The sequence below is a fragment of the Arvicanthis niloticus genome, chromosome 2 (assembly GCF_011762505.2).
Source record: "Arvicanthis niloticus isolate mArvNil1 chromosome 2, mArvNil1.pat.X, whole genome shotgun sequence".
Lineage (NCBI taxonomy): Eukaryota > Metazoa > Chordata > Mammalia > Rodentia > Muridae > Arvicanthis > Arvicanthis niloticus.
The window spans coordinates 59,599,080-59,670,077 of NC_047659.1; the positions used below are offsets into that span (position 1 = coordinate 59,599,080).

At 45.4% G+C, this 70,998-nt stretch overlaps 2 protein-coding genes and 1 long non-coding RNA gene across 9 annotated transcripts in view; 2 read left to right on the forward strand and 1 right to left on the reverse strand.

Moving 5' to 3' along the window:
• Positions 1–2,344, reverse strand: part of Rtn4rl2 (reticulon 4 receptor like 2) — a 15,914-nt gene extending 13,570 nt beyond the window's left edge. The window contains exon 1 of one of the 2 annotated variants that reach the window (XM_034495828.2): positions 1,954–2,344. In XM_034495828.2, the coding sequence (XP_034351719.1) occupies positions 1,954–1,984 (31 nt within the window). In that variant the 5' untranslated portion in view covers positions 1,985–2,344. Of the gene's footprint in view, positions 1–1,563; positions 1,824–1,953 lie in introns of those variants that run through there. The other variant, XM_034495830.2, reaches the window with a different exon arrangement.
• Positions 2,345–20,083: 17,739 nt separating this feature from the next.
• On the forward strand, positions 20,084–22,610 carry LOC143441358 (uncharacterized). 2 transcript variants are annotated; one of them, XR_013108676.1, is made up of 3 exons: positions 20,084–20,888; positions 21,570–22,093; positions 22,320–22,610. It is a non-coding gene; the product is annotated as an uncharacterized LOC143441358 (long non-coding RNA). The 2 variants fall into 2 exon arrangements; XR_013108675.1 differs by having other exon boundaries at positions 21,570–22,610.
• A 13,087-nt stretch (positions 22,611–35,697) lies between these two features.
• On the forward strand, positions 35,698–57,272 carry Slc43a3 (solute carrier family 43 member 3). Of its 5 annotated transcripts, none has more exons than XM_076928992.1 (13): positions 35,698–35,720; positions 36,766–37,115; positions 37,464–37,593; positions 39,857–39,903; positions 42,624–42,700; positions 42,916–43,008; positions 46,146–46,285; positions 47,464–47,561; positions 49,157–49,336; positions 49,575–49,694; positions 53,978–54,200; positions 54,792–54,906; positions 56,429–57,272. In XM_076928992.1, exons 2-13 carry the CDS (start codon positions 36,932–36,934, stop codon positions 56,525–56,527), a joined length of 1,506 nt encoding a protein of 501 aa, XP_076785107.1. In that variant the 5' UTR covers positions 35,698–35,720; positions 36,766–36,931; the 3' UTR covers positions 56,528–57,272. The 5 variants fall into 5 exon arrangements, with proteins under 5 accessions (XP_076785107.1, XP_076785104.1, XP_034349700.1 ...); XM_076928989.1 differs by lacking the exon at positions 35,698–35,720 and adding an exon at positions 36,203–36,360; XM_034493809.2 differs by lacking the exon at positions 35,698–35,720 and adding an exon at positions 36,203–36,360 and having other exon boundaries at positions 54,014–54,200.
• The last annotated feature ends 13,726 nt before the right edge of the window (positions 57,273–70,998 follow it).

Genomic DNA, 70,998 nt, shown 5'->3' on the forward strand with positions numbered 1-70,998 from the left:
GGCTCTCTCCATAGATTTCCATTCCTGGGCTCCAGGCTCTGGTTACTCTAGAGCACAGCACAATTGAGAGTCAAGAAAAGGTGACCAGTGACCAAAGGCATAGCCAGATCTGGCCACAGGAGGGAGCGGAGAGAGTCTACAACATGATATTGATCCCCCGGAAGGCTAAGGTACCCAGAGCCAAAAGGATCCATTCACCAAGGGATCATGGTCAAAGCCCAAGGGCTGCCAGACCTTGGAGTACCCAGGATCTGAGATAAAGTTCTCAGCTTGTGCCAACCGTTAGACCAGAGGCCCCTGGGAATAAGAAATTTGAGGAGAAAGGGGTGGGGGCAGTGTCCAAGGCAGGAACCGGGGCGCACCATAATAGGGCAGAGATGTCCCAGGAAAAGTAGACAAGCCTCTAGTTGTAGAAAGAGGGTACTGGGTCCTAAATACAAGCACCATCTGCACACCTCAAACGCTGCCTCAGGGAAGAGCCAGGGGCCTGCCAGGCAGATGCTGAGGGGGCAGAGGGTGAGGAGGTGGGGGGCCTTGGGAGTGGCATGGGGGCGGTGGCATACCAGTGACGCAGGGGCCTGAGGAGGCACCGATGCAGGTGACTGGAGGCTTTAAAGCTGCTGCAAACAGCTTCTCACTCTGCCAGAATGTAACACCCCAAAATAAGCAGCTACTGTGGGGCGGCAGGATCCGACGTCGGGGCTGGGAGATATAAATGGCAGCACTGAGCCAGGCCAGGTACCCACCCCAAAGAGGCTGCCACCCCCCCCCCCTCCACCACACACAAAGTGCTCACGCTCCTTCTCTCATATCCAACTCAGACCCCAAGCTCAGGGTCCTCTGGACTAGCCCACCAGCTACTCCTCAGAGAAGGGATGTTAACAGGCAGGCGCTTTGGAATGGAGGGCTTCCCACGTGGAAGTGGTTACCAGAAGCCTCTTTGTCTACTCCCTGGGCACCATCGCTTCTCTTTCATCTCCCTCTCTGGCTTCTGTTGACATCCTAATCCATCTCAAAACACTCTACCACGTAGGGATCCCGGCCCCCAACCCTGGTAACCATTTTCCTGGTGTCTGACTCTTACATCTAGCCTTCCTCACCAGCTTCCGCTGGCTTCCAGTCCTCCCATCCCCTTTCCATTCCAATCTCCTAGAGCCCCAGTCCTCACCCTTCCGGTTATCTCCCCCCACCCCTCCCCGTTCTAGCTTTCTATCCCCATCTACATCTCTCTCCTGAACTGGTCACCCTCACCTCCCTCTTCCTTGGTCTTCCCCTGGACCCCAGTTTCCGGTCGTCTAACCTTTATTCCTCCTCCTACCCCTCCTTTATCCCGCCCCCACCTCCTCTTTCTCACCCCCCACCTCCCTAGACACTTTTCTCATCCTGACTCCCCTCCTCCCTCCGACCCCTACCCTCCCCGCCCCCAGTCTCCAGCCCACACCCTTGGCTGTCACTCAGTGCTCAGAACTAGCCTCCTTCTAGCCCCTCCATCTGTGCGACTAGGCAGGGCCATTGGGGAATCGCTCTCTACCCCCTAACATTCCCAGGCAGACCCCTACCCACATGGCTTGCCTTCCCAGGTGACTGGAAAGTGCTGAGACACCGGGCACGAGGAGTTGCTGAGTCGGCGCTTCCCCAGCCGGCCGGAGTCCTCAGCGTCCCCCGGAGCAGGTGGAGCCGGGACAACAGAACCTGAGCCTCTTTCTCCTCCTCCCAGCCAGCTCCGTCTGCCCTCCGCGTCCCCCCTTGGTCACGAGCTCCCCGCACATTCCCGCAGGCTCCAAGCCCAGTGCCCTCCTGCGGCTGGCAGCTCTGGGGGCGGAGGCGCGGCTCCCGCGCTAAGCGGTTTTTTTTTTTGCTCCCTACCCACCCCACCCCCTTCACTGCCCCACCCTCATGCCCAAGGAGAGGGGCACCTCTCTCTAGTGTCCTCCCGCCGGCCAGTGTCCCTACCTTGCAGCAGGCGCCGGAGCCCGGGCAGCATCTTGTCTCGACGATCGGGGGAGGGGGCGGCGGGGGGGGGGGAGGGCGCTCCCACTCGCTCCCTTATCCCGCCGGACAGACGGCGGGGACTCCGCGGGGCTCCGTAAGGACCCGGGGAGTCCCGGGCTACGTAGCGGGGCTGCGGAGCTCTACCCTGCGCCCCCCGGACTCCGTGCCTCGGAAGGAGCCATCGGCCCCGACGGGACGGGGCGGGGCACGACTGGATGGAAAGGGCTGGGTAGACTGTGGACACCGGGTGTCCGCGCCCCCTCGGCGGCGCTGCCCCGCAGGGAGTCCGTTAGTCGGTCCGTCCGTGCGCCCCGGCTGCTCGCCGAGGGAGAGTGGGGACAGCGAAGAAGCGCTCCCCCCCCCCCCATTCCCGCACTCGCTGGCTCCTCCCTCGCTTCCCGGCCTGCCGGTTTAACCCTTTGCTGGCTACTAGGAGGCGGGAGTAGTTCTCCATCTAGCCCACTCATTCTCGGGCCCCCTCCCAACCTTGGGAGATCGGGAAGGCTGTGTTCCCGCAGCCACCGCGGCGCCATGCCTTTAGAGAGAAATTCCTTCTTGTGTGTGTGTGTGTGTGTGTGTGTGTGTGTGTGTCTGCGCGCGCGCGCGCACGCAGTAGTGTTAAGTCCCCTCCCCACCCCCGACTCGTTCAGGGGGTTTCCTCTCCCAACTTTCCCAGAAGATACGCAGTTTCAGAGTAGTTTCTCACTCAGCGCCCCTCCTCCTGCCCTGTCCTTCACGATCGTTTGCGTCCCTTAAAGACTCCAAGATTTCACGTTCTCTTTGATTCCCAGACTCTCAGGGCGGCTTGTATAGCTATGGGACCAGTGTGTATGGGACTTTGTGTGAGCAAGTGTATGTGCGCGTGCCCGCGCGCGCAGACGCTTGGACAGGTGTAGCTGAGTGCTGGCCTTTTATTCCTGTCGGGGACCAGGGCGGGAGTACGAGTGCGTGCTCGCTGGTTTCTGAGCTGGTGGGCCACGCGAGGGCTGTGTAAAATTTTGCGCGCGCGACTTTAGGATGGGAGGCAAAGGGAATAAATGTTCGGGTGTGTATGTACCTTAAAGCTTTTACAAATGGGTGTAAGTTTGGGAGTGCGTGCAGATTTGTGTGTGTGTGTGAGTGTGTGTGAGCGCTCGTGCGTGTGTATTTACGTGATATGTCCCAAAGGGTATGATTTCTTATCCCTCGCCAGAGGGCAGAAGAGGACCCAAAAGTGGTAGCCGACTGCTGGTTCACAGAAACTTCTAACCCTCTTACAGAGGGGCGGATGGGGACCTCATAGGGGACCTAGACGCCTCTATCCTGGCGGTATCAGCCAATCCCTGACCTCAGCGCCTTATTTTAAAAGCCTCAACACCTTTTGCTCCAGTCTTGGTCAGTCCAAGGTGCCTAGTATTCGGTTTTTGATAATTACTGTGTGAAGGATACTTGGGGGAGCCGCTTCGGGGACCGTCGCCAAGCGGCGCGGGCGGGGTTGGGATTGTTGCAATGGTGCGTACGGCGGAGGGTGCCCGGGCCATCTGGACGCAGTCGGACCCTGCGTGCGACAGCCTGGAAGCATTAGGTGGCCACTCCTGCGAGTGGAGCGGGGGAACCCTTAGTCTAGGCACTGACTCTTCTTCATGCCTGTGCCTGGGTCCATCGTTGTGCACGGCATACAGTCGGCGCTTTATAAATGTTAGTCTCATTCTTCTCATTCACTCCACGCTGCTTTTATAATCTGTCATTCTTCTCTCGTCCTCACTCGATTTCTCTCATTTCCCCAACTCTTATTCATATTTTATGATCCCTAGTCTCTTGTGCGCCGCCTTTTACTTTCTGTCCTTTCTTCCCCAAAGATGAGTTATACCTTCTGTCTTCTTTGGCTCCCCGCCCCCCACCCCGTGTGTGTGCCTCTGTGTGTGTGTGTGTGTGTGTGTGTGTGTGAGAGAGAGAGAGAGAGAGAGAGAGAGAGAGAGAGAGAGAGAGAGTCAGTCCCAGCCTCCTGGCCTCTCCGCGTCTCTGCGTGTGTTTCTTCGCTTCCTCTTTGTCTCCACTCCCCCCTTTCGTCTTGTTTCTTGGCGGGGTGGTGCTGATGGTGGTGGCTGCTCCCAGCCTCTTGCACCTCACGCTGGAGTGCCCCCTGCTGGTTCTATCTTTCGCTGCTTCCCGGGCTGTCTGCTTGGCAGCCCCTGGATTTTCTCCCCTGCTTTTCTCTTTTCCAGGTCAGGTAGAAACAGAAAGGGGCATATTTGGGTTTCCTGTCTCTGGAATAGAGCCCTGGTTTTCCCTGGGTTCTACCCTGTTCAGGGCCCGCGCCGGGAGCGCGCGCGCGCGGGGGGGGGGGGGTAGTTAAGTGCTGGAGGGGGCGGCGGGGAGGGAGTGTTGGGGGTAGCAGGGTGGGATTTGGCGTCCTTCCCCGGAATGAGCCGCGGCACAATCTGTCGCTGGGTTTGTTTGCCGAGCTGCCTCCGGAGCGCAATGGGGCTGGCTCCCGGGGAGCGAAATATCACAAGATGCGGAGACAGACGCTGAGGGGCGGGTGGGCGGCGGGCTGACTCAGGTGTGCTTCATCGACTCCCCGGGCCTCAGCTCTTCTGAGAGGGGTGGGAGGGGAGGGACACTGGCCCCCAGCACAGGCAGGCAACCAAAGCTTGGACGGGAGCCCCATCCTGGGATGAGCTGTGTGGGGAAGAGGGTCCTTAGCTCCAGGCCTCTCCATCAGCCGGGAGTTGGGATTCCCTAGACAGCCACAAGCTCTCTAAGCCACCGCCGGGTACAGGTGTTCGGGTTTCCCATGGTTATCTGTTGACTCACCACTCCCTCCTCTAGAGTGCCAGCGTTTTGAGGGCATAGAAAATGTTTCTCGTACAGTGTGTCCAACAGGTGCTGAGCAAGGCTGTTGGGCCGCTGGCTGGTGGGTGGGCGGGTGGCTAGTAGCGGTTTCCCAGAATCCTACTGTGCATTTGGATTTTCCTGTGGGCTATTCCCACCTCTTGTTTCTCCAGATAGTTACATCTGGGGTCTCTTCTCCTTGCACTCTCTGACAACTCTATTTGGATTTGAGCACCCTCTTTCTCTAAGTCCTCCTCCCCATTCACTCTCTTTGTTCTGCCTCCTTAACTCATTTGTGCATAAAGAATGCAGCACTCATGAGGCTACATGAAGTCTCCAGCTCCCAAGGCAAGCTGGCCTCATTGCTGTTTCTAGGTCATCGGTTTGTTGTTGTTTGTTTGTTTTTGATACGGGCTGACCCACTAGAAGCAGACCCCGTGATGTTTGTTTGTTTGTTTGTTTGTTTGTTTGTTTTGGCAGTGAAATGTTTGGAGATCCCAAGGAGTAGACTGATGGCTGATGGCACAGTGTAATCGGGGACTGGTCATGTAGGCCCATCTCTGCCTAGACAGTTGGTCGGGCTCTGGGTACTTCTTGACCACAGAGCTGGCCCGCCCTCTGGTGGCTATATGTGGAGCTGCAGTCCCAGAGGAAGCCAAAGATCTCTAGAAGGGGTTGATGAATATAGACTATACCTACCCGCCCCCCACACCCCTCCCAAGCAAGCCAGTGTCTGGAGAAAAGCAGGCTTCTAGAAGGACTCACAGAAAGAGTTAGCGTATTAGCATAAATTGGCACATGATATCCTCCATGAGTATTCTCATTGTGTCACTGGGGCCCCTAATCTCTCTGGCGGTCCCATTTAGTGCATTGACAGGGCCTCCCCCAACCCCTCCTAAACACTTCCTGTTTGGCACCTTTAACTAGAACACTGTTCAGTAAAATGTCCATTTTGAGACTGCTCAGTGGTCACAAACACAGAGACTCTATCTGGTGCATGCCTCTCTCTCTCCGAAGTTCTCTAGTTAAACAGATGACCTTGGCCAAGTGCCCGAGCTCTCCTAAGCCTCCAGGCTTCTCAAGTAGAAAATGGGAGACAAAAAAATTTGGTTTCCAGATCATAGAGCTGTCTGAGGATTAAATGAGATAAAGCATGAAGAAAATCTAACAAAGTCTCTGACCCCATGCTCAATAATGCTAAATGGTGTCATTACTTGTGCTTGTAGCCTAGAGTGACCCAGAGACTAGACTCTGCAGTTGATGGGTAAAACGCAGAGGTAGAACCCAAGTTCATCAGGGTAGTGCTAGGTTGTGAGTCCTTAGTCACCATGGCCTCCCCACGGAGCTCAACTTGACATTACTACCATCTCTCAGCACATGACAAGGTTGCCCAGCGTCATGGCAGGATTCCCAGCCTGAACCAGAAGTTCCAACCTCAGTGCTGCCTGTAAGTGTAACCTGGGACGGCCTCTCAGGGTTTCAGTTTCCCCACTGTTGAAATGAACATCATGGAGTTGGGGTTCCTGAGAGCCTGGCTTTCTGGCATTCCTGGTTCTCGGAGACCTTTGGGATGGAAGCTACTGAACCTGGGTTCCGTCAGCCAGGGTCCACATTGCTCTCCCCTTTCCAGCTCTGGGCGGTGGGTGGTGTATGGGCTCAGTAGATGATCAGGATTTGTATATAGGGATTCCATGGAACCTCATCTTAGGATTCTTAACGCTCCTGATATCGACCACACAGGGATGGTGGGTATTCCCATGAATTACTTTGAACACTGCATCATCTTCAAGATGCACTTGCAGTCTCTCCTTGAGAGTCACGCCCTATTCTACTAGTTGTCTGGTGGGGAACAGGACACCAAAACAAACCTTTCTAACTTGAGGAAGAAAAAAAAAAACCCTCTCAAACTATATTAGTTTAAAAGTCAAGTTCGGGAACTGGAGAGGAGATTTGGAGGTTAAAGCAATTGTTTTTGCAGAGGACCAAGGTTGGGTTCCCAGCATCCACAGGGTGGCTAACAACCATCGGTAACTCTAGCTCCAGAAGAATCAATTCATGTTACTTATGGTACTTACTGTGTGTCATTACTTATTTCAGGCCACCAACTTCTGAGCACTGGATGACTTAGAGAAACTCTGTGATGGGGGTTTGTTTGCAGTCCTTTTAGCAAAGGAAATACAAACTGGAAGAAACCGGAGTCATCTTGTACTTGTGTCAGAAAAGTCTTGCCTCAAGCTCCGTACTTCCCAGTCTTTCTCCAGGCAATATCCATTCCTCAGATAAGAATTACCTAAGGCCTTGGCAATTTGCCCTCCTACAGCCTATATCCTCATTGTGGTGCTGGGACTACAGAGTTTTTTTTCCCAAGTGGCCCAGCTCTCCTTTGAGGACACTCCTTAGCCTTTTCTCCAGCCCACCTTTCTGTTACTTATGTTCCCATAACAGAAGCATGGATGCTGGGCGGGGGCGGGGGCTGCCTTACAGAGAATCTACAGATACGGGTGTTTGTGTGCTTGTCCCTGAGGACCCTCGTAAGGGCTATATAGCTGGGAAGAGCCTCGGGAATGGTATATTTCTGTATAGAACCTTGTGGAATCAGTCTATTCTAAATTTGAATCCAGATTTCTAGTATCAGGTTTCTTTGTAGAATGTGGGGATGGTGCCCGTGGCTGGGGAAGCAAAGGGTTACTTTGAGGGGCAAGTCTTGCCTGCTTTGACTGTTGTGCGATGAGAGAACTCCCAACCCATGTTGATAGTATTTCTGTTTGCACTTGCATCCCAGCTCTGTACATTTTAGGTCCAGCTATGCCAAGAAGTCACAGGACTTCATGAAAAAGGAACATGACTGAGCAATGCCAACACATACTAACCTCTCGTTCTTTCGTGAAGCCCCATGCAGTGCTGAGCCTCAGTCAAGATTTGGCTTCCTGGAGGCCTGTTAACTCAAAAGTTGGGTCCCGCTCCATTGACTGGAGTCTCTCTTGGTTGAAGGCCTCCTGTCTCCTTAGACCATGAACTTGTTGACTTGCCTAGTCACATTTTCTCTCATTCCTCTTATTTTGTGCACCCAGAAGTGAGCCCTGTCCATGTCCTTGGCATTCCCATGGCACACATATATTCTGCTGTGGTCTGGGTCATGCTGGTATCTATCAGGGGGTGAAAAATTAAATTGGAGGTGGAGCAGTGCTTGGAAGTCCTGCTTGCGGCGTTTATTACATGGGTTGCCTGGGAGATTTTTAGTCTGGGGACCACATTAGAGAGCAACCAAAACAAAACTAAAACAAACAAAACCAAAACAAACCAAAACCCAATGAGTCCAACATCTGTATTGCTGTAGCCACGTGTCTTTCCATTACCTTTTTGAAGACATCACATAAGGCTGGGCATTTTGGCATCTCTGGGATGCATTTTGGGAAAGACTTTCTTTAGTTACATAGTGAGCAGATAGAGCAGAATAATTCTTTCCCCCTGGGTTCCACTGGATTTTCAAAGGAGGGCAATTAATGGGAGAGGGGGGAATTGTTGGTTAGGGTTGAAGAGAAGAGCCACAAGCCTTAGAAGGAGGGACATTAGATCCCTACTGACTGGGGTCTGCAGTCACTGCCCAGTCCAGGCCCCTGTTACAATATCCTGCAGACAGATATCTCTGCCTGTCAGTCCATTTCCTCAATTAATCCGAGAATTAATCTTCCTAAGGTGTAGTCTTGCTCATGCATCATTCTGCTCTAAAAAACCTCAGTGGCCAAATCTGGCAAGCAAAGGATTCCTATCTGTCGACTCTGAGGCACTCACTGGAATCTAGCACATGAATCAAAAGACTTCAATAGACAAAGAGGTGAGGGATGTGGCCGGCTGCTTCACCCAGTTGGATAGGAAGAGAGCAAACAGATACTTGGAAAATAGTTCAAACTGTTTGTGATCAAAGAGATGGAAATGAAAGCTGAATCAGGGTAGCATTTCAGACTGATTAAATTAGCAGAATTTAACAGACATCATCATCCTGCGCTGGCAAGGCTGGGTAAAATCTGTGCTGGCTTTGGAAGCAGTGTGCAAGTCTGCAAAACAACCAAGTGAATATGCAACAAGAGCCTTGAGAGTATTGTTATCTTTTGACCCACTAAGCCTGCTTCTGGGGATTGGTCTAAAGAACATAATTCAGTAGGTGAAAAAAGCCCCAGGCATGCCACTGGAATCTCTCTCCTTCATTTCTCCAAGCAGTGAGATGGTTAAGAAAACCACGGCTGCTCTAGTCAACGCAGGACTATACAGCCGCAAAAATGGTAATAATCAAGGATATGCACAAACATGAAAACTGTTTATAACGTGTTTGTTGATAAAGGGCAGGACACAAAATTTACATGAATACTGATTGCAGGCATGCAAAATAAGTCAAGAGGAGAATATGCAAAAACGGAAATTGGCGAAGGTTGGGAGACTGATGGGTGATTTTTCTTTTTCGCTTAACTGTCTTCTTTGTTAATAATGTTGAAATTTATTTTCATAACTGAATAGGTTCTATAACAACAAAATCTTATATGGTCCATGAAGTAAAACTCATTAGCTTACACTCACTGTAATTACAATTGTTACACTTACTAGGCACTTCATACATTCCAAGAAGTGAATGAATGCCTTGTGCATGTGACTTCATCTTTGCAGGCATCCTGTGACATAAAGATATCACACCCATTTTATAGATTAGGAATCTGTGTTCTGGCGTGGCTAGCCCACCTGTCCAGACAAAGAGTGGGAGCTTTAATTCTAGTCTGTTTGATTCACAGAACTCATGTTGAATTCTAAAATTGTCATTGTATGTTAGTGTTTGAGGAACTCCAGCCACGATTTTGAGGATATCTGTGGTTCACATAACATGTAACATGAATCACTTGGTTTTAAAATTTCAATCAAATCACTTTCAAAACATTTAAATTCTTTCATTAGCATTTTATTTATAAAGCTGTTCATTATCTACTCGCTTGCTTATTTATTTTTATGTCTACGAGTGTTTTGCCTTCACACCTGGATGTTAGATAACTTGGAACTGAAGTTGTAGATGGCTGTGAGTCACCATGAGGGTGCTGGGAACTGAAGCTGAATCCTCTGGAAGAGCAACAAGTGCTCTTAACTACCATCTCTCTAGCCTTCCCATTGCCTGCCTGCCTGCCTATCTATCTATCTATCTATCTATCTATGTATTATCTATGTATCTATGTGTCTGTGTATCTGTGTAGGTAATTGCTGCTGGCGATGCAGGGTTCCTCACGCCAGGCTGTGGGTAGTTGGCTGGGAATGCTCTGGGTTCCTCTAGGGAGAAGTTAGGCCCGGCTGCTGTGGCTCACTAAAGGCCTCTCCATGGCTCCTCAAGGTGCTGCCTCAATGACACGAGAAAGTCCATGGGTTTTACAGGCTTTAATGTCATGGCGGATGGTGGATGGATCTGGATGCACCCCCCCCCCCCCAAACCCAGGGCAGACCTGAGTTAAATAGGGAGGGAGAGAGGGGGGAGGGGCTGGGGAAGAATGCTTAATTGGCTCCACCCTCTGGCCTTCAAGTACTTCATTAGTATGTAAATCTCTCTAGGGCCTGAGGCCTGTTCCTCATAGCTGTTGGCCATAGACCTCTCTGTGGGAGTGGTTGTTGGAGGGCTGAAGCTAAATGAAAAGAACCAGGGCCGGGGAGCAGAGCTGAACTCCTGCCAACTGATAAAGGTTCTGGGGTTCCAAGCCCATGCTCAACTAAGCACCCAGCTGCTTCTCACAGCCCACTGCCCCACCTATGTATGTATGTATGTATGTATGTATGTATGTATGTATCTATCTATCTATCTATCTATCTATCTACCTACCTATTTATTTTTGTTGTGTGTGATATATGTGTACATGTTCATGTGTGGGCACATGCATGAGACCAATGTTGGGTGTCTTCCTCATTCACTCTTCATCTTAAAAAGTTATGTGTGTGTGTGTGTGTGTGTGTGTGTGTCTGCATGTGTGTCTAAGCACAAGTGTGTGGGTGCCCATAGAAGTCAGAAAAGGGCCTTATAGACTATACCATCAGGTACTCTAGACCTGGAGTTGCAGGCAGTAGTGAGATGCCTGATGTAGGTTCTGGGAACCAGACTCAGGTCCTTTGGGAGAGCAGTGAGAGAAGGGCTGAGCCATCTCTCTAGCCTCTCCACCTGATTTTTTTTTTTTTTTTTTTTTTTTTTGAGGGACTGTGGGATCATTTCTTAAGTGGGTTGGTTGTATTTTTGACTGCACAATAGAATATCAACATTTACAGTGTTTTAAGAATCAATGATCTTAGCCGGGCAGTGGTGGTGCACACCTTTAATCCCAGCACTTGGGAGGCAGAGGCAGGCAGATTTCTGAGTTTGAGGCCAGCCTGGTCTCCAAAGTGAGTTCCAGGACAGCCAGGGCTATACAGAGAAACACAGTCTAAAAAAAGAAAGAAAGAAAGAAAGAAAGAAAGAAAGAAAGAAAGAAAGAAAGAAAGAAAAGGAAAAAAGAATCAATGATCTTCCTTTGGGTAAAATCTGACTTTGTCACACAGTGAGTCTCGGCCTTTAATTCCAGCATCACATCTTCTATACTCCCTTCTCTCTTCTACTTCTAGGACTTGAATCAGCCCCTGCTTTTCTTTTCAGCCTGAGCTTTCCTCACCCCACTTATAAGATGTGCTCATAACTGCACCCTCAACCTCAGGGCCAACACTTCCCCAGGTCTTAACTAGGTCAAATCTAGATCAAAGTCATTCATAGAAGTAACTTGGGTTCAGATACTTGCCTACTGTAGTACCACTGCCTGGGACTTTGTACACCTTCTGTCTGCCAGCTCTTTAAATCATCAGATGTTTTTGTTTATTTGTTTGTTTTTCAAGACAGGGCTTCTTTGTGTAGCCTTGGCTGTCCTGGAACTCACTCTGTAGACCACACTGGCCTTTGATTCCCAGAGCTCCATCTACTTTTGCCTTCCCAGAACTGAGATTAAAGACATGGACCACCCACCACCCTGCTCAGATATGGGTTTTAAAAGATTTATGCTTTACACCTTAGGAATATGAGGCCTGCCACAAGCTAAAGATTTGCTTAAATCAAACAGAACAGTTATTCAAAACCTTGCCAGTGATACCAGCACTGGAGAGGTAGAGGCAAAAGGATCAGAAGTTCAAGGACATCCTTGACTACACAGTGAGTTCCAGGGAAGCTGGGAGACAACTCAAGACTTTGTTTAAAAACAAAACAAAAACAAACAAACATAACAAAACAAAATGCCAAGATTCCAGTCTGGCATCACTGGGTTCCCAAGAGCCTTCAGCCCACTGCTCTGCACCCGAGTCTTAGTCATAATAAAGACCATCTAACAGGCCAGTAGTTCCTTTCTGTGTACCCTTAAAAAAAAGTTGATCTATGAGTTGCTTGCCTCCCCAGAATGAGGAGAAAAGAGGCACTCTCATCTATCATGGATACGGGTGTTAATTGGTATGGCTGCTTTGAAGGTCAGTTTGATAAATGGTTATTAACTTTAAGATGTACATAGTCTTTGATCTAGAAATTCACATTTTAGGAAGTGATCCTGCAATTATTCTTGAAGTGTGCACGTGGATATCTGTAGACTGAGAGCAATGCAGCCTTGTTTGTAGTTGCTTATTATATAGTCAAAGAATCTAGTGTCACCAGTGAGGCATTAGGGACTCAAAGTCTACTCCATATATAAATAGCTCAAAACTGTCATTGAATTTAATACAATGAAAAGAAGAATGAGGGTCTATATGTTCTTTTATGGGACAGAATTGAATATACTAATTTGTGGCTGGAGAGATGACTCATTGGTTAAGAAAGCATATTGTTCTTCCAGGGAACCTGTCTTCAGTCTCCACACCCACACTGGGAAGCTTGTAACTGCATGTAACTCCAATTCCAGTGGATCAAAATCCTCTTCTAACTTCCACAAGGCACACTTGCGCACGCGTGTACACACACACACACACACACACTTTAAAATAAACTTTTAAAAAATCATATCAAGTTAATGATTGGGGAGATGGCTGAGTTGGTAAAGTGCTTGCTCTGTAAGCACAAAAACCCAAGTTGATCCCCAGAAAAACAGAGACAAAAAGCTAGCACAGTGGAACACAGTTCTTATCTCAGAGCTAGGTGGATATCTTGAACTCTCTGGCAGGCCAGCAGAGACTACTTGGTGAGCTCCAGGCCAATGAGAGACTCCGTATCAAAAAACAAGGTGGATATTTCCTGAGAAACAACATCATATCCTCTGGCCTCTGTGTAGACTCACACACATGTGCAAAGGTATCCCTCATGTGCAGTGACACAGGAGCAGGCATATACACACAGAGACACACAGTAAAAAATAAGTTAAAGTTACTGTTAAGAAAATAAGAGGCAACAGTTTAACAGTATGTTACCACCTGTGAAAAAGACATGTGGGATGAAATATTGATACAATTATACACATATTGTATCATTATATGCAGAGACTGTCTCTGAGGAAACAGTAACAAAAGCTGGCCAGCATTATGAATTGGGCTGGAAGGCTGGGCCGGGAGGGCAGGGACTGGTCCTGACACTAGGTTTGCACAGCTGACTATTGAAATCTCTAGCTCATTTGGCAGGTTTGGGGATATGATACGAGCAACAATAATCATGGAGAATCTAACTCCTTCAACATCATCTTGCACCTGCATTGGATGCTCTTGATATTGTCATGATAGCTGAGAGTTAGTCTCTGTCTCTCTCTCTCTCTTTCAAGAGGGATGTGGGAGATCAAACCTAGGGCCTCAAAATATTATCCGTGTGTTCTATTTCCAAGCTATGACCCCTGCCCTGGACTTATGTTTTACTGTATAACCTTTTGTACTTTAAAAAAAAAAAAGCCCTGGTACATGTATTATCTCTTTAATAATTCAGCATTTGAAATTAAAAACAGAAGAAATTCTTGCTTGAGCCATCCACGTAAGAATGGGGACTTTCCACACTGCAGGGGGAGCCTTAGTACATGTGAACTGTTGGTGTGTTGGGGCCTAAACCCCACTTCTATAGCACTTCAGGACCTAGATTCCTCTCTGTTGTGTTCTTTTCTTTTTCTGAGAAGTAGCTGGCCATAGCTCCAGAGGTAGAGACATAAGGATTGGTCAGTTCAATGGCTTAATGATACTGTCAAGATTCAAGTCCTGTCTACAGTGTGGCTTCATCCTAAACCAGGTTGGTTCTATCTTGATTATAAGTTGACTTCTAGGATAGCCAAGACTACATTGACAAGTGACCTGAGTTAGTCAGGCTTTTTGTAGCCATGACAAAAATACCAGTGCAAACAAATGAGGAAGAGTTTATTTTGTCTTATGTTTCCCGGATGTTACAGTCCAATAGCTGGCTCTATTGCTTGTGGGGCTTTGGCAAGATAGAGCATTTGATAGAGGGTAGTAGAGCAGAGCTTTTCATCTTGTAATAGTCAGGCGGGAAGTAGCAAGATATAGAAGCAGCAGCAAGTGGGAGTGGGCAAGATATAGCTCCCAAGGATGCCCTATACTGGGGACCTCCTTCCTCTAGTGCAGTCCCACATCTTAAAGTTTCTATCCCCTTACAAAAACAGCACCACCAGCTGCAGATCAACCCTTCAACACATGATCCTGGAGGACATTTAATATTTTAACCATAATATAACCCAGCCACGGAATGAAGACACTTCTTTCTTCTGTCTAGGATAACTTGAGTCAAAACCCATCAGAGCTGGCTACTGGAAAATGAATAGGGTGATTGCTTTTGTCAGGACTTTTGACACTGTCTCTTGGAAAGGACTATGTTATTAGCACGATTGTGTTGGACTCATCAAGGCAGCCTTTCCAATGGGAACCACAAACAACACGGCTGCTACAGTAGAGAGGGAGAAGAGTTTGTGGGACAGTTAAGGTCAAATACAATGTTTACCTTCCTCCCTATGTTAGGCCCTAGCATCTTGCCTGGACATGAAACAAAGAGAAAGAATATTCATACATTTATAACATTGATTTGTTTAATTATTCTCTTTCTTTGTTTCTTTCTTTCAAGCTCTGAATATAAATCCTTTCTCCCTTAAGTTGCTTTGTCAGGGACTTTGTCACAGTGATAAGAAAAATAACTGCACAACTTATAATCCCCGATATGCTTTTTTAGTTATTTATTCTTTAGTTTTATTATTTATTGTCTGGTTTATTCTAATTGAGTATAAACAGAAATTTGGGTTTTGTTTTTTTTTAAACATTATCATTTAATGGTTGGGTGATGGTGGCACATGCCTTTAATTCCAGTACTCACGAAGCAGAGGCAGGCCTATCTCAGAGTTTGAGGCCAGCCTAGTCTACAGAGCAAGTTACAGGACAGCCAGGGCTGTTATACAGGAAAATGCTGCTTCAAAATACCAAACAACATTTTTTTTTTTTTTTTTAAAGCTAGTCTCTCTCTATGGAACTCTGGCTGACCTCGCACTCACATAGATCTGCCTGCCTCTGTGCACCAAGTGCTGGGATTAAGTGTTCCCTACTATGCCCATCTCATGCTGCTATTGAGCCCACAGTGGTTGAAGTGGTCCTTGGCATATGACAATCATTCAACAGTTTTTTAAGCAAATGACTAAAGGACCCTTCCCATATTGGATTTATTTACAGGAATGTGCCATAAAGAGAGAATTGAGAAACCAAGCAGCCCTAAACACAAATATGTAGCTAAAATACAGAAAGGTCTATGGTGAACTCATAGGGGCCATAGAGAGCGCCTGTTGTTCTGTGTGGGTCAATGTGACAGCCATCTTGTGGAGCTATTTGTCCAACATTCTCCTAAACTCATTTGCTTTGGAACTCTTTGTTGGTAGCCAGCTTCATCTAAAACTTCTAGATTTGGTTCAAGACCCTTTGACTCTTAAAGCCTGACCCCACATGGGAAAGGGAAGACACTGTAGTACGTCCAGATTCTAAAGTCAGAGGATGATAAATCAGGCCTGCCTAAACTGCACCCTGTATAGCTCTGGCTGTTCCCCAGTGAACAGGGTGGAGCCTTCAGGAAGCCTATTGCCTTTCTTCCTCAGGACAGGTCCTCTGATTGAAGTTCTATCTGGCTTTGGGAGGTAAAAGAGAGGCTGCTGCTAGGTGTCACTGTGAGCCCGGTGAGACTTAGCATACTTGGCCTTAACTAGCTTGGCTGGAACATGGAGTGTCAGCAGTAGGCTTTGACCCCACCTCTCTTGCCTGCTCGGGTTCTGTACCTGAGCCTCCTCATCACTTAACTAAGCAATGGCCCCTTTTAAATGTCACTTCTTCTGGGATGGAATACCTTTTACTTACGGGCAAATGATGTTTCTTGTGTCCCAGGGAAAGTGTCTGTACATGCATCACTCCAAGGCTCAGCTGAAAGAAAGGGCCAGGCCAGACCAGAGTTCTTCAGATCTTCAGATTTGTGAGGTGATGAGGAGGGAATGTGGACATGCTTTGTTTTGCAAATTGCAGGGATTTGTAAATGAGAGAGAGAGAGAGAGAGAGAGAGAGAGAGAGAGAGAGAGAGAGAGAGAGAGAGAGAGCAGGGAGAGGCAGACAGAGAACCACCTTCCAGAGAGGAAACAGTAACATGAATCTCTGAAGGGTGGAGATTGAGGCTCTGCAAGAGATACAGCAAAGAGAAAGAGTGGGGCCTTGAACTTGCACTGATGCTATCCCCGCATGAGCATTCATGATTATTTTTCTTCTTAATACACTACACAAACACACACACAGCAATAATACTAAATATTTTTATAAATTTCATTACATTTGTGTGTGTGTGTATGTGTACACACATGCTCTTGCACGTACCATGGGTTACAGACGTACGTAACCAGGTCACCAAGCATATACAGCATGTATTTTTTTTTTTTTTTAAAGATTTTATTTATATGAGTACACTGTAACTGTCTTCAGACACACCAGAAGAGGGCATCAGATCCCATTACAGATGGTTGTGAGCTACCATGTGGTTACTGGGAATTGAACTCAGGACCTCTAGAAGAGCAGCCTGTGCTCTTAACCACTGAGCCATCTCTCCAGTCCCAGCATGTAGTTTTAACCAATACGCTTACTGTTACTATTTATACTGAAAACAGAATGAAAGGGGGTCTGGGATGTGGCTCAGTTGGTGGAGTATCTAGCCTACACCAAAGTCCTAGGTTCAATCCCCAGACATTAGCAAACCCAGCACTTAGGTAGTAGAGGAAGGAGGATCAAGTTAAGGTCAGTCTCAACTACATAGTGAGTTAAGAGTGAGCTCCAGGAGACCAAAAAAGGAAAGGAAGGAGGGAAGAAAGGAGAAAAGAAACAAAGAAGGAAAGAAAGAAAAAAATAAGGAAGGAAGAATACATATTTTGAAACACTGGGCCATCTGAGTGTAGGTCTTGCCTGATCATCCTGAGTTCTTTCTGGAGAAGCTCCTCCCTACAGAGGGACATGCTCCAGCACCAGCAAGATCTAGCCACTAAGACAGAGCAGTGGTTCTGGGTACCAGCTGAGATGAGTCTGTCTGCAGCAGGAGAGGGGAGCAGAGTGGTGGAGGAAAGTGTGAGGAGAACAAAGAAGCTTCAGTTCCTGGCAGCTCCCAGGGGGATGGTCCACAAGCACAGGAAACCATTAATCTGCCTGGCATGTTATAACCAAAAGCTGTTTCAGAGATTAATACACTGTATGCGTTACTCAGAAGGGACATCTTGTTTGATGAAGTTCTATGTGACGAGTACCTTGTTTGTACAAGAATTTCTTTTTTTCAAGGGATTAGTTGGACAAGGGATGACCTTGTAAGCATAAGAACCCCAAGTTCCATCCCCAGAAACCACATGATAGAAAAAGAAAGGAAGAAGAAAAAGGAAAAAAGTTAGGAGTGATGGTTGTGCTTGTAATCCCAGCAGAGAGGAGATGGAGACAGTGGATTCCTGGAACTAACTCTAGCCTAATGAGAGATACTGTCCTAAAAGATGGTGAGTGGAGGTTGGGGAGATGGCTCAGCTGGTAAGGGCCCTTGCCATCAGGCCTCTGACTTCTATGTATACATCATTATGGCACATGTCTACACATACACACACACACACACACACACACACACACACACACACGAGAACTGGAGAGATAGTTCAGCAGTTAAAAGTTCAATTTCTAGCACCCACATGGCAGTTAACTGTTCCAACCTCCACTTCTGGTTTCTATAGGGACTGTGCACATAGTACACAGAGATACATGTAGTCAAAACACCCATACATAAAATAAGGACAAATCTCAAAAAATAAAGGTTTTCTTTCTAATTATGTATGTGGGTGTGTACATGTGAGTGCACTTCCTTCCTTCCTTCCTTCCTTCCTTCCTTCCTTCCTTCCCTCCCTCTGCCTGTGGAGGGCAGAGGGGACTGAACTCAGGTCCTCTGCAAGAACAGCATGTGTTCTTAACTGCTGAGCCATCCTCTTCAGCTCCAAAGTCATGTATACAGTTCAGAGTACTAACCACTAAGGCACTGTCAGATAAAACATCTTGGACATAAAACAGGAGTCCTACAAGACTACAGATGAACTTCTGGGTTTATTTTAGAAAAGAATGTCTATTGGGACAGCCTTGGGCAAACCATTCCAGGAAGGAGAGACTATTGGAGAGATAAGTGGATTATGGCTGCAACAATTTCCTCATTCCTAAGCCCATCATCCCATCCCTATAAGGGAATGTAGCAACTGTTCTCCATGGCAGACCTCTCAATGTCCTGAGGGAGAGAGGCTGACCCTCACTTTATGCATAAACAGTCCTGTCTGTTGAAGGTCAGACCCCTGTCTCTTTTTCTGCCTTCTGTCTCTTTACACTGCCTCAGAGATCTAACACAATTCAGTGAACATTTACATATGGGCAGGTATCCTGGTTTGGTTTACGTCAACTTAACAAAAGCTAACGTCATCAACAAGGAAATGGCTCTATAAGATTAGGCTGCAAGCCTTTGAGGCATTTTTTTTTCCTTTTCTTTTTTTTCTTTTTTTTTTTTTTTTTTGGTTTTTCGAGACAGGGTTTCTCTGTATAGCCTTGGCTGACCTGGAACTCACTCTGTAGACCAGGCTGGCCTCGAACTCAGAAATCCGCCTGCCTCTGCCTCCCAAGTGCTGGGATTAAAGGCGTGTGCCACCACCGCCCAGTGAGGCATTTTCTTAATTAGTGATAGATATGGGAGGTGGTGGTACCATCACAGGGTTGGTGGTTTTGGGTTCTTTAAAAAAGCAGGCTGAGCAAACCATGAGGGGCCAGCCAGTAAGCAGCACCCCTCCATGGCCTCTGCATCAGCTCCTGCCTCAAGGATCCTGCCCTGTTTGAGATCCTGACTTGGTGATATGGAAGTATAAGCAGATAAACCCTTTCCTTCCCAAGGAGCTTTGGTCATGGTGTTTTGTGACAGTAAAAATGGCCCAAACTAAGACAGCAGGAGTATTACCTGCAACTCAAGGGCTGGTGCTCGCCAGCTGTCTGGGCTGCTGGGGGAGGCATCTGTGGAAACTGACATGGCCAGTCCTGGCTGGAGCAAACAGGAAATGAGGGGGAGGGGAAGGAGGGTGAATCTTTGAGGCTGTAACCCAAGCCTGGTTCTGGTCTACTCTCTGCTTCCTCTTCCTCTTCCTCTTCCTCCAAAGTGCAAGAGAAAAACTCACTCTGTAAGGTCCTGCCACCACGATGGAGAATTCTTAAACTGTGAGCCGAAATAAATTGCTGTTTGCCTGAGTTATTTCTGTCAGGTATTTAGCTACAACAGTGAGAAAGTAAACAATTACAGAAGGCTTTCTGACTAAAGACAACAAACCCACCCTTCCTCTCAGAGGTCACTAATGGTCCTTCTGTCCCTCTCAATTAGCTTTGCCCATCTTGACCTTTACACAAATGGAATGGTTTAAACATTATCTCTTGCTCTCTCTTCCCCTCTTCCTCCTCTCCTCTCCCTTCTCTTTCTTCAGACTCTTCTGTATCCCAGACTGGTCTCCTATGCATTATGTAGCCAAGGGTGGCCTTGAACTTCTAAAGGTCTTTGTGTTTGTGGAGTAATATCCATTGTGTGAATAAAGACAGTTTGCTTATCTATATTCTTACTGGTGGGCTATAGGCCTGGGCCTCTTTTGAATAACGCTATTATGAACTCCCTCCTGCTCTCACATGGTAGACACACACACACATTTCTTTCAGGTGAATCTTAGTTGCAATTGTTTGGTCAAGGGCAGGGGTGGGAGGTTCATAATGTGGAGACTTGTAGAATTTCTTTTCCTGTGTGTTTCTGGTGAGGGTGGGTCTCCAGGGAGATTCTGGGGGCGGGGGGCATGGAGAGTGGAAGGGAAGCAGCTGTCATTTTGTAGCTCAAATACATTGTGCCTAATCTCTGGCAGGACCTGACTGGCATGAGTCCATAGCTAGCTCCCCTTTGCTTGGCTTCTGCTCTGGAGTCAGGAGTGTCTGAGGTGACTTCCACCAAAGGCCCTCAGCTTCAGAAGATACAGCACATGCAATGCAGCAAGAACTGACTGGGGTCTAAGGCTTCAGTCCATCTTCCTGAGGTTCCATCTCAAGCTTATGAGGTCTGGCTTGTCTGTTCGCCTCCCTTACTTTATGTCTAATCATGGCTGTCTGACTTGAGGAAGCTCTAGTATGAGGTAATCCATATCAGATGGCTTACTCATTGTTCATAATTAAGACCAAATCCCCATAACCTGCAGGACAGACAGACAGACACACACAGTGTCTATTCTTGGTTGTCAACTTGACTACCTCTGGAATTAACTAAAACCCTCAAGCCACTGGGCATATTTGTAAGAAATTTTTAGTGTTTTGGATCACTTGAGGTCTGAAGACCCACCTTAAATTTGGGCCACATCCTCTCATGGTAGCCTCTATAAAGGACAAAGGAGAAAGAAGCATTTGTTCTCTGTCTTCTTGTCCTTGCTCTCAGTGGGAAGTTCATTCCTTCACTGGAATTGGAGCCTGCATCTTCACTGAAATATACACCAAAGACCAGCTGAGACATCCAGACCTGTGGACTGAACAACTACTGTATTCTCGGACCTCCGGTGGGTAGACAGCCATTGCTGGACTAGCTGGAACACAGCCTGTAATAATAAACCTCCTTTCTAATAAACTCATTCTAATAAACCTCCTTCATGTAGAGATAGATTCATTCTTATTAGTTATCAGATCTTTTCCTCTGGAGAACACACACACACACACACATACAAACACACACTCATACACACATGCACACTCATACACGCATGCACACACATACTCATATACAAATGCACACACAGGCACACATATATACACTCAAACACATATACACTTTTGCGCACACACATTTGTATACACACACTTGCATGCACACACATGCTTGTACACATACATGTACACACATGCATACTTGTATACACAGACACATACTTGTGTACACACACACATCCACACACACACAGAGTGGTTCTTGTCCTCTGGTTGAACTTGGATGATTCAATGGGTGTTTATTTAACGCCACTGGAAACCGCCAGACACTTCGCAAGCAACTGCTCCTACACACCCCTCTGGTTGCTGCAGCTTGCCTTACCCTGTTTCATTCTTTTGGATTTTTACCCATTCTGCTAGGTGGGTGAGCATTAAAAAAAAAAAAAAAAGCTTTCTTTCAGCTTCTTACAGAACTCAGGAATAAGGCACTGACTATTGAGCAACAAATCTTAAAAATGCAGTGCTGTCTTTTGCAGTGAACTGATGGGACCAGAGAGGCCACCATGCCAAATGGGATAAGCCAGGCACAGGAAAAAAACAAGGACAGGATGTTCCTTCTCATAGACGGGAAAAGAAAGTCATTCTGAAAACTGGACAAGTGCCTCCCAGAGACTGGAACCACCGCTGCAGGGATGGGTAGAGGGTGGAGAAGGTTGAGAGGACATGACCCCACATGCTGTGTACATGTATGAAAATTCAGTCTCATCGGTATGTATAATTAGTATGTGTTGATAAAAAAGAAAGCAGGAGCTTGCCTGAGGAAAGACTTTGGTAGCTGAAGGAAGCTATGTGATACGGAACTGTACCTTCACCCCTCATTGGCTGCATGATCTTGGTTGACTATCTCTCCGGGCTTCAGCTTTCTCATCTATGAAATGAATTATTCATCATCGCTAACAAGTATCGATTGCTTCCCAGATGCCAGACACAACTCTAAGCACCCCACGTGTACTCAGTCATTGAATTCTCTTGATTCACACTGCCACGACTCTCAACTTAGGTAATGTGTCCTGGGCATATACACTGCAGACCCACAGCTCAAACATGGACAGTTTGGCTTCTGGCACCATGTTGTTCATTTTCAAGTCTCCGCCATAAGAAAATGTGGGGTTAGGATGACAATGTGGATGCTTAGGCTCCCGACAAAGTAACAGGACTAATAAGGAGGGCAGTTATTTCCTTCTCCTCTTTCTCCCTCTCCTCACTCTCCTCCTCTTCTTTTGTAGATTGCAATTGGAACTTGCCATTAGTTTTGTCAAACTGCAGAAATGAACCCAAACAAACAAGCACTTGAGAAATCCAGCTGGAATCACAACAACGGCATCCAAAAGGTTGGTGCTCCCAAGGATCCAGAAAAATCCAAAGCTATCCAGAGATGACACCCAGGACACTCTGACTTAGATATTTTGGTCCTTGGCAGGCAGGAGGCTTTGGAGGCGTGTCAGGCTTCACCTACGTGTCAATCCATCAACTTCCTTTACTGACTTTGTACTGAATAAAGAACCTCCTGGTATTGATTTTCTTTCCCAAAAGTCTGTCCTTCCTGAAAGAGATTGTGCTGACCAGCCAGCCTCAGAATTCCCAGCTGCTGGGGGCTTTCATTTCCCACTGTAAATTAATAAGTTGCATTTAGGGTGCATCAATCAGTCTCTTGTGAGTTTATTTAGAATGAGCTATCTTCTCTATAACTGCATACCAACTTACCATCCAGGGGAGGGAGTGGAGAAGAAATACCTTCAGTTCAGTAAGAGGAATGTTTACAGAATGTTATGAAAAGGGCAGAGTGTGTAGACAGAGGGTGGGGACAGGGACATTAGGGATGGCTTCCTCGGAGGCAGGAACTGGCAAAGGAGGGCATGGACTTCTGCAAGACACTTGAACACTGTCCCCGAGACCTGCCTGAGTTAGAGGTGTGTCTCTTCTAACTCACTGGCTGAGTGACTTAGCCAGGTTTCTGCACCTCTCTGGTCTTTATCCTTAAAGTTCTTATAATGATAATGTCCAATATGGGGTGATGTGGGCATCAGATAATTCCAGATGTCTTGAACTATCCTGGAGAATTGACTTTTGGTTGGGCAGTGGTGGTGTATGCCTTTAATCCCAGCACTTGGGAGGCAGAGGCAGGATGATTTCTGAGTTTGAGGCCAGCCTGGTCTACAGACTGAGTTCCAGGACAGCCAGGACTACACAGAGAAACCCTGTCTCGAAAAAACAAACAACAACAAAAATAAAAAACAAAAACAAACAAACAGACAGACAAAAGAACTGATTTCTGGACTTGTCCCATCCAGGATCTCCAAATCCACAGATGCCTAAGACCTTCTTTCTATACAATTTCAGTGTGTGTGTGTGTATGAAATGCTAAAAAATAAATACAAAAAAAGAAATGACTAGTAAATAATTTGATCTTTTGACATGGCTACCTTGCCAGTGAGTGTAGAGTGAAAAATTATAAAGGCCATCTTATCAAATATGTGTAAATTTTTTCGCCTTAGACCTTGGGCAGAAAAGCACCTGCCAGCAGGTTTGGGTCCATCTAATTAGTTACAGAGGAGGGGGGAGTTACAGTACAAAGGCCTGTTAAGAACATCCCAGAAACTGACTGGCCAAGGGAAGAACTACACCCTGCCCCATGGTATGGCCTACTAGTGTTCAAAAAAGGTAAAACAACCAATCCTGTGCACCCGCGCGAAAGTTCGATTTTTCCCTACCCCGCCCATATATAAGCGCTATGCCCCTGAGCCACGAGGTCAGTCCCTCTATCCCCTATGTGAGATATGGGGATATGGGCTGGCCCAGAGCTCTGATTTAATAAACCACCTCATGTATTTTACAGCAAGACGGTCTCTCGTGTGTCCTTTGGGTGCGTGTTATCCTGAGACTTAAGTGGACCCCTTTTTGGGGAGTCCCGGACCTTTCATGAGCTCCCAGGATGCACTTGACTCTGCCCCACCGATGCTAGGTTACAGGCATGTGGCTCTGTACTGGGAATTTGAATCCAGGTTCTTATGACTGAATGCAAACATTCTTACCTATTACTTCACCTCCCCAGCTCCTATGCAAGGCACTGGATACAATGTAAATGTTATGCAAACAGTTGTTAACAGTAGCTGGGTACCATAGTACACACAGTAATCCCAGCACTCTGGAGCCAGAGGCAGAAGGATCAGCCCATGATTTCAGTGATTTCAGGGACAGCCTGGACTACATGAGATTCTGACATAAGACAAAACAAAACATGTAGCAATGAATTATTTGGGAACACAACGACAAAGAAAACAATTCCTACATATTTAGTATAGATGTACTCTCTCATCCCCCATACCCAGAATATTTGACCTGCAGTTGGTTGGATCTTTGGTTGCTGAATCTCCAGATAAGGTGGACGGTGTCATACAAAGCTCTTAGCTTGAGGCCTGGCTCACAAAGGACACTTAGTAAATGGATGTCATTACTGTTGCCATTATGAATGCCCTGAAGGGCATTTCCGCAGAGGGCATTTCTGGAAGGAGTTCATTTGGCACTGGGTACATCCTCAGGCCCTAAAGTCTGCTCTGTGATTGGTGACCCTTAGGTTTCAGATGTGCAGAGCAGAATGTTCTTTGTAGTAGAGGGATCCTTCCTTGAGAGCAATCACAGCCCATCCTGTGGTTTAGCAGCTGAGAAGAGCTCCATGCACAATTTGCAAGAGCTCATCAGTTCGTGGTTTCTGAGTCACTGTTGGGTCATTTCAGCTTCTAAACAGATCTGGCTGTTCTCTGGGCCGGAAGGGCAGTGCTTGGAGACAACTGAACCTTACCAGAGATCCTTGTTTGGGATGAGCCTTTTCACAGAAGAGTAGCATTTCAGCAACTAGGGCAGAGAGATGCTCCATTTTGTTTCTAGGGAAAGAAACAGAGCCCCCCCCCCCCCCCCCAGGACGCTCAGTAAGGTCCAGCTGTAGACCCGAGCAGCTCCTGGTTTCCCTGCTTTCTTGTCCCATGCTTGTCCACAGATTCTTGTGGTTCCTCCCTTGATTTTCCCACAAGCTTACTTCTAGATTGGGACAAGACAGGGGGAGAGGTAGAGAAGGATGGACAGGCATGCTAAGAGGGTATTTGAAGTCAAAGTAGAAATTTAAGCAAGAGTATCCAGGCGTGGTGGGGCAGAAATAAAGGCAGACCACAGGCTTAAGGCAAAGGAGTCTCAAGAACAGAAAACATAAAGAATATCCTATTTCAGTTAGGTGAAGCAGGTTTGGAGATCCAATAGAAATGCTAGACATTAGGACCTAAGAGAGCTTTGATCTCTAGTTTCCCTCAGAGCCACACTGAGTAAAGGGCCTTGTATCCTGTGGCCACTCTGAGGTGGCATCCTGTACTCACTGGCTAGAAAGAATGCTGGGATGTCTGGGGTCGGGTGGGGGGGTGTCAAGAAGTGTGTGTGTGCTCCATTCCTGCCCACATCGTAGCTCCTGTAGCCATAATTAGCCTGGTGCCACATGCTTTCCTGTCCTATCTGGGGCCTTATCTTGCAGAGCTCAGCCAGCAGGATTTTATGGCTTGGTCTTAATGGGCTCACAGATCCTTTGGGAGAACGGGGATTGGATGTGACTAAGTCTGAGCTCTGGTTGAGACCCTAAGCAGTAGCTGAGCAGCAGAAATGAGAGGGGTTGAGATGAGACTCTGAGGGTTGGAGAGCTAGAGAGAAGCAGAGAAAGAAATGGTTGGGAAGGAAGAACCACATAGGAGAGAGCCAAACATTCAGTCTGGGTAGGAAAGGGAGAGGCAGCTAGGAAGTTCATGGATAAAAGACAAAAGACGGGCAGAATCAGAGGACAGAGTTTACTGGAACAGTCAATAGAATCCCAGAAAGGAATTAGCACCACTCACCTAACAGACAACAAGGGCTGCAGACTCTGTTGTAGAAAATATTTAATCTCAGTCTGGGGCTTCTACCCTGCCTTTGACCATTTAGTTCCCAGATAAAAGATATACAATGATTTTTTATATTTATAATAAGCCTTTATTAGCATTAAGGCTGGACAGATATCTACCCTCTATGGAATTAAAATCTATTTCCTATCAATAACCCCAAGTTACTACTTACTCTGTTTCATCTGGAATGCTCTAAACTCCAATTGTCCAATCCTCATGATCATTCTTTCTTGACTCCTAACCCATGACATCTTTCTCCTCTCTCAATCATTTTCTGTCTCCATGGTCTCCATCGTAAGCCCAGGAACATTAAGCCTCACCTACCTCAGTTTGCCCAGCTATAGACTGTAGGCATCTTTATTAACTAGCCAGAAATAACTTGGAGGCAAGGTTACATAGCATCACTTGGGTCTAGGTGCAGACTCATCTCTGGGCAACCAGGCTTTGGAGGCCCACACTTAGCATAACAATATATAGCAACAGATCAAACCTCAACAATTCCTCGTTTTCATCCAATAAAAGGCTCCTTTTCTCCCAGATATATTGAATACAATTATAATAGCCATGAAAATTATAAGGTATGGTATATATTTATAATATCCAGTTCATTATATTTGGCAATTTTATCATATATTCTATCTTTGTGAGTTAAATTTTTGTATTTAAGTTATTTTATATCTTAACTTGTATTGCCATCCTAAAAACATCTTTTTTAGACCTAGAACATCTTAAATCCCAAACAACTTAAGTTTAATTATGAGACTGTTAGCATTTTGTCTAAACTCTTAGCAACAGCCAGGTATGCTCTTCCCCACAGTTACCTGGCAACAGACAGGTAGGCCTGGCCCACTATAAAAGGGGCTGCTTGCCTCCTTCTCTCTCTCTTGCTCTCTTGAACTCTTGCTCTCTCTTGATCCCTCTGTCCCCTCACCCCTTCTCCTTTTCCCTTCCCCCTCTCTCCACGTGCTCATGGCTGGTCTCTACTTCTCTACTCTCTCCCTCTCTCTGCCTCTTCTACCCTCTTAACTGCCCTCCCCAAGCCTCAAATAAACTCTATTCTATACTATACCACCATGTGGCAGGTTCCTCAGGGGGAAGGAATGCCTATGCGTGGGCCCACTGAGATAGTCCTTCCCCCCATACCTCACCACACACCCATAGAACATATCCTATATCTCTTTATCTTTTTATAAACACATCAGAGACTAACTAATCTTCAACCATATCAGAAATCTGAGAAGGAATAAATATTATTTGGGTATGCAGGAAGCACAGGGACACACCTTCCAAAAATCATAGAAATGACAGAGAAACCTTTCTGCCTAGACAGTCCCCAGTCCTCCTTCTAACATAGGAGCATCTATCTTTAGCCCTCTGGCCCAGAGTATCTGACAGATCGTGGGTAACTGAAGCAGGAATTATGAAGGACTAGCTTACCCTGTATTGCTTAGCAATTGACCATTCTATGTCTGTTTGTCCTTTTTGGACGGTATTCTGTCTGCAGATAAAGTTGGGGCTCACCCCCTCCCCCGCAGTGGCTAGTTTGTCACAATTGAAGCACAATTGAAGTGGAATGGGGGTACTGCCAGAAGCAAATCTGTCTTGTAGTCAAAAGATCTTTTAATAATGAAATGATTTTTAAATGCTATATTCTGTTTATCCCTAATGTTTTTGAAGACCATCTATATCTAGCATATCCGAATTGTTAAATATTGTTTATTTTTAGCTATTTACTATTTGAATATCTTTGAAACATTTTATTGTAATTAACTAAATTAATATCTAATATGACCATGAGTTTGACTATCTGACTATTAACTTGTGTTGCTTAATTATTCTAAACAGTTTGTCATAGCAGCTGTTAAAAGAACTGGGACTAAACCTTGTATATTTAAATGAGATGCATAGGCACAATGCCTATTTACGAATTGAAATGTACCTATATTATGTTGTAACAAAATTAATCTTAAATTTTGCATCAATAACAAGAATTTATATCAATGAAAACCTTAAATCTGTACCAATATACAAAATTCTGTGTCAATGTAACAATATAACTTTAATCTTGTATCAAAATATAAAGATCTTTATCAATGTAAGCTTATGGCTATAAAATGCTTTTGTCTAAGATTAGATTCAATAGTCCATTCCTATTTGTCTAATTTCTTATAATATTATTATCCCCCCCCCTTTTTTTTCTTTTCAACCCTGTAAAGGTGAGGTACATACCCCAGGTTGGCTTCCAATCACTACTAAGTCAAAGTAAGCTTGGCTATAGACCAGCTCTCCTCCTCTTCTCTGAAATGATAACAGGAAGGGGACAAAACAAGACAAAGACACCAGTAACAAACCAACAAAATAATCCAGTATGCAGATCTCATACAGACAGTTGGCCATTCATCCTGACTAAAACAAAAACCAGATCTCACGAGGGGCAGAATCACGAAGCCAGGCCCTCTGCTCTTGGCATCCCTGCTTAGCTTAGGAGGACAAGGGAGAGCTACCTGTAATGTGCTTTCTCTCAGACCTTAAGAAGTCTCCTCAAAGAGACTCTGCATCTTAACTTTAGTGGGACTTTCCAAGAGGTGCTTCTTCTGAAGCAGAACTGAATTCAGTTGCAAACTTACCTCCTAGGAGTGTCTGGGCATAAAGCAGTCATTATATGTGTTCCCAGGCTCAGTGGGAGGCAGAGAGCCCAGGAACATCTCCAAGGGACAACTTCCTGGAAACTTTTCCACTGCCTAAGGCAGTCGAGAGTGAGACTGAGTTCTGTGTATGTGTGGGGAATCTTTCTAGGGCCTTCGAAAATGAAATAATCCATGTGGAAGATATAAACCACCATACTAATTATGCCTATCAAGACTATAAGAACCTTTTTATTTTGGCCAGAATGACCTAGAGTGGGCTAATGCCTCAGAGTTTCTTAGTGTTGAAGCTCAGGGGTAAAGTGTTTTGAAAGGCAAACTCCATAGAAACCACAGTTATGTCAACGTTCGATGAGGGTCAGGTCAGAGTAGCTCTGAAACATCTGCTTACGTAGAACACAGTAGTTATTTCAGATACAACATGACAATTAATTTTGATTTATACCTTTTATAGTTAGTTTATGTTTAGCTTAAACATTTTGATTAATATAATTTTGATTTATACCTTTTATAGTAATTTTAGTTTACGTTGTTTGTATAAACATTACTTATTTGGTTAATATAATATGGCAATTACTTGAGCTGGGCATAGTGATGCACGCCTTTAATCCCAGCACTCGGGAGGCAGAGGCAGGCAGTGTGAGAATAAATTGTAAAAAATGAAATTTTAGGTCTCAATGTGAAAGTTTCTTAGGTTCAGAGTTTACACTCAAGTGTTAGCTGCCCCTGGGGTGCATTCCAAGGGCTTGAATAAACATTTCAAAGGCACAAAAGACCCAAGATAGAGGCAATAAAACACCTGGGTAAACGGAAGTCACTTGAAAGGAATTCTCCCAGGAGCAAGATACAGATGTAAATTAGGATAATTGGGATGGGGGCTAGATGGAAACCAGGCTTGGGAACGGATGTTTGAAATATCCAATCATATGTAACCGCGCCAAACTTTCCCCGCTTTCCCCAAATAAATATCCCAAGTTTCCTGGGCTGGGTGTCGGATCTTCTATCTCCTGCATGAGATATGTTCTGGCCCGAGGGCCCTCGCCATTAAACTACCTTTTGTTATTACATCAAGGCGGTCCTCCTGTGTCCTTGGGTGCGTGCAGGTCTGGACTTGGGTGAGGGTCCCCTTTGGGGGGTCTTACAGCAGCCTGGTTTGAGTTTCAGCATAGCCAGGATTACACAGAACAATCCTGTCTCGGAAAACCAAACCAATAACAACAAATCTAGTTACCTGTAAATGTCTGCTGGATGAACACATGCATTGGCTTAAACCTGTGATGTTCCTCATAGTCTCATGCCCTCAATACTTGGCCTCCAGCGTGTGTTAAAATTTGAAGATTGTGAAGCCTTTATGAGTTGGGAGCTGGCTGGTGACAGTAAGTCTTGAGGTTTTTCAGGGTGTAGCCCATCTAGGACGTTCTGCTTCCTGGCTCATCCCAATTTAAGGGTCCTCCATCACAATCTCCTTCTGCTTTGAGGGCTACCACCATGAACTAAAATCTTTCTGACAGAGTTGACCCCAACACATTTCTCCTCTTGTTTCTGTCACAGTGACATAGGAAGTACCCAATACAGAAAATCAGTATTGGAAGTGGGACTGGAACTCTAAGAAACTCAAATATGTGGTTCTTGGGCTTTTAGAAGTGGCTTTCTGGAGGACCATGTAAGGGAGGGGATGCAGGCCGGAGAAGCTCAAGGACACCATTTGTAGAGCTAATTGTGTAATTCTGGTGGTGTTCTAAAGATGAGAATGTGGACAGATGTGCTCACTCGTGAGCTTTCAGATGGGAACACAGATCTTACGGAAAACTAAAACAGAAGCTATTCCTATATGTTCTAGCAAAGAATCTGGCTGTGTTCTGCCTATAATTTTTTTTTTTTTTTTATTAGATCTTGCACTTACACTTCAGATACCATCCCCTTTCCCCATCCCCCCCCCCCCCCCCCCCGCCTATAATCTAAACATTTGAGTAAGGCTAGATTCAAAAGTAAAAGACTAATTTATTTGGTGGACAAATTTGCATGACTGCATAGCATCCAGGTTGGGTCACGTTTATGACTACTTTTACCCGAGTTTACAATGAGATCCAGAGCAAAAGGATGTGAAAAAAAAAAACAAAAAACAAATGTAGTTTGGTTAGTGAAGGGATGAAGGCCTGTTTACAGCTGCTAAAGAACTCAGCACCATCAAGAAGCCTCATGTTGCATTGTTCACAGCTGCCTGGAACTCCAACTGAGGCAGGATCCGGTGCCTCTGACTTCTCTGGACACCTGTACTCTCATGCATGTATCCACCCACACACATATGAACGAAATTAAAAGTAAAAAATAAACCTAAAGAAAGAAGTTCCACATTGCACCTGAAGAATAGGAAAGTACCTTGAGGCTCCACCCATCAAAGGATTAGGAAGCAAAAATGCAAACTCCAAGTGAAGGACTTTCAACAAGAGAGCTTCCTTAGAAGAGGGCATCAGGTTGTCCTGCTTGCAGATAACCATTTAGGGAAGTGCGGACCAGGCTCAGCTGTGTAGGCATTTAGAGGCCACTGCAGTCATGGCCTGAAGGTTCTGGGCTACATCGTGAGATGTGGTGATGGCTCTAGTTTTGGTCTAGCTCTTTCTGCTTCCAGATGAGCTGAGATGCGTGGCTTGGCCACATGGTCCAGTGCTTTGAGCTCAGCTGCGCCTTCCCTGTCATGAGGGACTGAAACCACAAGCTCAAATACATTATTTCCTCCATTTAGGTATATCTGTTGGGTAATCTGTGACAGCAGAACAGAAAATGACCAACACAGCATAGACATGAAGCCAAGGGGAGATGGGAGAGTAGCAGGAGACTCCCAAGACCAGGTACAGTGGGGCCTGATGCTCCTGCTTCTATGCTCCAAACCCATTGTGACTGGTCTAAGAGTCCCTTCATCCAGTGCCTCCTCGGGCATCCTTTCCGATTTACCTTCCTCTGAAAAGAAGGTCTCCTAGAACATGGAGCCCTCCTCTTTACCCACAGTCCGACTGTCTTAGTCAGGATTTCTATTCCTGCACAAACATTATGACCAAGAAGCAAGTTGGGGAGGAAAGGGTTTATTCAGCTTACACTTCCACATTGCTGTTCATCACCAAAGGAAGTCAGGCCTGGAACTCAAGCAGGTCAGGAAGCAGGAGCTAATGCAGAGGCCATGGAGGGATGTTATTTACTGGCTTGCTTCTCCTGGCTTGCTCAGCTTGCTTTTTTATAGAACCCAAGACTACCAGCCCAGGGATGGCACCACCCACAATGGGCCCTCCCACCCTTGATCACTAATTGAGAAAATGGCTTATAGCTGGATCTCATGGAGGCATTTCATCAACTGAAGCTCCTTTCTCTGTGATAATTCCAGCTTCTGTCATGTTGACACACAAAACCAGCCAGCAGTATACCTACCCTTATCAGAACTGCTTTCAAAGCACTAGGAGATCCCAAAGAGCCTTGCTCTATGACTCCCCCCCTACCCCCTCACCCCCACCCCAGCCTACTCTGGTTTATGAACCAACTTCCTGTCAGTAGCTCACAGTATAATCAGTTAGATGCTCAACATGGTCCTTCTTCCGGGAGATGGAGCTCCTTAAAGGTGGCTGGCTCACTTATTACACAGAGACCGCCCCTCCCCCCACTTATTTCTTTGTTAGGTTAGGAGCACTCTAGAATCCTTCTAACATATCATCCCATTTTCTTTTCTTTTTGATTAATTTCTTCTTGATTTTTCTATAATTAAATAGTTTTTTTGTTAACAACAAGATTAGCCAGTGTACTAATTGGGCAATTTTCATACATTATATACAATCCACACCACAACCTGACTGATTTTATAGATGTGAGGAGTGAAGCTCAGGGAAAAAGGCTATCATCATGCTTCCGATTTTTCCTTTTTCTGGTATTAACTCAAGAGGATACGAAGTTTTCTTTCCCTTGGAATGGAAAAGGGAAATGTTTGCATTAATCTTTTGAAATTTTTTTTTTTTTTTTAAGTTTCAAAATAGGCTCCCAAGCCCCTTGTGAGACGGACTGTAGATCGAAAAGCCAAATATTTGGATTCTCTCAAGCCTACATTTTTGAAAGGCACTGTGATGGTTAATCTCAGTTGTCAACTTGACTACTTTTGGAAGTAACTAAAACCCAAGCAGCTGGACAAACCTGTGAGGGACTTTTCTTGGTTGGATTATTGTAGGTGGGGAATCCACTTTAAATCAGTAATAAACTCTCTCTCTCTACACACACACACACACACACACACACAGTGTTAGTTCATTCTATTGGTTCTGTTCCTTGAGAACCACTGGCTTGTTTGTATACTTGGTATATCAGAAAGAGAACCCTTTATGTGAAAAGGCTTATAGCTTATCCATATGAAAGGGGGTTAAGAAAAGGTTTGTGAATCCTGCCCAGGGAGGAGTACCAGGAGATTGGAGGGGGAGGGTTCTATCTATGGAGATCATTAGAGGGGAGGTAGGACTGCCTTGGAAGGTAGGGTGGGGTGACTGAGGACCTGATCATTGTCTGTATCAGGAATACCGTCTATCTATCTATCTATCTATCTATCTATCTATCTATCTATCTATCTATCTATCTTAATCTATTTATTTGCAGCATCTCATATAGCCCAGGCTGGCCTTGAACTTGTTATGTAGCAAAGGATGATCTTGAACCTCTGATTCTTCTACTTCCACCTCTTGAGTGTTGGGACTACAGGCAAGTACGTTCATCCCCAGTGATGGGGTTAGAACTCAGGACTCATGCTGCCCACTAGGCAGACAACTCAGCTGAGCTACAGCCTTAATCTTTTTACCCCTGGGATATAATTTGATGCAGTTCATTTATTTTGTTTTATATGACTAGCCATAAGAAGTCTATATGATGTCCATGGTTTTTATCTTCAGAATCTGGGCTAGCCTTCACCAGCAAGCTAATTGGAAAACATATAAACAGTTAAGCAGTGTTATCAAATGAACCCTGATGGGGTGATGTACTGATGGCACAGAGGTTGGTAAAACCTTAGTGAGAAGAGTATCTGGCTATGGTAGTAGCCAAGGATGGGTAGGAGGTGGAATCAATAGGGCATGATTGATGGATATGGGTTGACGTCCAAATACCTTCATCTAGGCACCTGCTCTAGCCTGGGTCTTGCCACTGCCCTTGCCAGTGAATGTCTTGGTTCCAGAATGATCTTGCTTTTTCTAGGCTCTGTACTGGCCCCATGTTGTTGGTTGAAAGTGTTAGGCTGGGCTCTGTCTGGCAGAACATTCTCTCACTCTAGCAATCAGATTCTTTTGCCTTCTGGGCTCCAGGGGAGGCACCTGAGCTCTGGAGTTCCAGCACCTGGCTGGAATTTGCATTCATTGAACCAAGCAATTAACAAGAACAACAACAACGGAATGGGATGAAAGGAAAGGAGATGAAGAGAGAAAGGTTGGAGATGTTGGTGCTCAAGTCAGACAGACCTTATTATAACCACTTGTCTGTCTGATGTTCCAAGAAAAATCCTCATTGGAGAGCAGCTATAGGCTGATCAGAACAGCACCTGCCTCTGCTAGCTGCAAGAGCCGAAACAAATAGGACTAAGGACTTAGAATAGTTCAAGGTTTGCACTTGACAGTGTCTATAGGCCTGTCCTGTTAGTAGAGGCAGTGCCTTCTTGAACCTCTGATTCTTCTGCTTCCACCTCTTGAGTGTTGGGACTACAGGCAAGTACGTTCATCCCCAGTGATGGGGTTAGAACTCAGGACTCATGCTGCCCACTAGGCAGACAACTCAGCTGAGTTACAGCCTTAATCTCTTTACCCCTGGGATATAATTTGATGCAGTTCATTTATTTTGTTTTATATGTGCAGTCAAGTGGGGGTAGGGTGGGGTTCCCACTTGGGAGAGAGGAGCTACTTAAGTCTAGGTTGGTTTATCCTGCATTCTGGCTGCTGCTGAGCTGGGCTCTCCTGACTGCTCCTGCTGATTTGCATTCTGAATTCTCTTTATCTTGGCTTTGACCTTTTCTCTTCTTCCTTTGCTCTTTTCTTTTCCTTATCCACCAGGTCCTCAGGAGAGCAACACATGAGCCCTGTGCAGAGGCTGGGCTTGCATTCACAGCCATGTCTCTGTGACTTGCAGGAAAATGGAAACTCTTGCGCTGTGCTTCCTCTTGTCTTGACTTGTTGTATTTCTAGTTCCTCATCCTCACCCTCCCCCTTTTAATTCAATTTAATTTTTAATTTTTAAAGAAAGGACATGTTTTCTGCAATGTCCCAATATCTGGCGATAAGACTGGACAAGCTAAGAGCAGAGGTTTGGGAGTTAGGCAATTTTTGGGCTGTGTGGCAAGACCTTGGGGCAAAGTCCTTTTAGGATTCTCCACCAAAATCCCTCTCTGGCCCAGAGATAACTACAAACTGGGAATCCCACTTCTCTGCACTTAGCCTGCTGAATTTGCTGCAGGTGGACTTCTCTTTGAGGACAGCTCCTCTAAGATGCTTCAAACCCATTTTAGTGGGGCAGCTAGGGAGTCTGAGCCTGCAGTATTTGAAGGTGTAGGGTGACAGCACTCTCCCACTCTGCAGTAAGTCATGTGAATAGCCTTTTTTGATACTTTGTTTTGGTGGTGATCTGGACAACACTTCCTGGTGCTTGTCTTCCTGCCATCTCCCTGTGGCTGAGCCAGGAAGCTGGGCCTGGTGTCAGCATCTAATACATAAGAAGCTCTCTCTCAAAGGAGAGGAGAGAATTATGGTTCAGGCAAGGGAGACATCAGCTCTTTCGCTCTGGGCTGGAGTGAGTAACACAGCTGGTTAGACCAGCTAGCTCATGCTGATCACAAGCTCCGATGGGCAATTATAAATGTCTTTGATTAATAAAAAATGGGGTGATGAATGAATAGTTAATCAATGCAGTCTGGGCAGGAAGCCTCTCTCGGAACCTGGACTGGGGGTTTCAGCAGGGATAGGGGGAACAATGAAAAGGATCCTTAGAGGTGAAAGGCAAGGCCCCCTCCAGTGATGGTTTCTGATAAGCACCTCTGTCCTGATTCTGTCTCCATGATTTTATGGTGGGTTTGTTTGTTTGTTTGTTTGTTTGTTTTTTGGCAGCTCTGGGGATAAACTTGGGGTGGGGAGTAAGTGATGAGCAAGTGGGAAACAGTTTGTACCACGCCCACCTGAGCGGACAAGATAATGCATTGGAAATACAATGGCATCTACTTGCAGTTTGATCTCCATGACTGGAACTGTGTTAAAACTAGCTTGAATAGGGCGGCCTAGGCAGGATTTCCTAAAGCTTAAAGTCAGTCAAAAAAGACCCTGTCCGAATCCTAGACAGCAGTTGGAATAGGAGGAAAGAAGAGGGGTGTGTGTGTGTGTGTGTGTGTGTGTGTGTGTGTGTGTGTGTGTGTGTGTGTGTTTTAAAGAAGGAAGTGGAGGCGGGGCGGGTCTCGAGCCCTTACGGGAGGGGTCAGAGGACTGGGAGGGGCGATGAGAGGCGGGGCGGGGGAGGGGGGGTTATGGTTGCAGGCTGGGTCTGGCTCGGCAGAGCCTGGTTGGGCAGCTCTGGGCTGCCGGGTCGTGGTGAAAGGCGGTGGCCACGTGGCGGCGGAGGTGGTGGCGGTGGCGGTGGGGCTGCAGGGACAGCGATCTGGGAGAGAGTGGCTGCCAGCTGGAGCAAGAGCAAGAGCTATCTCTGACTTGGTGGAAGTTAGTGAACGTCGGTAGAGGCAGCATGGATGGGAATTGTGGTTCTAGACAAGGCTCTTGTTGGGATATTTTTCATAGTGACCAAGTAGCCGTGAGACCTTGGGGCAAGTTCACAAAACCTTCAGAAGTTTTTGTTTCACTATGTCGCACTGATGTTGTGAATGAAAGGATGTGTGAACTGTATTTTGGCAGGTAGTGGGGTTGGGTGGGGTGGGTGTTGTTTTTGATTTTCCATGTTTGGGAATGAACTCTAGATAGTATTCTATGGCTAAGCCACATTCCCTGGTCATGTATGAAAGTTTTAACTTTCCAAAGCCTCAGTGTCTTTCTTCCTGAGGACCCCTTTCCCTCAGCTGTCTTTTTCACAAGCTGCCTGTACCAGGCTGCTTCTGCCTTATTTTCCAGGATCTAGACAAACCGTTCCACGGCATTTCTTGCTCAACCCTGAGACAGTTGGAACAAGAAGGGTCATTGAAGTCGAGGGCTTGCCAAAGGAATTTTCAACACATCACTACCTGTGGTCGACTCTGAAGTTCGGGATAGGATTTGTGGACCCACTTCATCTCAGACCATGGCAAGCCAGGGCCTGCCTCTTTACTTGGCCACCTTCTTGACTGGCCTCCTGGAATGCATCGGTTTTGCTGGTGTCCTCTTTGGCTGGACTTCACTATTGTTTGTGTTCAAAACAGAAAAGTACTTTTTAAAGCCCTGTGAACAAGACTGCTTGCTCCAGAGCAATGTAACAGGGCCCTCTGGTAAGCACAAAGATAGCTTTTTAAAGGAAGCTGTGCCTGGTTCCTGGGAGTTGGAAAAGAATTGGGAGGTCTCCATTCCCTACTCACCCTGCCAGCCTTTCTATGAGGGAGGGACTGTCAGCCCCCTCTTACCCCTGGTGTGGAGGCTATCAAGGAAGGAAGGAAGAACCAGCTTTTAAAGGACCTTTAGAGACCAATACATTTTAAAGCAACTTGGTAGCTTTTTGGTCAGCAAAGTTGTCCAGGGCAGAGGGGAGTGCAGTGTGGGAACTAACCTGGCAGGAAGGTTGGGGTGATTTTGATGCTGTCTCCCATAATCAGGGTTCCTAAGAGCTTATTCTTTCCCAGACTCGAAAGCACAGGACGAGAAGTTCTTACTCATCTTCACCCTGGCAGCCTTCATGAACAACTTCATGACCTTCCCCACTGGCTACATCTTTGACCGCTTCAAGACTACGGTAGCCCGCCTGATAGCCATGTAAGTTTAGAGCCCCAGCCTGGGCAGAAGCGAGGAAGAGGGAGCGTTTAGGCAGCAGTCTGTCTTGGAGGGAAACCCTGCCCTAGCAGGTGGATCACAGTCTGTGTAGCACCACCCTCTTCCCACATGCTGAGTTCCTTTCCTTCCCACCTTCCCCTGTAGTTGGTAATGTTTTATCCTGTTATATACTCAACTTCCTGAGAGGCCAGGATTTCAAAATTAACAAAATGTATAGTGGATATTATGTGCTTTCCCTGTCCCTTGAATCCCCAGTCTCGTTTCTGCAGGGCTTCATGTCTAGATGGCTCAGGCCTTGCCTTCATACTCTCCTGCTTATCTTTTTTTTTTTTTCTGAGTAGCCCCACCCAGTGGTGGAATTTCAGGGTCCCCCTGGTAGGGTGGGAAGCTCTTATAGTGTGTGTGGGGGATTTCCCCTGCAACTGAGTCAGAGACCTCATGTTCTTTTACAGGGTTCTGTTGCCTCCTGATTATGATAAATGGCCAGGTTCACTGATAAGCTGGGATCTGTTGAGCCCCAGTACAGCCCCTAGCAGGAGCTTGTATGTGGCGATCTGTCAGAAGGATAGGAAAGTAGAGAGTAAAGCAGGTCCCTTACACTTAAGTTTTAGGGCGAATAAGTCAGACACAAGCTTGAATTTTGTTTCCTGTTGTTTCTTCTTCTTCTCTGCCACGTGTTCTTTGAACTTCTGCCTTATAGCACCACCTTTGTTATCTATCTTTACAAAGTCCCCTACCACTAAGGGGGCCCTGGAACTTTAGCATTTATCCTAGAATCACTTGAACTTTCTTTCTTTCTTTTTCTTTTCTTTTTTTTTTTTTTTTAATGCTGCTGGGAATGGAACCCAGGGCTTCATGAAAGTCAGGCAAGTGTCTAATTCTGTGTTAGTGACTTATCTGTTGCTGTGATAAAAAAAAAAAAAAAATGACCAAAGCAACTTAGAAAGGGAAACACTAAATTGAGCTTATGGTTTCAGAGTCTAGGAAGGTGTAGGGAAGGCTTGGCCTTAAGGCTGTCAGAACAGCAGTAAGAACTGACATCTGGATCTACAACCAGGAAGCTGAGAGTACACTGGGGATGACATCACAGCCAGCCACCAGCATACACCTCCTCAAGCAGGGTCATGCCCCCTAGTCCTCTCCACCAACTGGAAACCAAGTAGAGAAATGTATGAGCCTGTTAGAGGCACAGTCATTCAAACCACCACACCCCTAGTTGTGAACTCAAGTTTGGAATTTAGATCATTCTGATCCAGGCGTGTCCAACCCTTCTGACATTGCTACACCGAGTTGTCGCCTGAACTCTTCAATAACCATGTAGTCCAGTTACACACACACACACACACACACACACACACACACACAGAAAGAGACACATATATACACACACACACAAAATCTTGATAACATTTTTACACTAATTTTATGATTCTCTTTGTTCAAGTTCATAACTATTCTTGGTTGCATGTCAACTAATCCTTTCCTTTTCCAGAAAAGGCTACGGAGGCTCAGAGAAAGGCAGCACCTTGTCCAAAGTCATATGTGGAGATGAAATTAGAATTCAAGGTTTTGATCTGCAGGCCAGGCATCAGCCCCCTTTGCCAAGGGGTTGGCCTCAGGACAAGAGGGCCTGTGCCTTGCCTACTGTATTCCTGAGTCTTTTACATATCTGTTGAGCTCATTATCCAAGATTTCCCAGTTTAGCCTTAGACACTGGGCTCTGGACTAGTTACTTTCTTGTTATGAGGATAAAATACCGTGACAAAAGCAGCTTAAGGAAGTAAGCCTTCTTACTGCTCCAGGTTCTGGTTCATCATGGCAGGACATCCCAGCAGCGGGAGCTTGAGGGAGCTGTTCACATTGCATCTGAAGTCACTCAAAAGATGGGGGTTGGGGGAGCTCACTTTCTCTGTTGTATACAGTCCAGGATCCTCTGCCATCCAAATCGTTCCACTCCAGTCCAGATGGGTCTCCCAGTATCAGTTAATGTAACTAATCCATTCATTGCCCAGGTGATTCTAGATTCTCATGAGTTTACCACTGAGATTTACTGTCACACTTAATTAGCTATGGGGTCAGGACTACCTCCGAGTCTATCAGGACTTCTCTGGTGCTGACCTCTCAGAAGTGGCCGTACCCCTGGAGTTCCCTGGTTGACAGTGCTGTTAAATTCTAGCTTGTGTTGGAGCCGACTGCTGCTCGGGCCTGACATTTTCTCCTTTAACTGGATGATTCTGTATTTCAGATTTTTCTACACCTGTGCCACACTCATCATTGCCTTCACCTCTGCAGGTGAGGACAGGCAGTTGGGAGGGAGGGGCAATTGGGGAGTGGATGGATGGGCCAGGTACAGAAGGCAAAGGGCCCATGATATTTTCATAGACCCACATTATTTGCGAAAGTTTTATCCTACTGAAGAAAGAATTATATGTATACAGTATTAAAATGTTCTGTGGGTTTTTTTTTTTTGTAACATGTATGATAACTTTGAAAATAATCTTCACTTAGCAGAATCAAAATCCACAGCTCGGTTGCATGTAAAAATAATTGCTCCCAGTGATTCCTATAAAAGTCTCTGCTTTCCAGGCCTGTTTTCCTTTCCTTTGTTATGTGGGGAAGAAAACTGAGATGAGATAAGATGAGGGTGAGCAGGAGCTGGTTTAATGATTCGCCTAAGGCCATGGAAAAGTATGTGGGAAGTGGACCTAGAAGCAGGAGGGTAGATTGTCCAAGAGGTAACTTGCTACATTCTTCCCCAGAGGCAGATTAGGTGGCTTAATTTTGGGGGTTGAGAAATGAAAATAGTGATAGCTGTTGTGTAATAGCTGTGACAGAGCCAGCTGACGTCATGAGGGAGTTTCTGCTTGTGTTCAGCCAACCCCAGGGGCTTGGTGTTTTGGTCTAAACAAATCTCATGAAGTCACATTTGTAAGAGTTGAGCAATAAGCTAAGCCTGTTTATTTATGTATGTCTACTATTACTTATGTATTTACATTTGTGAGTTTTGAGCAAGAATCCCCTGTTACTTGTTTATATTATTATTTACTTATGTATATGTGTCGACGTGTGCTCTCACTTGAGTGTGCACGTTGAGTGTGTGACTTATATCTAAGTAGAAGCCAGAAGTCTACCTTAGCCCTGTCAGGGGTCTTGTATTTTTGAGGCAGCATCTCTTGCTTTGTATCTAGCTCACTTGCTTTGTGCTGGTTAGGTTATACTTGCTGGGCCCAGATCCTCATGCTTACAGGGTAAATGTAAGCCAACACCCCCGCTGTCTTAGACAGTGTTGCATTGAGACACATGACCAAGGCAACTCTTATAAAAGAAAGCATTTGTTTGGGGGCTGACTTACTATTTCAGAGCATTAGTTGATTATCAGCATGGTGGGAAGAGTATTGGCACACAGGGAGACAGTGCTGGAGAGGTAGCTGAGAGTTCTACAACTGGATCTGCAGTCAGCAGGAAGGAGAGACAGACAGACAGACAGACATGGGCTTGGCTTAGGCTTCTGAAATCCCCAAGCCCAGGCCTAAGTGACATGATGACACACTTTCCCCCAGCAAGGCCACATTACTCCAACAAGGCCGTACCTCCTAGTCCCTGTCAAGTACTCCACTCCCTAATGAGCAAGCACTCAAATACATGGGCCTGCGAAGGCCATTCCTATTCACATCACCATGTCAGCTGAGCAAAAGTCTCTCTTCCCCCATAAAACAGGACTTTTGTTTTGGGGAAAGTATTGATGCTAGGATGATGTTACTGTGAAGCTGATCTTTGATCTTTAGCTCATTAGGAGAGATGTACATTTGTAAACAACAGAAAGTGAATGGCAAATGGTGTGACTCATCTCTAAAATCATCTCCTTCCAGAGCTCCTCTAGGCGTCCAACAGTAGTTACTTAAGAGGAGGGCAAGATGTCTTAGAGGGTAATGATGCTTGCCCCCAAGTCTTATGACCTAGTTTGATTCCTAGAACCCACATGGTAGAAGGAGAGACCCAACTCCCACAGTTGTCCCTTGGTCTTCACACATATGCCAGTGCATACACATATACACACAGACACACACACATATACATGCCACACATACATACACGTACATTACCACACACACATATATTCACATAATACACATACATACCACACACACATGCATACACACACATAAACATATATTACCACACATACATACCACCCTCCCCACATACACATGTATTACCACACACATACACACACACACACACACACACACATATATATACCACACATGCACACACACAAATAAAATGTGGGAAAAATAGAGGATGCTAAAACAGGACTACTACACCAGTAAGCTTTGGATTACCTGGTGCAAAAATTGCTCCTTTTTAAGACTACTTTTTCAGTGATTTGGAGCATTTAGAGATTATCCAACTCTTAGGAGGCCTGTTGCTTGCATGCTAGTTTTGCTTGCTTGCTTGATGTTGTTGTTTTGTTTAGGACCAGGAACATATTACTCATGCAGCATTTCTAATGCCAAGCACTACGCCACAAGGCAGTGCTTAAATTTCACAACCAAGGGTCACAGGCATTTCTCTCTCAGTTGTTACAGTGCTTGAGTGAGGCAGGATAGAGTCTCTTGTTTCTGTTCATTGGGTGAGGAGAGAGAGGAAGATTCAGAAAATAGCTCATGCAGTGATTTTGAGGCTGGACTTGGGGGCTGACTACAGAGTCCTCTCCTCCCACAGTGATGGAACAGGCATTTATGGTCTACTGCAGACCCACAACTGCCTTTGATAAGGAGAAGGGGGGCTCAGGACAAGTGAGAAGGCATGACTGGAGAGTCTCTTGACTGTTCCCTAAGGCCCTCAAAGGACACCAGCAGACTGGTGAAGTGAGCTGCGCGTGCTACTGTGTTGTTGGAAGTTTGAAGCTGATGGGAGCTAGAGCCTTCTGGAGGAGAGAGGAGAAAGTTCAGCTTCTTGGACTTTGGGTTCCAATGAAATCGCCATTCATGTGACTTTTATGGTTCTAGACACTGCCATGCTGCTCTTCCTAGCCATGCCCATGCTCGCAGTGGGAGGAATCCTGTTCCTTATCACCAACCTACAGGTATGAGCCTGTGTCCCCTTTCCTTATCCCAGGCAGCGGAGGGAGGTACAGACATCATTTGTTTCCAGAGGGGTTGACCCAAACTAGAGTGGAAGGAATTGGGGTACAAAAGGGTGGAGATATTAATCATGCCTGGCATATGCTTGGGTGCTGAGGAGGGTAAATAATTGTTTCATGAATAAGTAAGTCAGCTAAATTTGTCTTGTCTTCTGCAGATTGGAAATCTCTTCGGCAAACACCGTTCAACCATTATCACCCTCTACAATGGGGCATTTGACTCCTCCTCAGCAGTGTTCCTCATCATTAAGGTGGAATATCAGAAGCTGGGGATGAGGGGATAACCCAGTCAGTAAAGTGCCTACTGTGTGAGCACAACTACCTGAGTTAGATTCCCAGAATCCCTGTAAAAAGACTGAGTGTCCTGGCGTGTGCTTGAAATCCCAGTGTGGAGTGTTACAAACAGGCAAATCTCAAGGCCACTGTGAGACCCTGTCTCCTGATAAATGGGACCCAAGGCTGTCCTCTGGTCTCTGTACACTTTCATACATACAATACTAACTTAACATTTATTGAACACTCGAGCCCTTATTAATTCCAGTCACTTGTTCTGTGAACTCTGCATGACTTCTGCCAGTCCTGGAGGTAGGCACATTCCTCAGGTAACACAGTTGAGTGTTAGGGAGATTATGATGCCTGTCAGAGGTTCTGCACTGGCAACTGTGATATTTTGAACCAGCACTTAGGCCTGTTTATCTCTAAAGATGCGCATGGAACCACTGAGCCCCTCTTTACACAAAGCCTATACTCTTTGCTTGGTGAAGAGGGAAGATACGATCATGATATACTTGGGTCAGGGATGGATAGAAACTGGAAAGTCTGTAAAAAATAGCATTTGATGATACATGCTTCCATCTTGGAAAAGTGGGTAAGAAGGGCTAGTGAGGGCCTTAGAGACTGCACAGGGGCCTTTCTATTTCTCCCAAGGGTTTGTTGTGAGTGTCAGGAGAACAAACTGTTGGCAAGGATATTAGAAGCCCATTAACAACCACTCTGCTAATGGTTTTGTTTTTTATTAAATTAATTAATTGTTGTTATCATTTAAGAAAAGGCCTCTTAAGCTGGCCCAAGACTCACTGTGTAGTCCAGTTTGTTCTTAAACTCATGATCATTCGTCCTTAGCCTTCCAAGTGCTAGGATTATAGGCATGTGTCATAATAGCTAGCATCAATTTATTTTTGAGACATGACTATGTCCTGACTATGGAGGACAGGCTGGACTGAATCTTGTAGCCCAAGCTACCCTCAAACTCTCACTCCTTTTGCCTTAGGCTCTCTAGTGCTGTGGTTATAGGCAGGAATCACCATGCCTGTCTTTGTTAATGATTTTAGTGTCTAAGTCATTACTAACAGTTTCATCTGGCTAGTGCCTTGCCTAACCCATGGGATGAATTCTGGTTAGTCTTAGCAAACAATGGCAAACTGTTTCTACTACCACTGACACATAGAGGTGGGCATGTCATACCTTTGCAATGAGATAGAGTGGGTGTATAGTGTAGGACTTCAGGGGACGTTTCCTCCCTGAAGAGGGTTTTCGAAAGCAGAGTAGAAGAAAACCTTTAAAGGGATGGAGGCTAGCTCAGTTGTTAGAATGCCTGCTTTGCAGGCACAAAGCCTTGGGTTCAAGCCCCAGCACTGTATAATCAAACTTGGTAGCACACCTTTAATCCCAGCACCAGGGAGATGAAGGCAGGAGGATGAGAAAGTCAAGGTCATCTTATATTATACAGTGAGCGTAAAGCCTGCCTGGCCTACCCAAGACCTAGTTGCAACAACAGAAGCCTTCTTCCCTGTCTCTCTCTGTTCCTCTTTGAAGATTGCAGGGGGAAGGAAGGTGTAACAGTTGATACTGCAGTAACCACGCTTGGATTCTAACCAACTAGAACATGAGGCCTGGTAACAGAAGTGAAGAATGGTGGACCCCGAATTGTCCAAACTGGGCTTCTCTCTGGGCTTTTGTTAGGCCAGTCATGGGCTCATGAACCTCATTTAGTCCCATGAGCACCTTAACAATAAATCTGAGTCCCTGAGGCTCTCCAGACCCTTTGCTGGTGGCACAAGAGCCACTTTCCAGGTTTTTTTTCTTTTACTAGGTAAAGCTTACCTGGATGCATCTCCTTCTCTTTGAAGGTGGAAGGGAGGGGCTGGAGCAGGAGTGGGATTCTTGGTTTAATATAACTTGGTTGCTTCCTGTGTGGCCGGCCATCTTGCGTCTCCAGAGCTCAGTGTCACTCTCTGTGAAAGGAAGAGGTTTGTCTCAATTTGTGGTTTCTAACCTGGAAGTTGAGGAATTTAGAGGTTTCTTTTGTCCTGTGACTCACCCAGGAGAACACAGGGGAGGGTCCCTCTATAGCTTCCCACAGATGTGTTTTGTAAGCTGACCTCTTGTGTGAAGAGTTGCCCAGAAGGACTTCTTGCTATTGTAGGCAGGGTAGGGGGCAGGAATAGCATTAAGCCAGAAGATCTCTGAGAGTCATGAGAAGAGGTACCACAAGATTGTAGGGACAGGCGACAAGATGGCTCCCTGCTGCTTACTAGGCCCTGAGTAAAGGGGCATGCAGACCAGGGATCTTTTTGCAGCTCCAGGAGAGTAGGCAGGAGGCTGTGCTGACACTTAGGTAATGTGGCTTTCAGCTTCTGCCTCCTAGGCTTTTCACATGATAAAACACATAAAGTATAAAATTCACTATCAAAAATTTTAAAAATTGTCTATTGATGTAGGGGGTGTGTGTGTGCACATGCGTGTTCATGTGTGCGTGTAAGCGTGTGCGTGTGCATGTGCCACAGCATGTCTGTGGAGATCAGAAGACAACTTGAGGGAGTCCATCCACCACATGAGTTGTGGGTGTTGAACTGAGATCATCAAGCTTGGCAGCAAGCACCTTTACCCACTGAACCATTTTGCCAACCCATAACCATTTTTAAGTGTAGAGGTTAGTAGTTTACGTGCATTTACACTATTGAGCAAACAGCACCATCATCCATCTCCAGAAAATTTCACATTATAAAATTAGAACCCTGGACCCATTAAACACATTCCTCGTTCCTTCTACCCTGTTTCCAGCCTCTGACAATTGCCATTACACTTTGTATGAGTTTGACTACCCCATGAATCGCCCGTGAGTAGAATAATACAGAATTTGTCTTTTGGTGACTGGCTATCTTCATTTGATGGAATGTCCTCAAGGCTCATCTGTACTGGGGTGTGCGCCATGATGTCCTTCCTTTTGTAAAGGCTGTGGTATAGTCCATCGAGTGACTATACCACATTCTGCTCATTCAGTCATCTGTCCACAGGCACTTTGGTTTCTCTCCGCACTTTTAACTATGGTTTGTAATGCTCCTAGGAGTATCGGTGTTATCCTGATGTGTTGTTCTTTTCTCCACAGCTTCTTTATGAGAAGAATGTCAGCCTCAGGTCTTCCTTCATCTTCCTGTCTGTCTGCAGTGTCTGGCATGTTGGGCGTACTTTGCTTCTGATGCCCCAGGGACATATCCCCTACCCGTTGCCTCCCAACTACAGCTATGGGTGAGTATGATTGGCCAATATCCCATTTGATCTGAGGTAGGAAAAAGGAAAGGCTATTCCTGCTATAGGAGAAGAGTGTATTCGTCAGCTACTCCTGCATAACAAGCAAACATTTTATTTTTCTTTCTTTTTATTTTAAAGATTAGCTTATTTTTATTTTGTGTAGATGAGTGTTTTGCCTGTGTGAATGCATGTGTATACCGTGCCCATGGAGGTCAGAAAAGGGTGTCAGGTCCCCTAGAACTAGAGTTACAGATGACTGTGAGCTGCTATGTGGGTACTGGGAACCAAGCCTGGATCCTCTGAAGGAGCAGAGAGTCCTCTTAATGGCTGAGCCATGTCTCCAGCTCCTAAGAATTTATTTCTTACATCTGAGCCAGCCTTGGATAATCTTATCATTTATGACTCCAATCATCTGATGTGTTGGCAGGGAGTTGGCTGGACTGCCAGGGCCTTGCTTACAGTGGGTTTGGAGTAATAGGGATGTCATTGTCACAGGCTAATGCTCCAGCAGTCTTGCTTGGGTGTGTACAGAAAAGAATTGGAATTGATGTGTCGCTTGAATGTTACATTATCTTGGCTGGAACAGTTTGCATGTCTAACCTAGATAACAATGAGAAATGGGCAGAGTCCCATTGTCAAGGATGGAGATACAGGAGATGGGGTGCCATGATCACCCCGGCTGTCAGTATAGGGAGCCAAGGGGGCATCTTCATTTGCTGCTCGCTTGCTATTTGTTGTGCCCCATATGGTCTTTGAGCTTCATTCTCATGGTCTCCTTTCCTACTGGTAGCCATGTACTGAGGGCAGTGCCTTCACTTTTCATCTGGGAAAATGAGGCTCTGAGGGGTAAAGCTGGAGTCACATGAGAAAGATTCAGAGCTGAGGCTTGTAACAAGACTCATTCTCCTCTTCCATACTCGTAGGATACCCCAAATTTGTCTGTCTATCAGAATCAATCAGATCATTACAATAAAAAATAAAATGGAAACATGGAAACCTGGCTGTCAGGCAATAGACATTCTGATGTAGTTGGCCTAGGTTGCCACTCGGCCATCAAGGTTGTTCAAGAGCAATTCTGCGTGAAGTAAGATGAGGCTCCTCTGTGCTGGTTTCTGGTCTTGTTCTAGTCAAGCTCGTAGTCCTTGGGCTCAGTGCTGGGGATTCTGTTTCCACAGTTTGTGCTCCAGGTTTGTCACTAGAAAGGAAGAGAATAAAGCAGCTGAGCCTGAAACCAAGGAGCTGCAGTCAAAGGAATGTCTGTCACCAAAGGAGGGTGAGTTCTGCTTCACCCATTTCCCCTGCAGACACTGGCAGCCCCGTCCCTTGATGGCTTCTCATCTTCTTTTAACTGCAGGAAGTCATCCCAGGGGTTCAGAATGAGGCCAGGCTGAGCAAGGAAGAGCCCTTAAGCATTTTTTCAATCCCTTCACTTAAGAGAGGGCCCAGAAAGGGCAGGGTCTTTGTGTGTTTTCACTGTCTCTTTCTTACCTTATCTACCACATACCCCAGATCTCCTCACACTGAAATCTATCTTCCATTGCCCTGAACCCTATACTCTGGTCTTGCCCTCTCCTGGGATTCTAGGGCACCAAGGTTGGTATCTGTGTCTCTATTTCTTTATGACTCTTGGCTCTGACCTCTTTCCATCCGTACCATCCCCATCACTTCCTCCTTCCCCTCCTCTGTCTGCTCTGAGTCTTTGCTTATGAATATTATAAACCATTGTTAGCTACAGTAGAAGTAAAAATAGGAGGAGGAGGGAGGGTTTGGAGGAAGGCAGGTCATAGGGCAGCAGTAGCAGCTGGGCAGGAGAAAGCAGTTTCCAGAGCAGGGCAGTTAATAGAATTACATTGTATTTGAGATATATATATTTTCTATATGAGCAGATTTTAGCTGTTCTTGGCACAAACACAAAAAAAATGGGCAACAATGTGAGGTGATGGATATGTTAATTTGCTTTGCTATGGTAACCATTTTACTATCTATATGTACCCAATGACAGCATGTTGTGTGCTTTAAATACACACAATAAAATTTATTTGTTAAAAAAAAAGAATAGGGGCCAGGGTTGTAGCTCAGTCGGTAGAGCCCTTGCCTAGTATATGCAAAGGCTTGGGTTCAGTCCCAGCACTGTATACATCTAGGAACAATGGAAAGGAGAATCAGTAGTTCAGTGTCTACCTTAGCTACATCGTGAGTTCGAGGCTAGTCTGGGCTACATAAGACCCTGTCTCAAACAATAAAGAGAGCAAGAGGATTGTGGAAGGCTCACGTAATCAAGAGGAAAGTGAACCTGCCAGGTTACAGAGGTGTGGCACCAGGCTGCCTTTGAGCATTCCTGTATATTAAAGTCTTAGCCAGTCTGCCTACTTAGGGAGAATAAATTAATTGGTCAACTGGGTGAGGAACAGAATATTCAATGCATGGTCCCAATGGGACCAGAGAGAACAAGGGAGTCCTAAGAAAATGAGGGATTCTGGGACCAAAAGAAAGGTAGGGAACACAGAGTCAACCAGAACAACAGCCGTCCATCTTAACCCTCACTTTGTCCCAACATTCTCCTTGGTTTTCATTTCGCCATCTTGGCTGAGAATGATCAGGAAAGTACTACAGCAAGAAGTGTCACTGAGAAGGCTGTGAGAGACAGATCAGATTTCAAGACACCAAGGACAGGAGGAGAGCCATCTAAGGTTGAAGGACAAGATGATGAAGCGTGGTGGAGGGGGTGGGGGAGTTTTAGTTAGCTCATAGAAGACAAGAGTGGATGGTGAACTTAGGCCTGAGACTGTCTTGTTAAGGGCCACTCTGACCCATCCAGTCCTTCCTCTTTTCCTGTCATTTATGCCAAGTTCCTCCCTTCCCTATCAGAGAACTCTGGACCAGAGCAGCAGCAGCAGCAGGAGCAACACTCTTTTCGACACTGCGTGCTCTCTCGACGATTCATCTTGCATGTGGTGTGGCTGTCTATTATACAGTTGTGGCATTACCTCTTCATTGGTACTGTCAACTCTCTACTCACCAAGTTGGCTGGTGGGGACGAAGTGACAGGTATGTGGGCTTCAGAGGAGTCTTTTGAGAGGTCTTAAGTAGGAACCTAGGGCCCTGAGAGACTCAGGAACGGATGCTGTGCCAGCAAAGCTATGTATTCCAGAGTGATTTTGGAGGGGCTGGGAAGGAGGGCTGGAGAGGAGAAAGGCAGAATGGCAGAGTCTTCTCTTGTGAAGTAGCCTGAAAATTTCTTCTCACCTAACTCCTATTTTTTTTTTTTTTTTTGTGCCTTCACAAGTCAGTGCCTACACAAATGCCTTTGCCATCACCCAGTTTTTTGGCATGCTGTGTGCCCCCTGGAATGGCTTACTCATAGACCGCCTTAAACAGAAGTATCAGAAGGAAGCCAGAAGGACAGGTAAGCCTCGGATCAGGGAGTCAGGAGGAGACATCTTCATAGACTTCCACAGTCACCTTGTCTTTGCTTTTACCCTTTCTCCCTGACTGGTTCATCCATCCATTCAACCCTTGGTCATACATTTTGTATCAGCCAAGGTACCAGACCTATGGGGATTTAACCATGGATGAGAGAGGTAAATCTTGTCTCCTTCAGCTGTACTAATCTAGAGGCAGTAGCAATCGATAAAATATAGATGGCCCGTTTGTCCACAAATCACAGGAGATATCCAACACTTTATTGGATGGTGGGCTTACTGTTGGGTGGTTTTGCTCAGATGATGTGGAATGTTCTGAGCATATTTAAGCTAGTGTACACTGAGCCATGATAACCCATAGGCTAAGTATGTTAAATGCATTTTCAACTTGCTGGTATTTTTGGCTTCCGATGGGTTTTTCTGGATATAGCTCTACTGTGAGTCACCGAGCCTCTGTGAGCGTGCGGCATGAATGGGCAGCAGACCATGGACACTAAGAAGGGCGCATTGCCTGTTCTGGGTGAGGCAGGGTTGTTGTCAGGGAAGGCTTCTTCAGAGGAAGTGACAGAACCAGGATGGGAAAGACAAAGAAGGGAGGGGAAGGGGAAGAGCCCGATGGTGGCTAAAGACCACAATGGTGTGACAGTGCTGACAGAGATAGGTAGTCAAGAATCTGGATCCTTTCTGTGAGTGATTCAAGCTAATCAGAGGGCAGAGTTTGAGAGAGTTGCAGGAAAAACCAGGAGAGAGCATAAGAAGGCTTTCAGGCTACTCACTGTACTTCAGAGTTAGAACATGTTCCTTGGGTGTGATTGGCAGAGCAGAAAGATGCTGGGATGTTTCACCCTGTGTGAGCTGGGAGATAAGGGAGAAAAGGAGGGAGCACTGGTGACTGTGTGCGTTGTCTCCGCCCACCTCTCAGCTCTCTGCATCCTAACCCCACTGCAGTATTACCTGCAAATACTTCATAGGCTCTTAATAAGAACAGTCTCCATTCAATCAATATCACCATGAAAATCCCCATTGATTCTTAATACTTTCTAATATGCAACTAACTGCCTTTCACACCTCCCGGTTGACCTAAGTACATTGTTTCCTGACTGATTTGTTCAGCATCTCCATACAAAGTCCACTCAAAGTTGAAAGGACAAACTTCAATTAATGTGTCCTTTGCATCTTCATTTTTAAATATTTATTTAAGACAGGATCTCATCTAGCTTAGGCTAGCCTTCAAGTTACTACATATCGAAGGCTGGCCTTGAACTTACTATGTAGTTTAGGATGGCCTTGAACTTCTGATCTTTCTGCTGTCACTTCCCAAGTGCTGGGATTACAGGCTTACCACCACACCCAGCTAGTAGACGTTTTCCCCCTCTCCTTCTTTGGTGCGGGAATAGATACCCACGTCTCATGCATGCTATGCAACGACTTTGTCACCGAGTTGTATCCCCAGCCCCGATTCCCTTCCTTCACAGTTACGTCAGCGCCCCCTCCTCTTGTTTATTTGTTGAAGAAACATGGGATATTTTTTCTTGTCAGATTTCCCACATTTGGACGTGGCATCTTTTGGGTATTTCATTGAATGGGTTCTTTTGATTGGGCATTTCCTATAAATAGGCAGATTGAAAGCTTGGAGAAAACTCAGGTTTTTTTTTTTTTTTTTTTTTCTTTCTTTCTTCAAGACAGGGTTTCTCTGTGTAGTCCTGGCTGACCTGGAACTTACTCTGTAGACCAGGCTGGCCTCAAACTCAGAAATCCACCTGCCTCTGCCTCCCAAGTGCTGAGATTAAAGGTGTACACCACCACTGCCCAGCAGTTTGGTTTTTGTTTGTTTGTTTGGTTGGTTTGATTTTTGGCAAGAGTAAGTAGAAATGGAGTTGTGGTCTCTCTGGTTCCTTCACAGGTCCCTGCTATTTACGGCCTTCACTGTTAGGACACTGAGATAGATCAGTTGCTTCAGAACTTAGCCTGATCCATCCATTATAAAGCTTCCCATCAGCCCAACCAGCTAATGATTTCGCAACCACTGTGATCAATTTGAGACCCATGATTTGATTAAGGTGCTATTTCCATCTTTCCTCTGGCTTTTAGCAGCTCCAGTTCCTCCAGAAGACACAGCTTCTTGCACTGTTTCTTTGTACTGAAGTAAATGCTTGCCTTCCTCCTCTGCTTAACCAGTTTCAGGATGACCGCACATCCCACCAGAGACAAGTGTCCTGTCTTTAGAGTCCAGCTGTGGACATACTGAAGCTCAACGACCTCATTTTGTGTCCGAGTTTTTAAAATTTTATGGGTTTTATTTTTAAACAAACTTTAGTTTTGAGAATTTCATATGTGTATACCATGAGATAGGATCTTATCTGATTTTATTTCTCTCTCTCTTTCTCTCTCTCTCTCTCTCTCTCTCTCTCTCTTTCTCTCTCTCTCTCTCTTTCTTTCTTGGAAGATTGCTTTGTTTGAAAAAGCATTTACATTGCACAATGTACCTGACATGGTCCCATCCTGCTCTGCCTTCCTCTTCCGTGCTGGAGATGGAGCTCAGGGCTTCTCAGGAGCTCTGCAAATGCTCTTCCTCTCAACTGCAGTCTGGCCCTTACTATTTGTGGGTTTTGTTTTGTTTTGTTTTGTTTTGTTTTGTTTTGTTTTTTAAGACTGGCTCTCACTATGTATCTCTGGCTAGCCTAGAGCTCACTATGACCAGGCTGGCCTTGAATTCACAAAGATGTATGAGTTCTGCTTCCTCAGTGCTGAGGTTAAAGGCATATAAAGCATATGTTACTGTGTGGGTGGGTGGGTGCGTGTCGGGGTGTGCCTGCAAAGTTCAGAGTCCAACTTGTCGGGCTCAGTTTTCTCCTCCTACTGTGTGGATCCCAGCAACGGAGCACGGGTTGCCAGGCTGGTGACAGGCACCTTTACCTGCTGGCCATCTCATGGGCCCCCACCGTTCTTCTTCAGGCTTGCATTGACTTGTCTTTGGCCACTGGAAACTGTACCAGTCTAAAATGTGGGACCCTCAGGCACAACTCAACTTTGGTCAGTGCCCTCGCTGTCTAGTGCCAAGAAAGGTTTGGGTCTGTTTATCTGGACATGTCTCCTGTATCAAACTTGAAAATGGCCATTTCTCCAACCAGTCTTGGGGGGGTCTCCAGTGAAAAACAATATTTAGAGTTTTCAGGTTGGGTGTCCTCTCTCTCCTTGTATGCTCATCCTTTTTCAAATTAATTTTTAAAGATTGCATGGCGGGTAGTGGGCTACATTATGGCATTTCTTACTTTCATTATATATGACAATGGCATTGTATACATGTGCAATAGCACTGTATGTGTTCACTACAGACCATTCTTAGTCATCCCTCTCTCCTACTGCCCCCTGTGCCCACCATCTCCCTCCTGCTGGTCCCCATCCTCCCCCAGATAGTCTCCCTTCCTGCCTGCCTGCCACCTTCTCTCATCGGGGGTATTTCTGCACTCCCACTGTCGCCTTTCTTTCGCTTCAGTGACCCTACGTGCACACTCACATATGTGCACATGCTGCACACATACACAAGAGTCCAACTGGACACAGTTATGTTCGTTGGTCTCATTTTTCGTTTGTTTGTTTCTGATATTTGGGGATTGCTTTGCTTGCTCTTTTCCCCTTTGAATTTTGTTGAACACACTCACGTGTTAACCAGTTACATTTCCTCAAAACCAAAACAGGGAAACAAGGCGTATAGTTCCTCTTCTGCTCCTTTATTTCCTTTATTTCCTCCTTTCTTTATTGTCTTTAAAATACAGCAATCACATATATATATATATATATATATATATATATATATATGCCCCTTGCTTAGCTCAAATGCAGAGTTTAGTTCACACAGTTGTGCAAGTTGTCTTTTCTATGATGCTCTCTTTATTCTGAGATCCTCCTCACCCCGATAACTCTTATGGCCAGCTCTCTCTTATGTGGCTGGCTTGTACTTGGTACCATGTGCCCCTGTTGGAGACAGTTTGGATTGCTTTAGTCCTTTGCTAGTGCCAGTTCTGTGTAAACAATCTTCATCATCACCATCATCATCCCTGGTTCTAGGTTGCAGGGGGCAACAGTGGATATGGAGCTTGTTCATCTCTGGGTTAGTTAGGAAGCCCCGGGGAACTGAGAAGATCGGACACATTTGATTGACATGTAAGAGGACAGTTATTCTCACTGAGGAGTTGGTATTGAGATATGACCTGGTTCTGTTTGGTTAGTTCTGATTCTTTCTTGTTTTTTCCTGCTCTCCTTTGAGTCCAGTTACAGGTACCTCTATTTCCTTCTGAACCAGGTTTCTCATCTGAGGCTGTGGCTCTCTGCTCCATGGTGCCTTCGCTGGCCCTGACGTCTCTGCTGTCCCTGGGCTTTACCCTGTGTGCCTCCATTCCTGTCATACAGCTACAGTATGCCACCTTCATCCTGCAAGTGGTCAGCCGCTCCTTCCTGTATGGGTGCAATGCTACCTTCCTCACGCTGGCGTAAGTGAGCTTAGGGAGAAGGAAAGTGGTCTGGCAATGAAGAAATTGTGGGGTGAGATGGGCCTGGAGTGTACATGTAAAAGGGGCCATGGCTGGGTCTAGATACAAGTGGGAAGGATGGAGCATTCACACACCAGAGCCTCTGTGTCCAGGGAGAATCTCTGTCTACTCGGTGAACTCTTATTTCCCTCCACTACTCACCTCTGTTTTAACTCTTCCAGAGAAGAGTTAGAAATGTATTTTCCCATCTTTGTATCCCTGGCACTCCATTTTTGCTTCTTTTGATAGCATTTGCCTCTGTCTTTTCCTTAAGACCTTCCTGGGCATAGCCCGGGCCTGGATCACTTCTGTTCCCTTAGGGGTGGCTCAGTATAGTACTTTCTCTGTGTCTTGTGGTAGACAAGTTAGAACTGAGTAGAGTGGGAGAAGAAAGGGCTTTCATGGATAGGTGAAGGGCAGGCCTATGACAGGGGAGTTGGCTGACAAATGTTCTCAAACACCAGGCCCCCACTTGGAGTGGGAGTAGTTGTGGGGGTTGAAGGGGGGCAGAATCTGTAAAACTCACTGAAACCTCTATCTTTCTCTCCCTAGTTTTCCCTCAGAGCATTTTGGAAAGCTCTTTGGGCTGGTGATGGCCTTGTCAGCTATTGTGTCTCTGCTACAGTTCCCTCTGTTCAAAGTCTCCCCCAAGAGCAACGCTGTAAATGTGAGTACCACTCAGGGCACATTTTTTGCCAGCCTGTGTGTAGGCCCTTGACTAAAAAGGTTACCCAGGCTGGACCCACTTGCATAGGGCCCCAGCAGGGGGTGCTCTAAGCTGGCTCAGGAGACCCGGATGTGTTAGAGGCTTCAGTAGTGCAAAAAGGAAATATTTAGGGTTTCACTTCTCAAATTAGGGTCACAGGCAGAAACCTGGCTCAAGCTGGGGCTTTTTAAGGTCACAGGGTTAACATGGTACCACTTCCCAGAAAGCCCATGCTTTTCATGGGTCTGGAGAAAAATAGTTTGTGAGTATGAACAAATACGCGTTTCTCCAGAATAGAATGCAAAATCCTCTCAGAATTTCAAGCAAAAGGGTTTCCTACTTTTAGTTAGTGCAGGCTAACCCTGACTTCTGCCTGAGACTATGGCATATACTACATTTGTCTGAGGGTCTGAGATTCACTCTTTGATCCCTGGGCCCCATAGATGCTAATGGCCCAGCCTTAGGAGGTAGTCAGGGCTCTTCCAAGTTTTGGGGGAAATTGTGGAACAAAGAGATTAGGTGACTTACAAATTCAAGTATTCAGAGTCATGATCAGTTAAGACATAGAGGTCTCTGCACTCGGGAGTCAGCGTTCTAGTCACTGATGAACCTGCTTGCCTCATTAAAAAGAGATCAGGGTGGAGAGATGGCTCAGTGGGTTGGGGCACTTGCTGCCGAATCGAGTAAGTTCAGTTTCATCTCTAGGATCCATGGTGGAAGGAAAGACCCAACTGGTTTTGTTGGGTTTGATTTGGTTTGGTTTGGTTTGGTTTGGTTTGGTTTGGTTTTTTTGAGACAGGGTTTCTCTGTGTAGCCCTGGCTGTCCTGGAACTCACTCTGTAGACCAGGCCGGCCTCAAACTCAGAAATTCGCCTGCCTCTGCCTCCCAAGTGCTGGGATTAAAGGTGTGTGCCACCACTGCCCTGATAAGACCCAACTGTTACAAGTTGTCCTCTGACCTCTGCATGTGCTCCGTGGCACTTGGATACACACACACACACACACACACACACACACACACACACACAGATCTAGTAATTTTTTTTAAAGCTCGGAGTGTAGAGCAAGTATATACGTCTGTCACTAGAAGAAACAAGACCGTGCTTAAGGTCACTGGTGCAGGTCACTGGTGTTCTCTAGGTTATTGGTTCCTCACCCGTGAAATGGGTTTCATAGAGGCTGGCAGATGGCTTATTGGTAGAGGGCTTGCTTAGCATGTACAAGACCCTGAGTTCAATCGAGAGCACTGACTAAGTCATGTATGGTGGTACATCCTATAATTCCAGCACTTGGGGGATGGATTAGACTTTCAAGGGCAGCCTGAGCCAGTCTCAAGAAAGAAAGAAAAAAAATATGAAAATAAACCTAAAGTCCTTCAGGTCACATTAGTGTAGAAATAGGCCATAGACCAAGTTAAGACTTTGGTCCTTCTGTTGGTACAGCTCAGAGTTGCTGGAGTGGCCCCTCTTTCCTATTTCCCCAGGTATCGATGGCGCTGGCCATTTTCCTGACATTGGTCCATCCCTTCCTGGTGTACTCTGAGTGCCGTGCTGAGAAGAAAAAATCGTCTGTGGATGCCTAGCCCAGAAGCCCTCACTCTCTAGCCTTGATGATACCTTTCCTGCTCATTACTTTGATGATCCAGTGTCCACAAAGACTTTGCCTATCCAGGAGAACTGTAGTAGGCAGCCATAGTTTTTTTTTTTTTTAAACAACAACAACATACAAACAAAAAACCCCACAAAAACAAAAACAGAAACAAAAAACAAAGCATTTAAATGTCATCCAGGACTTTTGATTACCAAGAAGAGAATTTCTGTGGCCAAGTAGCTAACCTTCACACCAACCCAAAGAAAAGTTTTATATGAATTCTTAGTTTGGGAGCAGGAAGTTACTCCCTGTACAGGGCCACAGCAGAGCTCACTGCAAGGGACAGGGAGATATGTCATAGTTCATGCTACCCCAAAGGACTTGGGATCCAACTGACTGGCTAGCCAGAAAGATTTTGGACAACTCTTCATACCCTGCCTGTGAGCCATGTCTCCTCTTCAGAAAAAGGGATATTTATTGACTTAGGGCATGTATAATTAGCATGGTGCTTGAGAGATGGCTTAACTCTTAAGAGCACTGGCTGCTCTTCCAGAGGACCTGGGTTTGATTTCTAGCACCCACATAGTGACCCACAAACTGTAACTGCAGTTACTCCATGGACACTGCATGCTTGTGCACAGACATATAAGCAGACAAAACATCCATTCACATTAGATAAATAAATAACTTCTCTAGGGAATAATTTTATACTACAATAAAGTCTCTGTTTAAGGCAACTACTGCTTCTACCTCTTTGAGTTTGTATGAGCATGGGTGTGCTAGAGGGGAGGTGTCACCTTTGGGGACTGGGTACAGGATGTAGGTGAAGGGAAACATTCATTCAGTTCCATCAGCAGCCCCTGGGAAAGCCCCATAACTACTGAGTCACAGATCTCTCACCTGCAAGGGGTAGTTTCATTCCTGACTCCAAGGGTGACTGAGGACCAGATGTGAGAAGAACAAGTAGAGAGATGGAGGTGGGCAAGATGGGAGAGTCCAGAACATTCTTGTTTTTTTTTTTTTGTTTTTTGTTTTTTTTTTTTATTATACCTAGCAAAAGGGGAAGCTGAAAAAAAGTAACAGGAAGAGAGCGTGTCAGCTGATAGATTCATTTATCTCTCCATCCAGTCTTTCAGCAACTGTTAGTTCACCGTGCCTTTACAAGGTACCAGGTGCTGCCTTGGGTGCTAGGGATGTAGGTAGGGATGAACAAACACATGGCTCTTCTTTCTTCTGGTGGGGTGCTAAAAGAACTGTCCCAACGAGTCTAGGTACCTGGGTCTGAAGATGGACACCAGAGCTCAAGGACATGGTTTTGGCCTTGTTACTCGCCTCAGAAGCATCTAGAGCAGCGGCTCTCAACCTTCCCAGTGCTGCGACCCCTTAATTCAGTTCCTCGTGTTGTGGTGATCTCCCCCCACCTTAAAATTATTTTTTTTTGCTACTTCATAAATGTAATTTTGCTACTGTTATGGATCATAATGTAAATATCTGGTATGCAGGCTATCTGATATGTGGCCTCCAAGAGGATTGTGACCCACAGGCTCACAAGACAAACGCTAAAGCTTCAGTCTGTCCTTCAAGGCTCCCTGCAGTGTGATCCCTCAATCTTGCCTCCTCCCCGTCCATCCTTAGGGAAGTACAGCCCATTCTGTGGACCAAGGGCCCTGGTCTCTGTCTCTGTTTGCTGATTCCTCTGTGTAGGCAGTCAGTTTTCTCTGCTTGGGAACCAGCTGCATTCAAATCTCTAGAAAGTCCTTCCTTGGTCTTTCCAGCAGCATGGAGTCTCGACACTTGCTCACACTGTCCTGGGTGACCAACATCAGACTGCTTGCCTTGGACAGCAAACTTTGGGAGGCAGTACCTGAGTTGTACCTGATGGAGTGCTTGCTGTGTGCAGGCTGTCAGTTAAAGGTTACAGAGCATCTTCCTTAAGGTTACTGTTGCTATGATGAAACACTATGACCAAAAGCAAGTTGAGGAGGAAAGGATTTATTTGGCTCACATTTCTACATCATAGTCCATCATTGAAGGAAGGCAGGACAGGAACTTAAATGGGGCAGGAATCGGGAGGCAGGAGCTGATGCAGAGGCTATGGAGGAGCGCTTCTTACTGGCTTTCTCTTCGCCGCTTGCTCTTATAGAAACAAGGACCACCAGCCCAGGGGTGGTACCACCCACAATAGGCTATGCTCTCTTCCATCAATCACTAATGAAGAAAATGCCCTTCAGCTGGATCTTGCGGGAGAATTTGAGACTCTCTCCTTTCAGTTGGTCAGACAGTTTCAAGTCAATGTAAAACTAGTCAGCCACGTAGAGTGAATGGCCGTTGGGTGAATGATTTTCCCTTGTTCCAGCCTCATTGCCAATTGGAAGGAAACAAGAATACCAGGTTGGAAGGACTAAGGTGAAATGGGGTGCACTGGGAACTCCAACTCTGCCACATGTCTGTATGATCTTAGATGGCAACTTCACTCCCACGTCTCATGTTTTTCATTGTTATTATGGGAGAAAGAGACTTGTCTCCCTGGGTTGTTGCTAGAGACAGGAGTTAGGTCAAATGCATGGCCCATAGAAGCTACTGACAAACACAGCTAATGTTACAGACAACATGCTAAAGCTCTAAAGACATCTAAGGTCCATCAGTGGGGAGTGGGCAAATAAAACATGCTCATACAATGGAATATTACTTGATAATAAAAACCAACAGAATAAAAAGATGGTCCATAATGTGGAGAAACTTGAAAGGTTATGCTAAGTGAGAAAGCCAACGAGAGAGACTATGAGTAGTATAATTGATCCCCGTTTACATATTAAGGTCCTGAATATGCAAATCCACAGAGGCAGAAAGCCTAATAGTTGTCTCTGCGTTGGTGGGCAGGGCATTGGTAGTGACTGGGCATGATAGCTTTTAAAAATTGTTAGAACAAAGCCAGGCATGGTGGTGCACGCCTTTAATCCTAGCACTTGAGAGGCAGAGGTGGGCAGATTTCCATGAGTTCGAAGTCAGCCTGGTCTACCAAGTGAGTAGAGCCTACCAGGAGAGCCAGGGCTGTTACACTAGAGGCAGATCTCTGTGAGTTTGATGACAGCTTGTCCTACATAATTCCAGGACGGCCATGCTAAGCCACATAGAGTGACTCTGTCTCAAAAAACAAAACAACACCATAAAAATAGATCATAAATAATAAAAAAATCGAGGGAGATAATGGCACTGAGTTTTATACTTGAAACAGATGTGTTATGTGGGATATGAATATACACAGTAGATCTTTCATTTTAAAAAATGCTTGGAAATTCTAAGAAATGCAGAGAACACTCATTTCCTGAGTTAGAGGCGATTCCTGGGAAGCTAATCGAGAAAGAAGTGATAGCAGGCTTCCTCCCCTGGGACTCTATGTAGAGAGCTCTCAGTCCCGGAGCAACCTCTTCCTGGAAGAGACCTATTGCTGTTTCATAGCAGGAAGCCAGCAGTACAGGGTTCACTAGGTTTGAGTTGACTCATTGCACTTTTAGTTAGTCCTGGACTTCAGCCACCAGCCTCTGGCAGAGACCAGAGGCAACTGTCTTCACTATGCCCCATGGCAGGTCTCCACTGGAGGATAGCACCGTTCACAGGAAGCTTAGTTAGCAATTGGCTTAGGGAATTGTGTGGCGTTCTCCTTAGGCCTGTTTGGCCAGAGAAGTATATGTAATCAGCTCTATTTTATAAGTCGAAACCAGTGGTGAGCTTATCAATGTTTATAAGTTTATAAAACATTTTATAAGATTATCAACCAGTGTCATCAAATAGTAACCAAAATCATGATTTTAAACAACTGTTTATAATGCTATCAAATGGCTATGCCTCCCCTTATATTCATCTATCCTGTTATTGGGTATTATGTTCTTATACATATTCTTGGGATGTTGTGCGCCTACTTCCTTTCTGCCCAGGGGTTCCAGACCACCTAGAGTCATAGAACAGACTGAGCAAGCAGACTAGAGAGTGTGAGTAACAATAGAAGTCAGAAAGTGGCTAGATGTTGTCAAGTCTTATAGCAAAACTGTCACAAAGGGAGTTTCCAGAGAGTGATGTATAGAGACAAAAAGTTCCCAAATAAAAGGACCAAAAATAAAATGGAAACTTTCTAACAGTCAGAACCCAAGGACTTGTAATAACTTATTCAAGCAACCAGAGCCCGGCTCCTAATGACCCCTGGTGCCTCCCCTCAAATGGCCTCCAAGTAGGACAGGTGGTATAATGAGATTTACTGTGTGTGTAACAAGACAGAAAGCTGCCTCTTGAATTCTAGTCTTTTTTTTTTTTTCAAAGATTTACTTATTTATTCTATGTATGTGAATATACTGTTGCTGTCCTCAGACACACCAGAAGAGGGCATCAGATCCCCTTACAGATGGTTGTGAGCCACCATTTGGTTGCTGGGAATTGAACTCAGGACCTCTGGAAGAGCAGTCAGTGCTCTTAACCACTCTCTAGCCTTGGATTCTATTCTTAACTACTATCAAAGAGCCCTATTCCCTCTGAGAGGAACAAAACTCTCTCTCTCAGTATGTCTGTTTATTATTACAATTTTTGTGGATGATAAGAACGCTCAGTGGGTAAAGGCACTTGATGCCAAGCCTAATGACTGGGGTTTGATTCCTGGGGGACCCACATGGTAGGAGGAGGCAAAGGACTGTTGTAAGTTGTCCTATGACCTCTACAGTTTCAAGTCCCACACATACACAAACCATCAAACAAACAGACAGTTTAAACTTTTATTTCACTTCTGGTCTGGTGCAGGCTTTTACCATGCTGCCTCAGGCTCATGGTTTTTGTCATGACCTGATGTGCATCCCTTAATCCTCATTGATCATCTGATGCTAATTTATTCAGCTGAAGGTACTGCATGTCAATGCTCCAGTACTGACAACACTCTTCCCCAGATTCAGGGCTTTGAGCAAGGACCCCTGTGGTTTTGTTTTGAAGACCCCTTCTCAGGAGACAGTAAGAGGCCCTCCCTCTAACATTCTTCACTATGACATTTCTGTCCACTTCAAAGCCTGTTCCTGTGTTTTGCTGACCAATAAAGAGCTCACAGATGGGGCCTCTTTACTTCTGGGCATACAAGCAGCCTGTGTGGCTTCCCACAGTGGGGCTCACTCACCAGCATGGTCCAGGACTATGACCACCTATATCAGATTCTATTCCAGAGGTTTTAAGTTTTTGTTTTCTACCCCCAAACATTTGTTCATGTCTCCCTTAACAGTTTGCTTCCTGTTTGTTCATGTCTCCTTTAACAGTTTGTTTCCTGGGTCCAATGTGTGTGGGAGAAAGACTCTGGATGCTGCAGATTCCAGCAGCTATGTAACCTGTGGGGCAGCGAGGAGGGGGTTGGGGGAGACAATTCCTTGTTCACACCAAAGCTCACCTTTCTCAGATATAGGGGAGATAAAAATTCCAATAAGTTTTGCCACAAGAATGAGAGAGAAAATTTGGGAATTAAAGACTCAATTTGTCTTAGGCTCTGGCATTGGAATCTTGGAGTTCTGGGGCTGCGGTGCATGGTGCCCTCCATTTCTTCACTGTAGAGTGACAACAGGAATCTGTCCTAGAGCTGAGGAGCTGTGGACAAGGAACTGAGGCTCCCTGGCCTCCTGCTGATGCTAACCTCCACAGCCTTCCTTAAAGGAGAAGAATCCACACTGAGGGCCAGGGTGAGTGAGCAAGTGGGGAAGATTGGTTTTTAGCAGGTGACAGAGGCTCGAGGAGCGAGCAAGGAGCGAGATAGTAAAGGCTGCCTCTAGAGGCTAAAGGTTGCTCACACTCACAAGTCTCAGTGTCCTGTCTCTCTATCCACTACATCATTGAGTCAGTGCAAAGCTTCCTTAGAAAGGTCTGGGGATGATAGCCTCCCTGGAACAGGCACCTTTCCTAGACGCTTACCCACAGTTCAGTCAGTTTCACGTAGATACCTTACAACATTTAGGTGTAAGTTAACTTTAGTAGGTAAAAGAGTACTGGTGCCCTGTGCACACTCCCCAGAGAAGGATCTGGTAAGAATTGGCAGGCTGAAACCTGCCAAGACCACACTTATTTTTTTTTTTTCTTCCTGCTATCTAGTTAGCTTTCGTAGATTCTACCCAGTTGCAAGTCTTCTAATTTAAATCTTCCCCGCTCTTCCTGACCTCATTGCTCTGACCTAACACTCACTTTTAAAATTACATGTTTATTTATTTATTGTATGGGGGAAGGGGGGCACGTGTTACAATGTGCACGTGAGATAACGTCTTCAGGTAGATTCTCTTCTTCTTCCATCTGCTGGCTCTTTCTTCTTACCACGTGGGGATCAAGCTTAGACTGCCAGGTTTGGCACCAGGTGACAAAACCCACTGCGTCATCTCCCCACCCTCCACGCGTGTTTTAACCCTAGCATCTGCTTTATTTAACTGTAACATAAAGATGAGGCACCGCAGGGAACATCCAGCACTTCAGATGGGACCTGGCACACAGACACAGACCACCTGCCTGGCCACAGGTGTGCTGAGCATTGGCCCAGATGTTCTTGCTTATCTGTGGTGACAAGGAAAGAGCAGAGGGAGGACATTGCAGTCCTGCTGGAGTCTGGAAAGTCACCACCTTAGGTTGGGATGGACCCCCCCCCCACACACACACCCAGCCTTAGCTTAGGTTTGTTTCTGCCCAGTGAAGTCAAACATGCTTTTTCCTTACTGCTTGCGATGGGAAAACTTCAAATGCAAAAGGAAGCAACTGACTTTCTCATTATCCAAAACCTTAAGCCAAAGTCAATGAAAAATATCAATCTTCATATTCATTTCTCTGTGTGTGTCATGTTTGTTTCTCCAGCAGTCAATGTGGAAAATCCAAATGCACAGAAATATCAGTGCCTGGGGGAGAGCTCTTGATTTCCCTGGAGCCCAGGGGGTAGAGAGGAGAGAGCTGTTCTCACGTCCTCCGGCCAGGTGTCCTTGAGAGTTAGACAGCCATCTGTTTTATTTATTTGTTTGTTTATTTATTTATTTTGCTTGAGAATGGAGGTTATCATGCCTACTCTGTGAGGAATGAGAATTAGTGGGGGCTCCCTATGAATATGCTGGCCCTGCCACCCAGTAGGTCTATAATTAACAGTGCATTATTTTTATATTTTATTATTATATCATGAAGGATGCAAAAATCACCTTACAAGTCTATACTCCATTTAAGTGTGACATGATTTTATTTATCCCTCTGAGTAAGTTCTACCCTACCCATAGTTATCTCCTGCATGCAGGTCCTTCACCTTTCGGCTCTGATTTCTCCATCTTTCCCTATCTGTTACCTACTCTGAGTTTTCACAGTCACAGAAACAATCATAGCTCCGACCCTGCAGCTGGCAAGAGCAGAATTACAATTCCAAGTGCGTATCAGTCAGACTCTCAGTGGGAGCAACTGACTTGATCCACAAGGTGATAAACTTGTATGTAAAAGATACTCAGGCTGGATGAAAATGACAGCACCGGATTGTAACTCTAGCACAAAAGAGGTGAAGGGAGAAGGGTCACAAGGTCCAGGTCATCTTGAGCTAGCTACACAATGCAGTGTTAGCTGTCAAAAGCAACGCAGCCCTTAAAAGACTTCTTATGAGTGGCAGTTGAGTTAGAATTCTTTCCTAAGCTCTGCCATTTGCAAGCGGGTGGAATGGAAATTACAACTTCAGTCTTTCTGGCCTCAGTTTCTTAATTCCTGAAATGGGGCTCCTGTGCCACATTGCTAATGGAGGGGCTGGTGACAGTTCCAGCCCTTCAAAAGGCTATTACTCTGCTCCATTTTCATTTACACCTACTCAGCCTACTCACTGAGTGGTGAGGGTCAGTGGAGATGCCCATGAACATGCTTTGGCCCTGGCACACAGTAGGTCTGTAGTTAATGGCACTATGTTTGTTTCTAGAGCTGTCCCAGGAGGTAGTCCTCTGTAACTCACAGATGGGGAGAAGGTGACTAGGAGGCAAGGGCACTGCTGATGTGGTCTAGGTTGTGACTGGCAGAGCCAGGAATATTAAAATTATATTTTTAGGGCTTCTTATATAGGCTGCTGCAACCTCACGTTGAAGAGTTGACATGAGAGCTTTCGCTGTTCACTGCCTTGAAGATAAGTGTATGCTCTGGATTCAAAGTTGGCTCTGACACTTAGGTGCTGAGCCTTGCTCTTTTTGTCTGTGACTTAGAGCTAACAATGTTCCTTACCTCTTAGGGTTGCTTGGAACACTGAATGATGTGAATCACTTGACTGAAAATACTTCTTCAGTAATAGTTGCTGTTGTCATCATTAAAATCCCTACGTAAAATCTGGGAGAGATCTGCCTAACTCTAGCTATGCCAGACTTAGACAAGAAATGCTTCTCAGAATGAATTTACTCATCTGGTGTGATGGTTAGACTTCATTGTCACCTGGACTGGAGTTCAGCTCTCTGTGGGAACAGACCTCTGTGTCTGTTTCCAGACCACATGAATGTGGATGATGTTGTTCCATGGGCTCAGGTCCTGTACTGAATTAAAGGAGAAAGTGGACTGAAATCAGCAGTCAGTCACCTCTTTCTACTTCCTGATTGTGGGGGTGATGTCTTCGGCCACCTCAGGCTCCTGTTGTCATACTTTCCCACCACAATGGCTGTATCCAGTCAAATTCTAAGTCCAAAGCAGTCTTTTCTTAAGTTGCTTCTTGTTGTCTGTTTGGTCACAGACATATGAAAATACAGAAAATTGGTGCTGAGAATTCAGGATGTTGATGTGATAAGCCTGACCACTTGGTTCTTGGGCCCTTGGAATTTTGTTTAAAGATTTATTTATTTATTTAATGAGTGTACAGTGTAGCTGTCTTCAGACACACTAGAAGAGGACATCAGATCCCATCACAGATGGTTGTGAGCTACCATGTGGTTGTTGGGAATTGAACTCAAGACCTCTGGAAGATCAGTCAGTGCTCTTGACCACAGAGCCATCTCTCCAGCCCCTGGAATGCTTTATAGGAGGAATGTGGAAGGATTTTGAGCTAGAGACCCCTAGAATGCTAAGTAAGCAAAGCTATTTTAATGGGAGCCTAGAGGGCCAGGATGCTGAGAGAAATGTGTGCACTGGGGGCCTGGCTCATAAGCTTTCTGAGGGGAATAGGACACATGTGCTGAAGGTGAGTTCAGTCCGAGATGCGTTGATTTACAAGGAGAAACATACAGTGGTTCTCTGGATGAGTCTGCTGATCCCAGCAGGGTGTGGGCTCAGACAACCACTGGGGAAGAACCGATATAATTCATTAGCTTGAGTCACGAGCATAGATGGACTTACCTACAGAGAGTGTGTGGAGTTGGAGAGGAGAGTGCCAAGGAACCACATGGCTCCCAACGTTTAGCTGTGTAGAAGAGAAGTCTGTCTTTAGAAACTCAGAGAGAATGGCTACACATGTTTCTAACGATGAAGACATTAAGAAAGAGGAAGTGTCATGTGCCACAGAAACCAAGGAGAGTAGGAACTGAAGATGGTCTGTTGAGTTTGGCAACTGGGCTGACAGTTGGGGCCTTCGCAGGAGGGACAGATGGAGAGGACAGAAACAGTTATTATCTGGTTCATATTTTACCAGTACTAGGTCCCATTCAGTTCTCCTACCATGTGGGGTCCAGGGATATCTAACTTCGGTCATTAGGTTTAGTAACAGGTGGCCATGAATTGAGCCATGGAGTTGGCTTCATGTCCTGTAAGTTCTTCTCTGCCTGCCTTACCCTTCCAGACATTCAGAGGCCAGGCTAATTGTCAGTTCCTAAAGGAGGCTCTTTCTGCCACCTTTGGCTGCTGTAGGACGTTGTCATGTTGGAAGTTGGGGCTATCAGTTTAGATATGTGCTTCTAAATACCTACCAGTGCAGTGCAATCATTTGCTTGTAGGGTTATTCTGTGTGCCACATTTATTTGTTACATTACACCTCCCAGAGAGCAGAGACCCCTTCTAAGTAGTTAATGAATGGATGAGTGAGTCGGCAAATGAGCGATTCAGAGCACAGAGTCAGGTGTACCGTTGTTTCTATGATAGGGTAAGCTCAGGAAACATTTCTGGAATCAAAATGAATGATCTTATACTCTGACCCAAATTCAACTGGACTTTCTCCTGAGTATATAGTTCAATTGATTAATTAATTCAGCATATCATTGAAAATTTTGCATGATTTATGGCAGAGTTGCAGGTAGTAAATATGACAGACAAGGTGTCTGTGTAATGAAGCTTATGTAACTTTAATTCTTTTCAATGCCTGCTTTTAATGATGGTTCTTAAAAGCTTTAACCTCCCCTCTAGCTCACCACCTGTCAGAGGTAGTGGAAAAAAAAGGATATGGGGGAAGTGGACCTGTTTAGAAAAGTTCTTTGAAGAAACTCCCATCTGAGTTGTCTGGAAATGTGTATCTGTGTGTCTGTCCCGTCTGTTGTCTGTGAACTGTGTTCAGTTCACAAGTCAGCAGCGACAGCTTGATCCACTATCAAACACTTCGAGGATACACTGGCAGTCCAGTTTGGTAGAGTTAGGGTAGCAAACACGAATCAGCAGCAGAGGCGTTACCTAGAAGAGACAGCCAGGCCTCAGCCTCAGCACCAGTTAGCAGGAGGGGCCAGCAGGAACACCAGGAGAAGTTCTTGGCTGTGCCTCTCTTAGCAAAGCAAAGATCAATGAAGATGCAAGAGCAAGTATTGTACAGCTAGCTCTATAAGCAAGCCTAGCTCAGCCTCTGTCACTGTCTGTGGAGTCCTTTTTATGGTCCCTCCAAACATCATTAGTCCTCCATGGGTCTTGCCTCAGCACAAGCATCTGTCTCAGCTGATGTCACTCTGCCAATCATCTGGAGTCCACAGAAGGGCAAGAAACCCTGGCACACCACCGGAAGTTTTGGTGCAGTTTTTCTCTATGGAATGTAGCTCAACTATGAAATGTAAGGTGGACCAATAAATGCATGTTGTTACCAAAGACTCCTTCATCACATGTCCTTTCATGTGCTTGCTTTAGCAGACCATCCTTTCACTTGTGTCTGTTTCTTCATGAGTCTGCCTTAGCCTTTCACTTTTTTTCTTTTTCTTTTTTTTTTATTATTGGATATTTATTTACATTTCAGATGCCATCCCCTTTCTCCATTTCCCCTCCCTAGAAAACCCCTATCCCATACCCCCTTCTCCTTTTTGCTTTTATACAATTTTTTTAATGTTAAAATAATTTTATAAATTTTATAAATTTGGTAATGCTCAATATCAATCAGAAGTGTAACCTAATACCCAACCTAGATATATCAACTATCTTTGACTGGCGGAGACATGTGAACATCTGCCTCCATGTCTGGCCCCCCTCTCTCTTCCTCTCTCATCACCTAGCTCCTCCTCTTCTTCTCCTCCTCCTCTCCTTACTCCTTCTCGCCTTACTCCTCCCATCTTAGCTCCTCCTATATATCACCCTTCCTGTTAAAATAAAACTTTTCTCTCAAAATACAGTTAGAGCATAACTATACCAATTTATGTCAGTAAGGTGCAAGATAGACCTAATACCCAGTCCATCATTTTGTTGACTAAGCAGAACCTCTGTTATCTCTCCTAAATAAAAGACTTAGTTCTGAATCTGGCTTTTTTATTTTCTTGGCTTTAGAATGGATGTCAGCTGAAAACCGTCCTCTCAAATCTTTTCTCTCAAAGTAAATAGCCAGGATTGGCTATGAGACTATAAGTTTTCAACCCCATCAGAAACCCAGAATGACTGAGTTAACTGAAATTATGGGAAGCACAAAGCATAGCTTCTAAATCATAGCAAATTTATAGAGACCGCTGAACACCTGGACAGTTCCTATACTACAGAACGTTGGAGCATCTGATCTTCAGCCTTCTGGCCCAGGATCATCTGAAAGACTTAGTGATGCAGAATTATTAAGGGCTGATTACTCTGTCTTGGCAGATATAATCAGTCGACTATTCTGCAAGTGTGTCCTTTTCTGGACAGTGATTTGTCTGTAGATGGAAAGAGGCAATTCTTGCCTAGTGGCTGACTCACCACAATTGGAATAACTCCAAAGATGCTCAATTTCTTCTTGGAATCCAAGACAGGAAGCTGTCAGGAGCAGACAGGTCTCTAATCAAAATGAACATTAATACAGAAATGTTTGTAATGTCAATTCTGTGGATTTCTGATGTTTTGAAAACCAACTATTTATGTAAGGCAATCTGGACTGTTGTCTGTTAACTCCTCTCAGCTATTTCTAAAGAAAATATAAAAAACACCCTAACAATAAACTCAAAGCCATGAATTTGCTATAGGCCCTTAACTCACAGGCTAATAAGTTAAAAAAGTTAAAGAAGGACTGGGTCTAAGCCTTGTATTCCTAAATGTGTTATACAGGCACAATGCCTATGATAGTAACAATATTCATCTCACTTTTATATTAATAAGAAGCTTGTACCAATGAAAACCTTAAATTTGAAATCAAAGTAAATTTTGTACCATTTAAGAAATTATAAATTCATCTTAATAACAATTATACATATTTCTACCAGTAGGTTATGGCTGTGCAATAAATCCTAGCTAATCCTCCCTGTTCCAACAAAACCACTACTTTTCCCTAGAAAGACAGCCCAATATTAACCACCTCAGTCCCCAAGCCCAGGGAATAGGGGCGCCGACTCTTCATTAACTTCTTCAAGCTGATTATGGATGTTGAGATATTAGAAGAGGGGTTGAGGGAAGAGTAAATTGATAAGCCTCTGACACTGTGTCTTCACTGCATCCAGCTGGAATTCCAGGACATCAGAGGTTCGAGCAGGTCTGTTCAGCTTGCCTGATAAGTAGATACACCAAGGCTATGTATTCTGCAATATAAAAATTCTCAAAACAAATTTTAGTATCAAGATAATTTTTTGTTTGAATTCTGGAATCTAGTCTTCTGGCAGCCTGCCTCTATCATGTCTAATCCATATAATTCTGGGAGTTTCTATGAGGGTGTGCTCCCACCATCCTCCCATTTTCGCCTTCCTGCTCTCAAATTTCCCAACATCAGGGAATCAAAACTTTCGGGCACCTAGGCCCTCCACTTCCACTGATGCCTAACCCCTTACCCCATTCCCCCACTCCAATTACTATGAGGGTGTGCTCCCACCATCCTCTCATTCCCGCCTCCCTGCTCTTGCAATTCCCCAACACTAGGGAATCCAAACTTTCAGGTACCAAAGGCTGTCCACTTCCACTGAAGCCTGGCAAGGCCACCCTCAACTACCTATACAGGTGGAGCCATGAGTCCCCCCCTTTGTGTTCTCAGGCTGGAGATTTTAGAATGGCTACTCCAGCTTGTTTCTTAGGATCATTTGCTTGAAAAATTGTTTCCCAGCCTTTTACTCTAAGGTAGAGTCTGTCTTTGCACTGAGGTGGGTTTCCTGTATGCAGCAAAATGCTGGGTCCTATTTATGTATCCAGTCCATTAGCCTATGTCTTTTAATTGGGGAACTGAGTCCATTGATGTTAAGAGATATTGAGGAACAGTGATTGTTGTCTCCTGTCATTTTTGTTATTAGAGGTGAAGTTATCTTTGTGTGGCTATCTTCTTTTGGGTTTGTTGGAAGAGGATTACTTTCTTGCTCTTTCTAGTGTATAATTTCCCTTCTTGTATTGGAGCTTTCCTGCTATTATCCTTTGTAATGCTGGGTTTGCGGAAAGATATTGTGTAAATTTGGTTTTATCATGGAATATCTTGGTTTCTCCATCTATGGTACTTGAGAGTTTTGCTGGGTATAGTAGCCTGGGCTGGCATTTGTGTTTTCTTAGGGTCTGTATGACATCTGTCCAGTATCTTCTAGCTTTTATAGTATCTGGTGAGAAGTCTGGTGTAATTCTGATAGGTCTGCTTTTATATGTTACTTGGCCTTTCTCCCTTACTGCATTTAATATTCTTTCTTTGTTTTGTGCACTTGGTGTTTTGATTATTATGTGACGAGAGGTATTTCTTTTCTGGTCTAGTCTATTTGGCATTCTATAGGCTTTTTTATGTTTATGGACATCACTTTCTTTAGATTAGGGAAGTTTTCTTCTATACTTTTGTTGAAGGTATTTATTGGCCCTTTAAGTTGGGAATCTTCACTCTCATCTATACCTATTATCCTTAGGTGTGGTCTCCTCATTGTGTCCTGGATTTCCTGGATATTTTGTGTTAAGAATTTTTTGCATTTTCTTTGATAGTTGTGTTGATATTTTCTATGGTATCTTCTGCACCTTAGATTCTCTCTTCTATCTCTTGAATTCTGTTAGTGATGATTGTGTCTATGACTCCTGATTTCTTTCCTAGGTTTTCTATCTCTAGGGTAGTCTCCCTTTGTGATTTCTTGATTGTTTCTACTTCCATTTTTATGTCCTGGATGGTTTTGTTCAATTCCTTCACCTGTTTGGTTGTGTTCTCTTGTAATTCTTTAAGGGATTTTTGTG

Excerpts from the sequence above, each read along its gene's own strand:
- Slc43a3 (XM_076928992.1), top strand. The coding sequence starts at position 36,932 with ATGGCAAGCCAGGGCCTGCCTCTTTACTTGGCCACCTTCTTGACTGGC. Across the intron at positions 46,286-47,463 it reads CCTCCCAACTACAGCTATGG|TTTGTGCTCCAGGTTTGTCA; the intron begins GTGAGTATGATT and ends CTGTTTCCACAG. Across the intron at positions 47,562-49,156 it reads ATGTCTGTCACCAAAGGAGG|AGAACTCTGGACCAGAGCAG; the intron begins GTGAGTTCTGCT and ends CTTCCCTATCAG.